Genomic DNA, 70,891 nt, shown 5'->3' on the forward strand with positions numbered 1-70,891 from the left:
AGTGTAGCAAAGATTGGAGGTGGCTTCTATAGCAAACCGTGGAATCCCCCACTGTTTGTCTAATCTAATTTCCTCATCCTCGTTGTCCTAAGAGAATCATTACAAGACAGAGAGAAGTAGAGAGATGAAGACAGGAACAATTTCCAACTGAAGACACCTCCCCCTTCCATGTGTGTGTGCAGTTGAGAGGGTTTATATAAACTGTGTGGGATCAATAATTCCCTCTGTCAGGTTTATGTTTTAAAACAACTCTTAGATTTCATCCCCTCTGCTTAATCTGCCATGGAAAGAATATAAAAATACAAATATTATTTTGTCTGGTGGCAAACACGCCTGTCTTCCAGCACTGGCATTAAGAAGGCAGTGCTAGAGAGAGCAACATGTGGCACATCTCAAGCCCCTTCAGCTGAGATAAAACCTTAGAGGAACCAGCTGCTGTGACAGCAGAGGGTGAACAAGCTGTCCAACAACAGCAGCAAACCCAAATAAATTAATAGTCAGCAATGTCTCTGCTGGGGAAGGAAAGGTTAAAACCATGCCAGCAACTGGTTGGGGACAGGCTTTTGAGGCAAAGCTGCCGTTCCTTGCCTGCTAATTGTTATGTTTTCCAAAGATATTATCAACCAAGTTGTGTTCAACAAACTGCTATTTAATTACTAGTGTAAAATCCTGTTAATTAGCCAGCCCCAGAAGACATCCCTTCATCCCTGTTAAGTGAAAATCTCAACTAATCCCTCCAGCAGCCATTGTGTTACAGCTGAAGAGCAGTTAGTGATGGCCACAAAGGTGAGGGGAGCATCAGAGCTCAGTCCCCACCTGCTGCCAGTGGCTGTCTTCAGCCCTGGGAAGGTGCAGACCAGCACAAGTCTAACACTCAAAAGTAAAAAACTGTTCATTCCTCCTACCAATCCATGGCTCTCCTTCCTGGCTCCAGTTACCCAGGTGGCTTCAGCCACAGCCTGGCCAGCAAGATCTCCTCTTCCCCTGCGCTCCCTTGTGCTGCAGCCCCTTCCTTCTTCTGTGCAGTCCATGCCTGTGCCCATGCAAGAGGCTGGCAGTGCCCCTTCAGCTCCACACCACCCTCCACCTACCACCCTGCAGCACCCAAGCTTTCCCCAGGAGGATGCAGTTTTACAAGGTGCTACAAACACTTCTAAATACAGCCAGAACTCTTCTCTTAGCTCTCATCTCACCTGCCTTCCCAGGTGTACGAAGGATATGAAGTTCCCAGGATATGAAGTTTCCACAAAATTCACAAAACAGCCTGGATAAAAGTGACAAGTGCTCCAGTTACAGAAGAAGCTTCAGCCTTTCTGGATAGTGTCCAAAGGCACCATTCCAGTGTGGAAGGGATCAGCCAGGGCTTGTTCCCACCCCAAGAGGCACGCAGGTTTCTTTCATTTCATTCTTTCATTTCATTCAGTCAGTTTCTTTGCAGTCTGTCACCATGGAAGTTAAATGTTTGAATTTTACATTGAAATGCCAGCAGAAATTAATTTTAATAGGAAGTTGTAGGCACTTCTCTGATATCCATTTAAACAATTTAGAAGATTTTTGAAGTACTAGGGGGCTCATTTAATCAAGTTCAATAAAGCAAATCTCCAGGTGAAAATAATTAATATTTAAAAGAGTATAAAAATTAACTGTTTAACATGATTTGGTATAAATGCATCCCTACAGATGTGGAAATGAAAGGACAGTTCAAAAATTCTACTAAGTTTTAAAAATCAATGGTTGCAAAATTCCAATATGCAATTTGTCATGTTCCTGTGAACTTGCACTGCCCAGTTTGATCAAGCCCAATCCTGGATTGTGGCACAAGAGACTGAATTTTAGTTGAGAAGATATCCATCAACCCTTATTCTAAGTAATATTAACAACTACTATCAGAATTAAGGCATACGGAAAAAAATAGAATCCCTGATTTTATAGACAAATAACTTAGAAGAATGAAAAATGTACAACAATTTGAAATATGGACCTTGATAGTCAGCCTGTAGCTGCCCTACCCTACAGCTAGAATGATGTCTCTAAGCCTTTACCCAATGCTGAAGCAGAGAGGTTTTTAATATTAAAGAGGCATACAAGGCAACAACATAAAAATATTTGCCTGCAGTTGGATGAATAAAGTAATACCTTAAACTGGAAAGTTCCAGTGACATCACCAGATCAGCCCCTTCTGCCAGCAGCTCCAGCTCTACCGGAATCAACATCCGCCCTGAAAACAAACCTGGGGAAGAAATAAGAGGCTGTGGCTTGTTTCCAAAAGTAAAAGGAAGCAGAGGGAGAGGTGCATGATTAATTCTCCATTACTATTCCACTTACATTTCCTCCAAAGACAGGGAAATATTTCAAGTGAAAAATCTTGCTCATCAAGCAGTTGAAAACATTTTCTCCTCACTGTGTTCTAGCCCTCACTTCTCTGAAGTCACTTTTCCTCTCCAACACACAGGCCTGGAGGCTGTCCAGGTACATCCCTGCAAGTATCCACTGGTACTTCACACTTCTTCACTGAAAAAAAATTAATCTAAGAAAAAAACAGCTTTTAAAAGAGTAAGTTTTAATATAAAATACACAGGTTTGAAGAAGCAGGACCAGTAACATTTCATCCCAGAAAGCAATTACAGATGCAAGACGCTTGGATTTTAGAAAATGTGTTTAATTAATAATGCTCATTAACTACACAGTTTTAATCCATAAATACAGGTTAAAGTTGTAAGTACAAGATAAAGTTGTAAAGAAAAAATCTCAAATGTTTGATACTTATTTTTAAATTTATTTGATTTTTACGGCTGCCTCTTAATATACTAAAGATGTGGAAATCAGTGCAATTTAAAGAGCTACCAGACAAAAACCTCTAAAGGATGAAGGAGTGCTCAGCAGAGGGTATGTTCATCTCTACCTTGCACCTTCTTGTAAGAGGAACCATATCAATCTTTGGTAGTATATTAAAACACCTCAAATAGTTAATAGAGACAAACATTTAAAGGTTAACGCTGTTTATATTCCTATTCAAGCTGCGACATAAATTTCTTTTCTGTATTTTTTGTTTATTTTAAAAAGGACACTTAGGAAGTTTTGAGGGCTTGAAACAGACAATGGGATCTCTTCCTTTGCACTAAAGTCAGCAGCAATGCTGACACTGTCCTAGTGGGTGTAGACATGGGCCTGATGTACTTAAGGAAGTGTCAGGAATGGATCCAGTTTGTACAATTCATTAGAAATTATTCATGACACTTTTTCATGGATGTACAGAAAGATACCATAAGAGAGCATACAATATAAAACCATAAATACTCTATCACACTTAAATAAGAGGTGTTGAGTTTTCAGGGCTTCCTACTGAGAAATTTCTGGTTCTAACCTGAAAAAGGGCTTTTCTGAAATCAATACAATTAAAAGACATTAACATCATCCTACACAGGGTTAGTCCCAATATAAATGTGTTCTCTTTAATTGCTCATTTAAGGTACCTTTTTCAATTTACATTTACAGTATGTGCTGTTGTCAGTGCAAGACCAGATTACACTGAACATTAGAATAAATGCAGTGCAATTCCTTTCTCTCTTGGGACAAAACCAGTGAGTAAATTTTAACGTGATAGGAATGTTTCAAAGTGAAAACTGAAAACACATTTCCCCAAGCCAGGATTCCTGTATGTGCAGCACATCTTGGAAGAGCAGAATAGCATCTCTGCATGTTTGCTTTTCACTAAGTACAGCACAGAAGAAAAAGCCAACTATCTTAAAGAAATGGAAACAAATATAATCAGGGTGAACAAACAAGTGGCCAAAATATTTTTTTAGAGAGACAACTAAGAACTAAAAACACCAACTCAACATGAAGCAATGAATCACGTATTTAGTGGTCAAGGCAACTGTTCACGGTTTTTTCATTTTCAGTAGCAACAGGCCAGTGTGAAATGTCAGAAACTCAAAAGGGCCAACCCCAAGTAGCACTTCTGCAGGGCTTCCACCATCCTCCTCCTTATCCAGACCAGCTCAAAACACCAAATAACAACAAATGATCATGGCATACAATGCATTCAATGCTTTCCACATCAGCCTTCAAAAGCATGATGCTCTCTGTGGGCTAGGGAAGAGAGAAGGGGAAAAAAAGGAACAGAAGAACATGTAAATTCTGTCAAGGAGTTGAAAAGATTAAAAAAAGAGAAGATAAAAATGTATAAATCAGTCAAGGGAGAACACAATGTCCCAATGAGGGATCTTTCAGAATAAACTGTTTGATAATATATTTATAGGGAGCCTAAAATATGAGATCCCTTAAAATCCTGATTGCAAATTGTTCCTCTAAATTAATACTTAAATTGGACAGTATGTAGCCTTGAGAGTTATGAAGAGATTTGTTTAATGTGTTTTGTGAATCGGCACATTAAACACAAAAACAAAACATATTTTACAATGAAATCTAAAATATCTTTTGAATGATAGCTGACTTCTACATTGAAGGGACATAATTTTAATGCAATGTCAGATGCTACGTTCCTGTGATTAATGATGAATCAGGCAGGATATTTCCATAGAAATACCCTATCACCATCTTGTTTTTTCTAATGAAGGTAGAAATGAACAGTTCAAAATACTTACATTTATAAAAGATCACTTTAAAAGATGTGTGTGGAAGAAGTTTATGAATCTTTTCTAAAACTTTTGCTTCACTTGCTGAAGAGGAATTCATGTTCCAGACTTGCACAACATCTTCACGGTCACGAACACTGACACTAACCCCTATTACTTCATCATCTGCACAGAAGGGAAAGAACCATCAAGGAATACTTTCAAAGTGAGACATGTCTAATTTGCTACTTACGTATTATGAAACAGTGCCCAAAAGCTGGAAAAAAAATAAAGATGTGAAAAAAGGAGCAATCTCTAGTGAGGAAAATACCAATGTTGAAACCAGACAAAGTAGTTACCAGAAAGAAGTTATTGGAAATATTACCTCATGGCGTTTCTTATGAAGTGCCATAGGATTATTCATCTTTGCTATTAGCACTCTTAGACTTGATTAGAATGGAATCACAAGACTCCCTCCAGTAAGGTCAGCAATATGAACTACTAAAGACAATTTACCCACAGTGATGTCTACAAGCAGAAATGGGAGGATGAGGGTGAAACAACTAAAACCCCAGGAAAAGTACCTGGTGGAGATCAGACACCAGCTTTTCCAGACTTTGCTCTCTTTTTCCTTTACATTTTGTCAAGGCAGCAACAGAAAAAAAAGAAAATAAAATTAATGAATTAAAAAAGCCCCAGCCAGGCTGCTGCTGCTGCCAGTGCTGGTAACTCAGTGCTACACTGAAGAAGCCCTTTCTGGTGTGAAGTCCTCAGGATGCAGCTTTGTGGAGAGCTCAATGGCCATCCCACAGCTGGGAGCAGTGGCTGCTCCCGCTGTGAGCTCCATGGCACAGCTGTTCTGTGCATCCCAAGGAAAGGGTCCCTAACAATACACAAAGGTGGTATCAGAAGCACAAGGCCAAGGGCAAGAACCACCTCTGTGGACAGCAGAATATCATATATTTGCTTAAGTGACCCCAAGACAACCCTAGCAGTATATAAAGGGTGTGAGAGACCATTTAAAAGGTTATTTCTGAACTGTTCTGTAATCCTGAGAAATGCCATTCGTTTTCATGGAATGATAGCCAGTGAAAGACAATTCCTAACAGGATATTCACTGTCACTGTAACAGCCACTTTTATCAGACATTCATGCTTAGAAGAGAAGCAAATATGGTGAAAAGAATGATGGAGAAATGTCTCAATCATTACCTGCTGCACAACAATCTGTAAACTGCTCTCCAATAGTTGCTAGCAGTAGCTCTTTCCAAACTGCAGCCTAAGGAGGCAGAAAAATATTACATTCCCTTATTATTTTTTAACTTGAAAGTTAGATTTGCTAGCTCAGTTTTGAGTGTCTTCTCTTTCTGAGGTTGTCTAGAAAAAAAGGAGTATTTATTGTGAGTGCATGCTGTGTTATGTAATTAATTGTTGGGTCTGTACAAGAAGTTTCATCTTAGCCAAGGAGATGCTGTGCCCACGTTTGATGAAGAATGAAGCAAAAAAAAAAAAAAAAGAAACAGAAAATGCTATTTACAAGGCACTGAATACTGGCTGAAGTTCACCTTCAAGCAAACCTTTCAGAAGTGACTGAGGCCATGTGGTGCATAGTTTGAGAGATCAAAAGTATCTTCATGTCAAAAAGGGGCTGTCATTCAGCCTCTGAAAAACAAGGCCTCTGGGGTCCCTAAATTCACTGCCCAGTAATTCAGGCTCTCCAAACCACTTGTCACTTCTGACAATCTTCATACCTTGGATTATAGGAGGAAAAAGACAATTTCAATTTCAGTCCTTTGTGACCACTTGGGACTGCGGGGGAGGAAAGCTGCAACTCACATACAAGGAAAAAGCCCACAGGCAAAAATCAATTAACTTTCAGCTGAAATTCTGAGTACCATCTTTCAGCATTTCATGCCTTCTGCAAGGCTGTCACATTTTTCTGACACTTCACTTTTTCTGTTTAAAGGTCTGATCCAGAGCACACTTACACACATAAACACCATGTGTGAAGAGGTCAAATCTCCTTTCTGTGGCAGTTCACAGAAGTTACTCACATGCATTTGATTAGAGAGGCAAAGAGAAACACAGTCATTTCATTCGAGCTCAAGGATATGCCTGAATAGACTTCATCTTTCACACTTTTAAATGAAAAAATATATATAATTTAGCATAGATTATCAGGAAAAGGTCTATTTTTCTTTGCCCATAAGCAAACAGTCTCAAGAACAAAGGTGATTATAAATTACCATGTTTCCAAATTGAAACACTGTAGCTTTCATTTATTTTATAATTCATTGCCAAATGTTATCTAAAGCAAGAGATATGTAATTACTGGAAAATAAACTTCTGCTCTTTGACTTTAAAAGGTTATGGAAGGTAAAGTAGTATTTAGTTGTTGTGTTGGGTGATGTAAGAAGTAAAAACCCTTACAACAGCTTTATCAAACAGAGTTTAAAGAAACTCCCTTACTAAACAAGGTCTGAGTAAAGAGTCAATGTAACATACCGTACTTTCTTTAGGGACCTTCATTTTCCATATACCTCCTTTGGCATTGCTTCCTTCTTCCCTGTTATGGGAAATAGACCCGTGAAAATACGCATTCAAATCCACATCTAGATAACTCTATGTTTGTGGTTTAATTTTCCCAGAAAAATCCCATCTGAAATGCAATTACTAACTCCAGGCAGCATGACTCTGACTTCTGACATCAGAGATAATTCTTTCATTGTTCATATGAAGTGTATCTCTCAACACCTAATCCTTTTCCTAAGTTTTGTGTGTTGGAAAACACTTATATTTTCCCTGACTACAGACCATCTTTGAAGTGGCTGCACACTGTATGGGAACAAGCCACAAAACAATTTTACATTTTACTATGGTAACCTTTAATTTTGGAAAACCTCTGGCATATTTTCACAGAAGCAGATTTTTACTCTTCCGTTTATTCCGTTTAATAAAAGAACACGAGCACACTTCATTTCAGTTTTGTGACAGCTAGAAATTAATTGTCCTTATTAAAAAAAGACTGGAGCTGCCATGGGTCAGGGTGGATATAACCATTAAGCTGCCTTATAATGACAAAGGCATAGTGCACTAATCTGCGTGCTTCTCAAGTTTATTCTGTCACAATTCTTTTTCTAAGACTTTAAATTAGGGCTTCTAGTTTCCTGCTAAAAGTCTGTAAAGGCCAAATTAAAGGAATGACCTAAAAATTCATCTTTGGAATAGCTATATCCAGTGTGATACCTATAGAGATTCCTCGGGATCAGTGGTCTCCCACCAATCCTGAGAGATGCTGGGGAAAAGAGGGGGAAACTTTGGGAGGACTTCTTCAAAAATCTGCATCCTCAAATCTTACTTCAGGATTTCTCTTTCTTTCCAAAAGAAAAAAATATAAAATGCTGAAATTGGCCAGTATACTGTAATGGCAATCTGCGAAAAGCTTCTTGGCAGTAATTATTAAAAAGTTAGCAAATTACTGATTATGAGATCAATCTCTTGCAATCCCTTTCCTAAAATGCAAAATTACTTTGATAGGCTTAAAAAAGTGTTTAATTTTCAGAAATGATCTTTCCATTGCACACCTCTAGTAGTAGCTTAACAAATGAAAACTGAAAATATTTTTTAAAATCTCAAAAAATCAAACCCCTAAATGCTCTCACTCATCCTTACAAAGATAGGAAGGCCTGGACACGATGGCCCAGTTGATTTATACAGATATCAATGTTTTTTCATACCCACTTGAACTATCCTGATGAGTGACAGTATTTTCAGAAAAGTAACACAGACTTTCAGATGCATTTCACTTTAGAAAATTTACATTTCCAGTAGATTAGGACAGAAATCTTCTGTAGTAAGTCACCACAAAGTTAGACAACTATGATTATGTTAAAGAACACTAATGCAATCACAATCTACGTAAATGATGCCAAAAAGATCAAAACTCTTCAGAAAATGCTGAGGTTCTCTGAGATGTAACAAAACTGCAGCAGGAAGAAGGGATGCAAAGTTTGATTTCTGAAAGGAAAACGTCAATTATTTATACTTTATTCCATTACCATCCTACAATCAAGTAGGAATTTGCTGCAATGAATCACCTCACAAAGTCTTAAATTACTGTTGATCCAAGGTGCATGGACATGTACAGGCATTTGAATCATGGACTTCACCTGCACTTTTGCACACGTGAAAAAGGAGTGAAGGACCATCAGTTGTTTGCATCATTATTTCACCAGCTTCAGTGGAAAGAAAATAATGTGCAAGCTAAAACAATTTCAAATAGAAGTAACTTATTCAGTGTTTTCCTAAACTGAAATTCAGAGTCATATTCTAATTTCTCAGCTTCTATTTCATAATCTATTTTTGTACATTTACATCCAGAGGTGGACAATGAAATTACAGTCTGTGTTTTTAATAAAGACTCTTTGGTACAAGTCGCTTTTAAACTGAACAAGAACCTCGGGGTATTTCTTTCACTGGTCTCTTGAGTTCAGGTGTTTGGAGCCAAAGGAAACAAGACCCTCCTGTCCCACACCTTTCACTCCTTCAAGTTATTCCACTGCCTATTCCCAGAAATGTCTGGTGACAGCACACGTACCAAAGCGGGCGCCTTTCTCCCCTCATTAAATGGTAGCTACATCTCAGAGGCAAGTTTGTCACAGGAGGAATGTTGTTGTAGACACTCCAGAAATCCTTGAAAAGGAAAAACATTAGTTGCATTAACACAAGAGAGTGTTTAATGCAGATTTATTTCCTTGCTAATTTCCTCTGAACCAATTACACACATCCTTCTCCTGGAGAACGGGCACCTTCTATGTTATAATAAAATGCTCTGAAAGGAACTTCTTACAGAATCATTTCTACTTTTATTTTTTTTAGATGTCCACCTTGCTTCACTTACGACTAGCCTAAGTGTCATTATGATTATGCTGAGTTCCAAAAACACCGCAAACAATAATGCTGGTGAACTAAATGTCTAACCAGCAACCAACTAGTTTGTCTGAGTGGAAGGTTTCAACCAGATGCAAAAAAACTGAGATGCACATGTTAATAAAGGAGTGGGGCAGAAAGTCAAAGATTCAAGTTATCAGGAACCATTGGATTACTTCCCAATGTTTCTGCTGGTAAAAGCAGAAGCTGTCAGGGAGGTTTAAGAGTGGATAAAAAGGCACCCAAAAGCAGGGATGATTGAAAATATTCTAGTCTCTTCTCTCTTTATCCAACAGTGGGGAATAGAAAGGATTTTTAGAGACTTACGGTGCATCAACACGTGGTGATGCAATATTAATTAGTGCAACTCATTAAGTATTATCTAGATATAATATGTAAGTATTATCTAATACATTAAGTAATATCTAATACTTAATCACTAGTACAACTTTAGAAACAAGGATTGCAACATTATGTGATAAAATTTTGTGGCCCTTGGCAACTCTGCCTAACAGCCATTACCTCTACCCAGCCACAAGAAGAAATTGAAGACTACTAAAATATAAAAACTTGGTATGAAATACCCATTTCGACTCTGATCTTACTCTTAAGTGGTTGTGTGCCCAAACCCTAAAGCAACTTGCAGAAGAAGGAGCAGAGGCACACTGGCTGTGTAAACATTTGAGAGCTCTTTTTGTCCTGAACTAGGGACGTGGTTTGGAAGGTTTCGTGTTTGGAAATCTCATGCAATGTATGAAGTTCTGCAGACCCTCATGAGAAAGCCTTATTTAAAACTTCAGCAGATTGCTACAGGTGTGCTTCTCAAAGAGAAGGGTCTGGCATTACCCTAAAATTTCAGAGATTTAGTGAAATAGTCAGTTTAGCACTAAGGTGAGACAAATACCACTTTGCCACACACTTCATGCTAACAGAAATACAATTTTACTTGCACAAGATACCCACTGCTAGGCAATGGCAGATAACAAAGACATGCAGAATTTCTCACTGCTGCAAGTATTACACAGTTTAGGAGTCCTTTAATTCAGTTTGCCAGAATCTGTTTTTACATACATTCTCAAGGAGAGAAACTCCACCAAAAAAAAAAAAAAAAAAAAACCCACACATGCTGAAATTTTTAGCCTTTGTGCAATTAATTTCTGTATTTAAAAAGGGAGAAAGGCTGGAAAGATATTTAAAGTGCATCAAATATTCAATGTACTAGTGGAAACTCAGGAAGGGTTAAGAATCCACGCGACCAATCCAATATGCCTCCTCCTTTCCCCATCCAGAAAGACAAATGAAATTCAAACATTGACTCAGTAATACAAACACACAACACCAGTAACGCTCACGTTTCACACCTCAGGTAAGCAAAGCCACAGGTGTGACTCATCCTAGGAGGAAAAATGAAACTTGAGGTGTGACGTTACATTAATAACGTGTGGCAGCTCCTGAAGCAGAGCCAGGCGCCTTACCTGCACTGTTTGTACTGTATATATCTTCTTCAAATTTAATGCACATTCAGCTGCTGTTGTACCAGGAAGTGACCTTGAAGACAAAGCACTGATTAATTAAAATATTTATTTTATCAAGGAGGGGGAGAAGGGAGATGGAATGTGAATTGCATGAGCGTGAAGTTGAAACGTTCACATGTCAAAGGGGAAGTCCAATCCCAAATTACCACGAATCATTTCAAGATAGGAGTTAAAGTTCTTTTATACTCGCAAATAAATTAATATTTGCCAGATAATTCGTAAAACTAAACAGAAGTATCAGGAGTTTCAGCCAAGGAGTACAGTGCTGCCCTCAGAGCTACCACACACCATCAAAGCCCTGCTATTCACAGGCTACCAGAAGGGAACCGCATGATCGTACCCCGGAATTATTCTCCAATGCATTTAATACACCCCAGCCGCCGATTTTAGCATTTTAAGGCGCTGCCGGCGCTCCACACTTTGAAAAGCAGCTCACCCGCACACCTTGTGCTGCGGGGCCCTCAGCGCCGGCCGCTGGGTGGCGCAGGCGCACAGCCGGCGGGCAGGCGGGCACGGCGCGGGCACGGGCACGGCGGGGCGCGGGCACGGCGGGGCGCGGGCACGGCGGGGCGCGGGCACGGCACGGGCACGGCGTGGGCACGGCACGGCGGGGCGCGGGCACGGCGGGGCGCGGGCACGGGCACGGGCACGGGCACGGCGGGGCGCGGGCACGGCGGGCACGGCACGGCGGGCACGGCACGGCACGGCGGGCACGGCACGGCGGGCACGGCACGGCACGGCGGGCACGGCACGGCGGGCACGGCGCGGGCACGGCGCGGGCGCGGGCACGGGCACGGCGGGCACGGTGGGCATGGCGGGGCGCGGGCACGGCGGGCAGGCGGGCACGGCGCGGGCACGGCGCGGGCACGGCGCGGGCACGGCGCGGGCACGGCGGGCAGGCGGGCACGGTGGGGCGCGGGCACGGCGGGCAGGCGGGCACGGTGGGGCGCGGGCACGGCGGGCAGGCGGGCACGGCACGGGCACGGCGCGGGCACGGCCGCACCTTCCCTCAGCCCCGCACCGCCCTCACCAGCGGTCGCGCCCGCCACGAGCTCCTCGCTGCCCCTGGAGGGTGGGACACGCACACGGGCTGAGGAGAAGCACAAGTCCCACAGGTCAGGCTGTGGCACCCAACGCACCCAGGGTACCGCCATGACTTCCACTGCCGAGACTGGTGCCTTCAAGCCACATTTACCACCAGCACGCCCTGTAAGCCAAGACATCCTTGGGATGGGCTCGCTGCCAGACACCCTGGCACACCAGGGGTGGTTCAGCTTCTGTAGCTCGCCCTCACACTGACCATCGCCAGCTCCCACCTGGAGCTGCTTCCCGCCCTCAAGGGCCTTCAGGGGAAGCCACAGGAGGAGTGGTTGAGGTCACTTGGTCTGTTGGGCCTGGAGGACACTGAAGGGAGATTTTGTTGCAGTCCACAAGTTCGTCAGGAGGAGAAGCAGAGGGGCAGGCACTGATCCCTGTGGTGACCACTGCCAGGACCCAGGGCAATGGCTGGAGCTGTGCCAGGGGCGGTTTAGGCTGAATAGCAGAAAAAGGTTCTTCCTCCAGAGGGTGGTGGGGCACTGAACAGGCTCTCCAGGGAATGGTCACAGTCCCATGGCTGCCAGAGCTCCAGGAGCGCTTGGACAATGTTCTCACGCACAGGGTGTGCCCCTTGGGGATGGTCCTGTGCAGGGCCAGGAGTTGGACTCAGTGATCCTCATGGGTCCCTTCCAACTCAGGATATTCTGTGTTTCTTTGGGCACACGCAGCATCAGCTGCATCCCATCATCTGAAAGGTCTTTTCCAACCTAAATGGTTCTATTTATAATCTTTTCCACGACTCTTCAGTGCATGAGACATGGGACGGTGCATCCACACCCCCAGAAATCCCTGTGTTCCTGTCACTACACTAACATCCTAACACCCACCTTACAATTCCCAGGCACAATTTTGGGGGAATGAGGTCAAAATTGCTAAGGCACATTCAATTTCTTAGAACTAGAAACATTTTTCTTTCCCTTCAGAAGCTGAAGTAGGATTTCTAAAGAAAAACGAAGATCAAAGACAAAAGCAACCTCCCATTGTGTCTCAGAAAAGGAAACAAAAATGTGTAAAATTACTAAATCTGGAAACAGAAGCAAGAGAGGGGGTGTAAGGAAACAGAAGAAAACGCAGCTGTTGCTCGGGTACCAGCTGAAGAAAGGATAAAAGCAAACTAGATCTCAGCATCCCTCCCTGCTACATCTGATCAGCATGAAATATGTCCAGGGAAACACTGAAGTTTCTCTCAGTTGTTACAGATATAATTGAAGCTCTGGGCAAACCCTAGATATTCATGCAAAGGAAGAAATTTAATATGCAAAACTACTGAAAGAGCAACACATCTTCAAAAGTCTAATAATAGCTCTAAGGTTTTTTCAAGGCTCCTATTAAAATAAGCTGCTTTAAAAATACATACAAAACCAGCAGAAAAATACCTCCCAAGTTTTTCAGTATAAAGCAGGCAAATTAACATCTGCTTTACTACTTGCCTGTTAATTACCCAAACTAAGAGCACATTTCCATGGTGGAACTGGCAGGAAACAAACAAATCAACAAGAAATCGCCATGGCACAGCTTGAAGTCCAGTGGCTCGTGAACTGTGAGAGCTCCCATAAAAAAACCGATAACTTAGAACCAGCAACAAAAAAAATCTGTCATCAACGTGATAAAAGGAATTATCATAGTAAAGTTTGGAGGTCTGGGGTCTTGTCGCTTGTGTGTTTTGGCATTTTTTATGTACACTTTACACTCAGCATTAAAGAGCAAAAAGAGAAATTCATAGCATTTTACAGAAACAGAGAAAGTTAGATTGCTTTTGAAACCACACATAACGGTAGTAAGTTCAAACAGACTTTAAAACTTATCAAGTGGTTTAACTATTTGTCAATAGAGAGCAGTGGATTCACAACCAACTACCCCTCGTTCTTTTCTTGCTAACCATACTAGCACCTCCCTACTAATGCTTTGTTCCAAGTAGAATGGAACAGAAACAGGCAAAACCTGAGATAAATTTTGCCTCTTTTTGTCTCACCGCACTGCCCAAGAAATTACTTCTCTTCTGGACTGTTTCTGCCACTGGTGGCTTAGCAGTCACCAAGGCATCTGGCATTACATATGCTGTACAACAGATATTATCACTTGATAGCCCTGTGCTGATGCTGCCACTGAATTGCTTCAAAATTAAGGTCTACTCAAATAAAAGATTAAAACGATTCTCTAGCCACAGCCTTCAAAGGTTACCTAGATCATCAATGTGGCCATTTAGCAAATTTAATGCCATTTAAAAGAGCTGCTAAGACAGGTAGACAGAATATACCACTCCAAGGTTATAAAAATGGTTCATTTTGATAGTTGCAAATAATGTTTTCCAGAGAAACTGTGATCAGCTGGCAGAAAGAACTAACCAACCAGAAAATTACCTGTTTTAAAAGTTATGGTGAGTGACCATTTATTCTTAGTAACCTGCCTGGTAAGTGCTCCAGACCCACCAGATAACAGTGTTATTTCGGCCTTTCATTCAGCTCTGGAAACTGTAAGTCACTTATGGATATGAGAATGAACACCCAAATGTTTTTATCTGAAAAACAAACAATCAAGCAAAACCAAAATCCTACCATAATCCCGTAATTGAGAAAATTATGATGCATCAATTTGAAAGTTCAGGATCGTTTGCTCCAGAATTTACACCTGCAGAAATCTGGTTTAATGCATGAGTATAAGGCAGGGACAGTATTTTAATCAGAGAGACAGAAGAAAAAAGCCTTGATTTTCCTGCAAAATTCCAGACTGTTGACAAATCTGAGCTGTAGTGTTTCTGTTTCACCCAGAAACTCAGCAGATCCACACAGATTACCACTCAGTTTTGTGCCTTGAAACCCATGAAATTGTGATTTATTTTCTTTTTAGTTGAGTACACACTTTAAGTTAAGTTTAAATTAAGTTAGCAGAAATGACAGATGATTTTCAAGTGAAAGAATCTGTAGAAATTCCTATTTCTGTAATTCTCCAGCAAAAACTTGCACTTTAAGGTAGGAGTAGTGAGATGGTTGTGTACTTTACTAAAAACCTCCGTACATGTGGTACTACAGAACAAGACCCTACAAATATTGACCCTCGAAATGAAGCCATTACAGGATTCTTCTCATTCAGATGATACTGCCATCAACATTACAATTAATCCAATATGCCCTACTGACCTGTCAGTTATTGCCATGGTGAACAACTCATTTCCAGGAACTCAGCAGGCCCTGCCAATCCCCACGAGCACAGGAACAGGAAGGAGCTGGATCACGGCACCAGCCTGGCACTGACAGATCCTCTGGGGGTGGAAATAGTTCTGTCACCACTTCACCTACAATTATGCATCTGGGTTTCCCATGGAGAGTCTGCACATAAAATATTTCTGTGGTTCTCCTGGTCTGCCTGTTTCAGTGGCCCTGTGATGCCGCTGCATCTTCAGAACCTTTATAGGGGAAAATTTAATGCAGTATCAAGACTAATTGGGTTGCCTAATCAGGCCAGACCCACTGTACAGCATCTCGTGGTGAATCACACAGGAACGTGGAAAGAGGAATAATCTCCACAAAATGAATCCTAATGCCAGCTTTCTTTGCTACTCCTTCTTTATTCCAGCACGAATAAAGAACAAAGGATACAAAGATAAATTCCATTGTTTTATCCATGAATAAACCTCCAGGTGGTTGCATTTATGTTAATTTCTGATGCTGAACTGTAGCTTTTCTGTTTTTCTGCAAAGAATTAAGTATAGAAGTTGTTTCATATGTGCTCACACTGGCCTTTGTTTCCCAGTGGGAATCTCGTCACAGCTTTAGTGGAAGCTTTAAAAGCTGCCAAGCAGTTTTGAAAATACCCCTGTAAGTGCTTAGCCACAACTGCTTTTGGTATAAATAAGCAAAATATTTACTTACAAAGCATAAAGCCAAAAACATGCTGTGGCAACTAAATAAATCTGGTAATCCATTCTGAATACAAAGACTGATTTCAAGCCATCAAAGCCTGTCAAAATGCACTTACTGGATTGAACATTCTTATAATATTAACCATCATTTTTTATTGTAAGCCACCTACTCATAAGCTGTAATAGATGAAATGGATGATCCTAGATAAATAAATTTTGCTATTGGGAAGAAGGGAAATTATTAAGTTTAGTTTCAAACATCTGATGTGTTCAGTTAGGAAGATTAACACATTATTAAAATTGTTCAGTTATCAAAATGTATCTACTCAACTTTATATAGAATTCATCTACAACATACAGAGAGAAAAATCAGCAAATAAGGACAATATCTTATGTAAGAATATTTTGTCTTTCCTGAAGTAGACAAATAACACTGCTTATTTGACAATGCTTATAGGCACATACTTCCTCTCAAAAAGATAAGGAAGAGTTAAACTATTCTTGCAAGAGAATTAAGATTATCTAAAGGGCATTGTTCAAAGTCAGGCGAGAAAACAGGGCAAGCAGGCCATGATCCTGCAAAATGATGGGAAACTGGGAGGAGACACAGCCAGGACAGCTGACCCCAGCTGAGCCAAGGGATATTCCAGACCCTCTGACATTGTGCTCAGTATATAAAATGGGGGAAGGAGGAGGAAGGAGGGATGTTTGGAGTGATGGTGTTTGTTTTCCCAAGTCACATGGGATGGAGCCCTGCTCTCCTGGAGGTGGCTGAACACCTGCCTGCCCATGAGAAGCAGTGAATTAATTCCTTGTTTTGCTTTGCCTGCATGTGCTGCTTTTGCTTTCTCTATTAAACTGTCATTATCTCAGCCCACGACTTTTCCATCTTTTACCCTTCCAATTCTCTCCTCCATCCCGCTGGTGGGGGAGTGAGGGAGCATCTGTGTGGTGCTTGGATTTTATCTGGGGTTAAACCACTCTATATGATACCCAGGCTAAGTGACAGCTGGGATTTCCAAAGTTTATTAAGTAGGATATTTGCATCATGTCCACATGTACATCAAAAAGTATAACCATCTTCACAGCTTTGTATTTACACAAATATTACACCCAGATCCACAGCCCCAAATCCCATTAAGGGATGGTTTCAAGTGCATAAGGTGGCTTGTTATCCAGGACAGCCCAGTCTTTGATGATCATGTTACTTGACTTTTCCTTTTGTGCAATTCTGGTATTGAATGTGCTACACAATGTAGTAACCAGATTGGTAATGGTCGTATTTTATTTGTTATATTCAGTGATTCATATTGACACTTCATTCTGAAAAATAACTGAAAGACTCTACAATGTAGAAAACCTAAGAAGGCAACTTTTCCTTTCAGAGCCAGAAGCCACTACAAGCAGAACCAGAGTCTTCCTGAGATAAGCACGAGTGTAAAGAGCTACCAGCATGAATCAGCTTCCCAAGGTGGCACCAAAAGCCCCCGCAAGCCTTGCTGAAATTCCCTAACATCACTGCAGGCAAGAATCCTACCAATGAGACATGTGGGTGTGAACTTGGAAATCTAGAGAATGGACAAAATAAACAGCAAGTCTAAACTCATGTTTTCCAAACTTCTAGCACTTGACCTTGGAATATTTTAAAAAGGAAATCTAATATGTCTTAAGAGTAGAACACCTGCCAGCTTCTCTGCACCTTTTTTGGAACTGCTGACCTGCAAGCATTTCAAGATCACAGATAGGATCCTTTTTGTCAAACTGGTGAATAATATTCCCCAAAAGCTTTTATCATGCTCATTTTCCTAAGGCATTTACGGGGTAAGATCGCAGAGAGCACTATCAGATGGTTGCTATTTCAGACACGGATACCAAGAAAGGCTTAGCACTAACGGGAAAGGCAGATGCCCTGTGACATGTGTGGGATGATGGCAACGAACCAGGACCTGGCCACAGGATGCCAGCCTCCAGATGTTCAGCCTGTGCCAAGGCATTCACAGAAACAAGTGCTGATGTCGATAAAACAAAAGCATTTACTTCTAAAGCAGGGGATGGATCCAGTGCTGCTATGATAAAAGCAAGGCCATGAACCCCAAGAGTAGCACATCACTCGTTGCTACAGAAAGTACCACTTAGCTGATGGATATTTATTTTAACAGCATGACTTAATGAAAAGATATGTTTTAGAGATCTTAAAATTGTATGTCACGGATCTCTCTCACAGTAATTTAATAGAAAGAGATAACTATGTATCCATCTCAACATCTATTTATCCTTAAGCATCACTTCTTCCTGCTTTTTTCTGCAAGTACAGGGTGAAATGTAGCAGCAGTCAAAAATCAATACCAGTTCCTGAGGAAACAGCACTGCTCCACACTAGGTACTACTGAAGTCAGTTTAAAAAGTGCCCACAGTTATATTCTGCAGAAAGTCCTACTGATACAAGCCCAAGACTCCATCAAATCTCTGTGGATGTACCAATAAATGTCCCAGCCTCTTCTGTGGGGCTCTGCAGAGAGATGTGAACTTCCACAGACAGTAAATTAAGATCACAGTTCCATTTCTTGTGTGCTTTTTAATGCGTTAAATGATTTTTGAGTGTCTAAAAAGTGTCTTGTTTGCTGTCATTCTTGTTTCATGTCATTATTCTATCCCTGTCACTGGTAAACAAAACACAATTTTGTGTATTTATGGTCCCACTTTTTTTTTTTTTATATATACACTCTTGGATTTTTAAGTTAAGAAACAACAGTACTAATTAAGTGCATTTACATGCAATCTGAAAAGTGAAATAAAAATCTGTTGAATAAATTAATTTTAAGAGTCTAAAGCATTATGGAAGTAAGACTTAAGAAAAAAAAAAAAGAAAGGACTCAGGAACTCAAAATGGATTTTAACTGCTGACCCTGATTATAAAAAATAGACCTGCTTATCTCCACATGGCTTATGTAAACAAACAGACCTGGTTGGTGATTTGATTAAACACCAGTTCAAATGATGCTTTTTAAAAACAAAAATGCAGAAATTCAACTTAGATCCCGAACCTGACCCTAACTGTGTCACGACTGCAAAAGGAATAATCAGAGATAATTGGTGGATTTATTTATTAGATTTGATTTACTGGACCTGTTTTCAACAGTTCCTTCTTATTTCTCTGTCACAAGTTGGAAAGTTGCCAGAAAAACAACTAAAGAGGAGAATTTTACCAACAGCATGGGGCAGTATATTCAGTGGCAGAAAAGCTGATAAACTTGCCTTCTGGAGCACGGCGAGAGGAGAAATACGCCAAAAAATGAGAAAAGGAAGCTGTAGATTAAATAACGAGATGCTAGAAAATACATGCTAGGAAAACAACATCAAATGCTGGTAAGAAACTTTCAGTTTTGACTTTGGCACTTCTTCCCTGTGCCTCGCTGTGTGCACCACAGGGATGAGCTCCCTTGGAAGCCTCTTTCCACGGCATTAGCTGCTCAAACTTCAAGCAAACGAGGTATAATAAGAACCTACAGGTAATTAATAAATGTAGCTAATCCTTCAAAACGTATCTATTCGGATTTTACGAACTGGTCACCTGCGGGAGACAAACCTGATAATAAAGAGTTGTAAGATTCGGCATGTCACGGTGGGTGGGACCGGGTCCATCTGGGGCAGCAGGGCACAAACCACAGCAGCACAGCACGACCCTTACTCTTCTATTCCCGGGGCTGGCGAGCGTCATCTCTAAATTTAGAGCTCAAACCTGCACCGACGGTGCCTGGACCAATGTGTGTCCGCTGAACTACAGAACAGAAAGCGTTTCCAAACCAGTTTCACCACGCGGAACGGCTCCCGACCCCCTCGATGGGGACAGGCACCGGGACAATCCGTCGCGCCAGCACGTTTCCCATTCGCAGCCCAGCATTAACTTCCCGCATCCAATCTTCGGACGAGCGAACCGATAATCCCAGAGGTGCGCATCTCTTCCTAGACGGATTTGGGGGGTTTCCCCAGCTCCCGCCGCCCCCCAGCTCCACTCACTTGTCCAGCCAGAAGGTCCATGGCGAGTGCAGCGGCAGCCCCGGCGCGTCCCGCTCGGGGGGGCCGAGCGCCATCTCCCCGGGCGGGCGGGGGGCGGGACGGGGCGCGGGGAGGGGACAAGGGACGCTGCGAGGAGGGGGGCAGCGGGACTCGGGCTTGGACGAGAGACGGGGAGGGACACAGAGACGGGGACAAGGTGCGATGGGAAGGACAGACAGCAAAAGGGCAGGGTGATGACAGAGATGGACGTGGCCAAGGGACCATTGGAGAGCATGGGTGGCTCCACAAAGGGGCACAGGCGCTCGCTCCATCCCGTTACTGCCTCTCCTGCGGGGCACAGATGAAGGGAATCGTTGATCTTCTTCCTGAGACCTTTACAACACCCCACGGCCACGAGGGGCACACGGGGTACCCGGTGCCTCCACCCTGCACGGCGGCGCTGCTGGCAGCCCCTTCTCTGCCCATACACAGGTCACACCGCAGACCTGACAAGTCTCTGGGGCTTCCTTTTCAACAAAATAACCTTCGTACTCAGCTTGGCTTGGCAATGCTGACCAAAACACTAAATCTCTCTAGAGCTCCCACTTTTAGGACACAAAACCCTTGCACGTTCACACAGGCTGCTGGCAGCCCCTTCTCTGCCCATACACAGGTCACACCGCAGACCTGACAAGTCTCTGGGGCTTCCTTTTCAACAAAATAACCTTCGTACTCAGCTTGGCTTGGCAATGCTGACCAAAACACTAAATCTCTCTAGAGCTCCCACTTTTAGGACACAAAACCCTTGCACGTTCACACAGGCTGCTGGCAGCCCCTTCTCTGCCCATACACAGGTCACACCGCAGACCTGACAAGTCTCTGGGGCTTCCTTTTTAACAAAATAACCTTCGTACTCAGCTTGGCTTGGCAATGCTGACCAAAACACTAAATCTCTCTAGAGCTCCCACTTTTAGGACACAAAACCCTTGCACGTTCACACAGGCTGCTGGCAGCCCCTTCTCTGCACATCCACAGGTCACACCCCAGCCCCGGCGTGTCTCTGGGGCTACCTTACTGTACAAAATAACCCTTGTGCTCAGTTTGGCTTGGCAATGCTGACCAAAACACTAAATCTTTCTAAAAACCCAAGTTTTAAGACAAACCATTTTCTGCATTCACACAATGAAGGGATGGCTACTGTGCCAACTGACCATGGATGGAGACAGTGCAACAATGAACCTTTCCATTCTTGGATGATAATAATTTCTCTGCTTTCCCATCTTCTCTACAGCCCATTGGTTTTACAGGGAGATGTTCCTCACAATTGAACATGGACATGTGCAAAACCCCTCGCATTATTTTTAGAATAGTACTTTTTAAATTAAGATTCTCCCCATTGGGACTTTGCACAGTAGTAAAGTTAAACACCCACATAAATGATAACAGGATCAAAAACCATGAATCACGTAGATTTCTTTGCAGGCACATTTAGCAGGATGAATAATTTTATATATACTTCATCCTAAAAGAAAAATCAATAAAGACACACTCCTTTAAAGAAATAAAAATCTAACAGTATGAAAGGGCAGAGTTTACCCATAAAAAGCAGTCTGCACAGTGACAATGAAGAAACACAAAAAGTTAATGATTATGTTGTACAGATGGAAAATGCAAACTGCCAGTCCAAATTAAATAAGATCTGCAAAACCAGTTGCACCATCTCTTGCAATTTAATTTATTCCTCTATAAATAGAAGGCAAGCTAATGACCATTTGGGAGAGCTTGGAATCTAAAAATTCATTGGTATGCCCAACACTCTGAGTGTTTTTTCTCTGTTTTAATGATGAGCCCACCAAAAATGTTAATCCTGAAAAAAGCCCTACAATAAATGGCTGTACCTAGGCATAGATTTTCTTAGAAGAGCTGGAGAAGACAGGAAGAGAACAGGAGAGTGCTCATTTCTTATGACCCAAAAGGGCCACATCTTGCCTCTGTGACTGCCAGTGTCACTCTCCACGCCTAACACATTTTTGGTGTCCTCTGCTGAGGTTGCCAACACAGTATAAATTTTGGATATGCAGCAGCATCACTCTGGAAATACAGCCAACCCCACCAGACTGTATTACAAAAACTAACTTTGAATCCAGCACCTGCCTCTGATGGAACCCCACGCTGCAGTGAAAACCTCCAGATTCCATTAAGAGGGAGCTGCTCATCAGTTAAAACATTACAGCTGATGCTGAAAAACAAATCATTCTGTTATAAACAACCTGGGCTGCAAGGAACACTATAGAAATAAACCCCCCACACCTCTGAGACACAGAGTGAGAGCCAGGAGGCACAGCCTGTATCATTATTCCTAAATGAGATATGTAAAGCCTCCATTTATTCCTTATTTATGTTGGTAAATACCAGGTTTCACAGTGGCACAAGGAACGCTGTGGGAATCTCAACTAACAGTAAATTAATTTGGTTGTGGAGGAAGGGCAATCACAGGATGCATCAAATTAACACATCCTTTGCCTACAGAGACTTCTAAGAAGTCGTGACATAGAGGAAAAAAAGTCTCCTGAGATGAATCTCAGAAGGAAAAATGATCACGAGCACAGCATCCTGATTCTGCTCAGCTACCTCATGCTGCCAGCACAACTTGAATGAAATCATTTCAGAGATTAAAAATCCCAGGAAGTTATTACCGCTTTCAGAGAGGTATTTATAGGACTTGAATTAAAAATGTATTTTATCAGTGTTTGCTACATATTTGGAAGGTTTCTTTTCAAGGAAACCCTGGTGATGCCTCCTGTGCTCTTGTACTTTCTCAAGCAGCTTTACCAGAAGCAAACTGTGTTATGGTGCAGAGATGAGTTGCTTAAAGCTCACCACCACAGAAGGGACTTGTGGCTCCATTCCTCACACCTCCAGCCACATCTTCCTTTCCCTTGCAGGGCTCTCCAGGTAAGCTGCTCATTTTCTGCTAAGGCCTTACAAAGCAGGACTGTGGGGCAGAGAGCACGAGTCAGCTGGTTGATTAGCTCAGCTCATTTCCAATGGCTAACAGCTGAAATTTTCCCAGGTAAAAACTGGGGAGAAAAAAAACCTCAGCAAACTGGAGTGGGGAATACTGCTCTGCCCCCTATTATGTGCTCCTAGCACTGCTTGTCTGCACCCAGTTTCAGGTACCTTTTTGCCACACAAAGGCCCAAGCTGTCCCATGGGGGCAAATTAGAGCTGAAGAAGGCACATTATAGCCAGAAGAAACAATAAATACTTCATACCTCTTTCTGTGGTTTTATTTAAGATTTAAATTCCTACCTTTATAATCCTTGCTCATCCCAAAATCTTGACAGCAATGGGTACATTACACATGCTTGAAACATTATTTGCCTGTTCCAGTAGATTTTGCTGTAGTCCCTGCTCCCAGCTGGGGCAGAAAATCACCCTGCTACAATACAATGGTGCTTTGAGGGGGCAGAATGCCTCTTAAAACCATCAGAACCTTCCTTTCCCCTGCTGACAGTTGTGCACCATCACTGTGGCAACTGCAGTGCCTGCATACATAAGAAATATTAGGCAAGCATTAGGCTTATTTTAGCTATATTCTAATAGTGTAGCACCTGGAAGGGAGGAAGGGAACAAGGACCATATGAGCAGTCACAGTGCATTTCCACCCTGGAAGTGTTCCACAGCTGGCTGAGGCGACAGGTACCGCACCTCAAAAATCATCTAAGAGATCACCTGGGTTTGTTCAGTGCTGCTGGCAAAAAAAATGAATGGTGTGCAACCTTAGCTAGACCTCTCTCCAGCTGAAGATCCTCTTTTTCGCTCTGGGACAGAGCTGGTTGGAACATAAACCTTCCTGGACTTGAAGGATGGCTGGAGCACAAGCCTTGGCTGCTGTGCCCAGCTGCTGCTGCTGCTGCCTCACAGCCTGAGCCAACAGCCATGAAATGTAATTTCTCTACCAAATGCTGGTGTCACGATCACTTGCTCTTGAAACACTGCCTGGGACTTCAGAAGCATATTAAGTAACACAGGAACTGCTCCTGAGAGGTTCCCAGGAAGATAAACTGATCATCTGAAAGCCAAAGCAGAGGTGCGGATGAAGGGATTTTAGTTGATATTTGCTTCCAGATGCTTAAATAAATGTTTTTTAAACCCTAAAACACAATATTAAAGTGTTGAATCCCAATGCTTTTGGCAAAAGCTCCCTCATCTAGGAATGATTTCATATCAGCCAAGCTGTTAAGCAGAGGTTGTCATGGAAACAAGTTTTATTCAAATGATATGGCCAGAGATATACTGTATTTAGTGAGTTCTTCATTTGCTGCATATCGGGAACATGTCAGAACTAAATGATATTGCATAACTTTGTTTTCTTAAAAACAACCTGGCTCACTGCCCCTGGTTTTCTGACAGGCTCGTGGCCAGTCCTGCCTGGGATAGAAGGTTTTCCACACGGTACCTGTTCCACAGAGGAGGCTCCTCAAGCAGCTGGTCCCTGCAAGCTCCCAGAGAAGTCTTCCTTCAAATACATGAACCTGCCCAAGTCAAACAAGCAGAGCAACCTTTCCTCAGCTTCTATAACTGACATAACCATTTACTAGTCCAAAAAGAAGTGCAGTTCAACCAGATCCTTTCCTCTCTTACTAAAAAAGTTCCTTCAGATGCACTTTGCAAATCTAAAAATCTATAAAATTATATAAAAGTAAAGCCAGTTCATGTGGTGGTGGGCATCTCATAAGTGTCCTTGTAAACACAGGAATCCTATTGACTTACTCTTGGTGACTGATGGCAGAGCAAATCTCAGAAAGGACATGTGCATACTAAATTTGTACCTCTGCTTTTTTAGCTGTGAAGCTGTTAAAAAGTACAGGATCTTTGTCCACATCCTAGGAGTAAATGCATTTTTTTTTAATATATCCAAAATTAAATGGAATAGTTCTTGCTCAAGTTATGAACTAAAATCAAGTCAGCTTTGTCCAGGACACTGGGTAGAAACTTTATCCTGAGGAGTGAAAACAAAAATGAAATACAGAATTGGCTGCAAAATCACTGTGCAGACTTTATGGAGTAGCATCCAAAGGAAGGTAGTTTAACATCTCCCAGGGGCCCAAGATTCCTGATTGCCCAACAGAAGCTGAGCATTAACAAAAAGGTAAACAAAAGTAAAACCTTACCCTTAAAGTTGTTACATAACTGAACATTCTGTAAAATGCTTCATGGGAAGGAGATGGCATCTCATGACCTCCTGTGAAAATGGAACAGGAGGTTCCTAACTGCTGGGGCAGGTGATCCTAGATTTCTCCAGGCTTTCTAATTACAGTTAATAAAGGAAAAAATGGGTCCAATAGCTCTTTTGGTACATTAAATGCAAATCACAGGATGGAGTTCTGCTAGATATAAGAATGAAGAAGGCAGTACCTACCTCAAGGTAGCGTACAAGTTGGAAAGACATCAGTCTTTCCAGGATCCTTGATGCATTCCAGAATCACAGCTCTCTCTGGTTACCACCACTTGTGAAGGAAGGCTGAGCCTCATCCAAAACCCTTTACAGTTAAATAAGGGCATAGGTTGACTTCACCGTGCTCTAGATTACATCTTTATTTCTTTACCTAGCCATCTTTGGGGAGGTGAACTGGCTTAACCCAGCATCCAATCCATGCAGCAGGGAATTTCTTCCTTAGCTTTGGATACTGGCTTCTGCTTTCGTCCTTCCCTGTTCCCCACACTTGGAAAGCACTGGGGCTCTCTGAGGTGCTAAAGAGATGCCCATCAAAGGTGAGGTCAGGAGCATAAATGCAAGAAACCTGACAGGTCTCAAAGTTACATGTTGGAAACAAACTCCAAACATCTTGCTTTTCCTGATTTTCCAGTAAAATATCTGCAGTGTTTCACTCAGATATTGCTTCCCCAAACATGAGGATTCCAAAATAGCACCATCCTCAATGCTATTCTGTGTCATAATGTTATTGGCACCACATCTGGCACTGCCTTTGATGTGGAACATGAGTTTAAATACTGATCTTTTTTTTTACAGGCTCCCCAGTGTACAGCTGAAGGAAACAATGTGCAAGAGTCACATCCTACACACTGCACAAATCATGTTAGCCTGGACTGCAGAGTGAATCTGGGATGGAAACCCCCCACTACTATGGATATTGTAAAAAATAAGTACATTCTAACAGATAAAAATTACATGACATAGTCTTTTTATACGAGCTCGCTGACCTATGCAGGGTCATTCCACTTCCTGCATCACGCCAGAGCATTTGGTACCTGTCCAAGCCAGCAAAGCAAAGGCCCCCTCTGGAAATAAACCACTAGAGGGAGACTGACTTCAGCAATGGAACACACACAGAGAGAAAATCCTGCACATCCATTTAAAAAACCAACAAGATTTGGGTCAAAACTGCTCTTTGTGTTTCTTCTTCACACATAAAAGTGGCTGAAATTAAAGGGTCAAGTTTGGCTTCATCAAGGTACATTGAGGGAGCATCATGTAAATGGGATCAGGCCATCACGTGTTCTTCTACTGTTTGTTAAGAGAGGTTAGGCCAACTCTATTAAAAAAAAAAAAAAAAACCACACCAAAAAATAACCCAGCCACTGAAAATACTAATAGCTGTATCCTAGCAACATCACGGATTCCATGTGGACTTTGTTCTGGAGTCTACAGTCCTATTTCATCAAAATTATTGACTTTCTCAAAGTCTCTAAACGACCATCAAAAAAACTGTTAGTGCTTAAAAAATACAAACATTTAATTAGTCACATTAATAAGAAAAAACTAAGAGCAGCATTGCATGCTAGCGCTCCCTTTTCATGGAGCTCTATTTAGCTTCCTTTGATATCAGTGTCAAAATTCCCACAGCCTCTCCTTCGAGGAGAAAAGCTGGAAATGGCCCTACAGAACTTGGCAGATGAGGTTTGTTTCCAGGCTGAGCTCACACATTGCACGGATAGAATTCATACAGCTCTCCGTGATCCTCCCAGTCATCATGTCCTTATTGCAAAGGTAAATCAATTGGCATGCCAGTGGCACCCAGGGGTTTTCTACAAGGCTTCTGTGCTATGCATATAACCAGTGTCCTTTTTTCTCCCTAAGCTTTGTTTTTGTTTAACCCCAAAAAACTTCTTCTAGATCTCAAAAAATGTAGAATCCTGCTGGATCTTCCCAAAAGCCCAGGCCCTGCTTCTCTCAGGTATGAAGATTTCAGGTTTAACACAGCTCTGGGAGGTTTTTTCTCATCAGTCCTGCATCACTGAAATGAACTTTGTTAGATAAAATGCAAAGGCAAAAGGCCAAATAAATAAAAAACTGAAAGGACACAGCCCTTCCAATGAAAAGCCCTTTGCACAAAAGGAACGCCTAATATATGCAATCCCAAAGAAATAAGCTCTTACCCTTATCAACTTGCATGATGAGCCAAGGAATCCTGGGCATTTTGGCATATAACTCAGGGTTTAGGCAGAGTCAGATTTTGGTCACAATTTTCACTCAGATCCAAAGTACATCACAGCTTTTCTGACAGTTTTCATCTGTTATTCCAAGCTCTGCTTCAACAAGTTAGCAACACCTTTTGCCAGAGAGAAAGCACTATTAAAAGAATATTTTTTCTTTTCATCATTCTGCCTTAAAAGTTCAGTTGATAGGATAGTCTGGTGAAAAATATTTTTCATGCTTTATTTAGCCCAAAAAGTTGGTTGAGACCCACCGACACCTTAAAACTGCAAAACCTTTTAATGTGTTATTCCTCCAGTTCAAAGTGAAATGACAAGAGAGCGCCTTTGTTGAAAAAGTGATTTAAATACAGAAGGGTCAGCTAGTGACTTTCAGCCTGTGAGCATGAATCTGGTGATGGCTGGATTTGAATTCCAGGCATGGCACTGAACTGTCTGTGCTGCTCCAGCAGCGGTGGTGGAGAGCTTTGAGCTGACCTCGCGGTGTCACGGGAACACTGCCGGATCATCACTCCAACACCCCAGCAAGGGTGTTATCTCAACAGACAACACCCATTTAACTCTGAAGTTAGCATTCGAGCAGTGTTCGTGGACTCTCTGGTACAGTTAAATCTCACAGTTTTAGTCACACCAAAGGTTTTACTTTGCTCATCCTTTTGTTTCCACCAGGTGGGGGGAAGGGGCCATAGGCGGGGAGAGGATATCCATTTGCACAGAGTGCCAAAATAAGGGAGTACTTCTGGCTCCATCTAAGCTGTGCACAGTGTAAACCAACAGGAAAGGTAACAAATAAGGACAATGGAGCAGCAAAGAAATCCAATTTCAGATTTTATCTACTCAAATTAAAAGATGGTATCAGAAGGTACTTCCAGCACCTGATATAACTCTGCCTGATGGCTAGATTAATTCCAAAACTGCTCCAATGACAGAAACTAAATAAAAATTTGAGAGTTGTATACCGAATTCTGCTCCTAGTTATGCCTTGAAAGAGAGCTCTTTGGCTACTTTATACCTGGGTAAAAGGGGAGGGAAAAAGTAAAATACACAATAAGGATGGAGATGCTTTGGCTAGCCAAGCAGATGTGAAGGCTCTCTCTAGAATTTTGTAGGAGTAGCAACCTCAACCTGTTGGCCAGTTGCAATGGGATTGCTTTTGATGGTAGACACTGCACACAATGAATGGAGAACAGCAAGGGCTGAATTAATATGAAGAAAATGAAAACCTGCCTTCACAGTGGCTTTGCAAGCAAACTTTCAGTTGTGTATAACCTCCATTATTTTTTTAACCCAGTGAATTTTCTAGACAGACATTCACAGTAGGTCCATTCAAAAGCAAAGAGAGAATAGCAATGGAAATAATTTGGCTCGTGACCAACATAGCCACCTTTCGTTCTGAAGCTGTCCACACTGTCCATGATGAATTGCCAAAGGCCATTTCACTGTGATGAGGGCGGTGGATTCATCCTGTACAGATGAGACAGCACAGCCTCAGTGCAGGCAATGTGCTGTGTGAGGGTTGATGTCACACACGGGGAGATGTGACAACAGTGTGTAAAGCTTGGTGTTGGCTGCTTGTCCCACTGCCTGGTTTTACCTCACCCTGTGGAGAGGCTGCAGCATGCACATGTACACATGGAAGCAGGAACGCATTTATTTCAGGACTTCACAGCCTTTGCTGCTAACGAAGAACTTGGGCCTGAAAAGCACTTCAGCAGCAGAGCCAAGGGCTGGCAGTGCTCCTAAAGGCAATAAGCTGCTTATGTCTGGCCTAAGGAGTTTATAGCACCCATGTATCCCCAAAAGCTCATTAGCTCTTCAGCAAGCAGCTGAGACATTGGATGCACAAGCAGAACAGCACTGGCTTGAGTTTGCTACAGCACAGATAAAACTTCTGGGCTTGGCTAGTCTGCAGCAGGCTGGTTCAATAGCCTGAAGCAATCCCACTTATGTATAAACTGGAGAAAGCCTGATCTCGTGAAATGCTCTTTAGTGTCTGGCTTTGCTGGTAGGAGTGTGTGTAGCTAAAACTCAGCCCTGCCACGAGGCTGCACCCGCCTCCCTGGTACCCACCAAGAGCCAGAACTGGCATCTGGCAGCATCCCCTGCCACGTGCCCTGACACAGCCTCACATTGCATCTGCTTCTCTCTCACCCTGCACTTCTCCATCACTCACTGCCTCTGGGACAGAGGGGTGGGAATGCAACCCAAGCAGCTGGCCTGCATCTCATGGAAGACAATTATGGACACAGGAAGAGAAGGACAGGAAAATCTATGCCTGGGGAGATTTTAAAGGAATGGCTTTTCATAACTATCTCGGCATGTCCATGGGACTGGATAGCAGCTATGAGCTCCTGTAGAAAGCCAGCATGTCAGGGATATTTCCTGTCTCGCAGCAGCTATTCCCCGTGTCACAGGGGAGGTCTTCCACAAAGGAGCTGCTTCTGAAGAACAGTGTGTCACCAACAATTCAGCAGGTTAAGTTTAGCAGAGACAGTGATAGAAGTGAGCAGGAAGGAGCTATTCTTCCCCTCTGCTTTTCTTCCCTCTCCATTGAGCAAAGCCTTTAAAGACCAGGTCACTTTGCAGAAGGCTACAGAAATTTTAGCAAGTGACATGCATGGAGGCTTTCACAGCCATGATACCTGTGTCTGGTTATTTCCAGTCAAAATAATCTCCTACTCAATTATGGAGAAGAATAGAGAAGCTCAGCCTGACTCACAATCACATGGGGGAAAAATGAGAGGAGTTGTTCAAGTTCAAAACGTTCATCTTGCTGTGGAGGAGGATTAGTACTGCTGTGGAAGGAGGCTTTCTCTCCCCCTGCAACAGCACAGCACTAAGGGATGGAAAAGACCCGAGTCCACTTCCCTACTGTGCCAAATATACTCCTCCGTTCTTCCCTCCTCCCTCCCCAAGAGAGCATATGAAGTATTAAACAGCCAGGAATAAGCCCTTGAAAAATGTGATCGCTAGCTGTCAGATCCCCTCTGTCACAGATGCAGCTCTGTGACTGCTCGCCTGCACATCCTCCACTGCCATCCAGGAAATCAGGATTCAACAGTGACATTAATAGTCCCATCCACTCTGGTGTCATCTGTACATTTTGCACTACTGTGCTAATAATTATGGGAACAAAACCACATCCAAAATTCTTCATTAGTGTTTCGCTGAGCACAGATCTGGGCTCTGCTGGCCCTTGCCCTTCCCAGCCTGATGGCAGTGCCCAGTGCCCCATCCCCAACCTGACATCTGGATCCTCTGTAAGCAAGAGGCAGGGTGGAAGTTTTCCAGCATTGGTTTAAATGTCTTCATTTCACTGGCAAGTACCATACCTGTGCCCTGGTTACAGAGGGCAAGCATGGCTCCGGTGCAGAGCAGTTATTTTGGGTAGTACTGTAAATGTTGCAGCTTTTAATCTTCTCACACCGTTTTCACATTACCCAGTGCCCAAACATTACCTTAATGTGTCATCTTCTGTTCTGTCATTGCCACAAAGTATTATCATGATCCTTGTAAACACCCACAAACCTGCCTCATTAGCTCCTGACACTCCCTCCTCCCCTTCCAGGGATGACTGATAGCCACCCTTATGCCAATGCCATTTCCTAGGCTGCAACCTCGTGGTTTGCTCATTCTCCCCCTTCTCTAGGGCTCGTATCAGCCCTCTCTCCCATTGCACTGTTGGGTTTTAAATTTCCTTGGCAAAAGAACAGCCTTTTGTTTTGCATGTGTAGAACCCTGGTCCCTGACTCACTCCACTAGGTGCAAAGATAACACAAATAATGAGTGTCATCCAGAGAACTTTCTGGGAATTACAGGAAGCTGGGAAGGAGGACCTTTTTAATCTTTTTCTGCCAGATCCAACTCAAGCCTCTGTTATCCCTTTTTGCTCCAGACTGACCTTTCCATCTCCTTGATTGTAAAGCCTGAAAACTTTTCCTTGCCTGAATTATCTGTGACGGCAAAATTGCTTTGGCTGACTGCTCTCACCTGTCCTGCTTCTCTGTGGTGTGTCAGCCATGGTGGAGCTCAGGGATTGTCCTTCAGGCATGTCCAGACATTTCCTACTTCTTCCTTTACATCACACCAGGGACAACATTGATTTCTACTACACTGTTACAGAGGTACAGGACACTTCTCTTTCCAGAAATGTTATGCAGAGCTCCCAGCCACAGGAACACAAATAAAACCACTAATAATAAATAGGCAAGGATTCAGGAAGCACACCAGTGACTGATAGAAAGAAGGCAATATGCCACAGTATTTGTTGTAAGAGTCTCTATTTCAGCTGTCTTTTCCATTCAAGGCAGTGAGAGGAGAACATGAAGAGGCAGCCAATTCAAGTAAGGCACACTGAAAGGTCAGAGGAATCCATCTAGCTTGTGCAGCACCATTTTGTAAGCAGAGAATAGCTCTTCATTAAACTCGTTTTGTGAAAGTGATTGAAGGGAGAAAGGAAAATAGCTTAACACTCTCATTACAATCTCTGGGAATTACCTGCTCCCCACCACTGCTGAGATGGGTCTGGCTTTTGTCTGGCTATGCCCAAATCAATGGACACACAGTGTTTCCAGCCCCCACCAGGGCACTGGAGGAAGGAGCTCTGTGTTTCAGTGTCCAGGGGTACACCCATGCACAGGGGTGTCCCTGCTTGGCTGGGGGCTGAACACCTGGCAGAGCCCAGCAGCACCGAAGATGAAGGCTTTGTCTTGTGGATACAGGGGCAGTCCCTGCTGCTCTTTTTGACTCTCAGTGGTTGACACTTCCACAGGCACTGCAGTTCCTGCAGGTGGGAAGAGCTCCTTGAGCACCTCTGCAACAGCAAAGGGGTTACAAAATACCCTATTTCTATTTTTTAGTCAAATGCTTTAAGTCTGGCACTAATGTCCAAGCTGAGGCTGAGTCTGGATGAGGAACTTGTTTGAAGTTGGTAGGTCTGATGCAACAAGACATGAAGCAGCCTGAATTGGCGTTGGCTTGCCTGTATGGGGTGACCCAGGTGGGGCAGGGAGGGCTCTTCTCCTGGCAGGGTGTAACTAACAGGCAGAGTTATCCTGGTGGGACTAATGCCAGGTCAGCCCCTTTGGGAGGCGAGGAGCCTGCTCATAGAAAGACTGTCAACCCCCTGCCTGCCCTTTATTTTCTTCATTCCTTCTGGCTGTCCCTTTAGTGTCACATCTCTCAGTCAGCCAAATTCTAGGCTCGCACCTCCTATAGCACTATATAACAGCCTCATCAGGGAAGCAGCCCTGGGAAAATGGATGAAACACCATTCCCTGCCGGCTCTCTTCTCGCTACAGGTGGAAGAAAGATGAGCTAGCAATTTGCTGCTGGCCTGGCAAGATAGCAGTGAATTACGGCAGCTCCTGAGCCAGCTCAGCTGCGCTGGCGAGCGTTCAGGGAGAGGAGAAACCCTTCCCGCAGGAGCGGAGGAGGGAAGCAGGTGTGTTATTCCCTTTCGTTCACTTGATGGCAGAGATCACAGAGCTAACACGGGCCATAAGGGCTCCTCTGCTCCTCTGAAAAGCCACATGCCCCCGAGGACAACCGATCCTCGTCCTCATGCTTGGCACACGGGCTCCTGGCAGCCTGCCGTGGCAGAGTCAGTTCCTGGGCTGCACCGGGGGCCAGCGACACAAGCAGTGTCCCGGCTCCTCCACAAAGACACCGCGCCTGACAGAGGTGCCAGGGCTGCCGAGGGGACACCGCGAACCCGGCGCTCGAGTCACTGCATGAAAGTGAGAAACGCCTGAAAAATTGCACAAAGCACTGAACAACCCGTGGGCAATTCTCTGTCACAGTAAAACTTCGGTGCAAATGAGAAACCTAACAACTGAAAACAGCTCAGATGCACTGGTAGGAAGCAAAAAGCAGCCTCAATTATCTACCACCTATTTTTTTCCCCCTCTCAGGATTTCTTTGGTCTCCTAACACTGCAATAAATAACGGACATAAACCAGATCCAGGGGCAAATTAAGTCCTGTGTGATACAGATTGCCCTCGACACATCTTTGGGCCAAAGTCTGGCTTTGGTTCACCACTGTTAAAATGCCAGGAGTTCAGCAGAGCTGCTCTGGACGCCTGGTGGCATGATCAGGGTCAGAGCCTGGTCCCTGCTAAATGCAGAAAGACTTTCTGAAACCAGCCAGAAAGATCCGCTAGAAAGACGTTTCACCAACCTTTGATTTTGGGGCTGATGCAGATGATTTAATTGCTACAGTTTCTGGAATAATGCTGAATTTACTGATGGCTTTTAATAGAATGCTCAAAAAGGATTTCAGACGTGTCCTTCACAAGAGGCCATGAAGGAAACTCAGTAATAGTACGATAATTGCATTAGCATCTCCAGTGAGCCCAGGGCCATGCGTTGGTGCGTGCCTTACAAGGCACGCAGAGAGGCCTTGCCCTACATACACAAGGATGGCAAAGTGGGAGAGAGAGGACAAGGATCTGCGTCTCACTGGCCTATATTAAACTGCCCATTGTAAACCTGCACCAACAGCACAGGTGCATCAGCAGATGCTCTGTGCTAGTCGGGTCAAATGTGGTTTATTCAGCTCATAAAACCTGCCCAGCCCTCTGTGAGTCCTGTGTAAGTAAGCCTGGGAGTTGGTAAGCCCCTGAACAACACACAAACATGGAGAGCATCCTGTTTGATCTTCTTAAGAACCCTAGTCAGATCCCAAATGACAGGTTCCACTAGGAACCCAAATGTCAGGCTCCTGACTTGCAGAGGCACCTTTTCCTCGATGTTCACACAGAAACATTTACCCTGTAAGCTTGCTGCAAGCCTCCTTCCCCTCCAAACCCCCTTGCCAAGTGAGGGACAGCACACCCGGATGCTGCACTGCAACAGGTGCTGCTGGACTTGCCTTGCTTGCGAGCAGGAAGTTAAAAGGCCATTTAGTATGGCCATAAATCTAGCAGAACCACTGGTGATGGTGACACGGGTGTATCACTAATGTGTGGCTATCCTGAACCAATGCACATGCCGTAGGCGCCGGTATGCGTGTACATGGGATTATACACACATGCACACCTGTCTTACACCCAGATACACTGTCTCCATCAGCTGGGAACGGCATCACGCTCCCCTGCTCCTCCGGATGGGGATGCAGGGGATCCCCGCCACGGCCGCTGGAGCTGGACACCTCACCGCACCCCACCGCACCCCGCGGCTGCCCCCGAGCTCCATCCCGGCACTCTCCCCCGGCGGGAGAAGGGCAGGGGCTGGGGTCCGGCTGCGGGCGGCTCCGCTCCGCCCAGCCCAGCCCCGCTGCCATCCCCGCTGCGGCAGCGGGACCTCCGCGCCGCTCCGCGCCGCTGCGCGCCTGGCTCAGCCCCGCGCTCCGCAGGGGCCGGGCTGCGCGGGGGGCGGAGGCGTGGGCGGAGGGACGGAGGAGCAGCAGGAGGAGGAGGGAAGGGAAAAAGGAGGGAGAGAGGGAGGGGGATTTACCCCATTGTCCTCGGCGGGAGCTGGGCAGAGCCGCCGCCGCCGCTGTGCGCAGGCTCGCCCGGCCCCTCGCCCGGCGCGGAGGAGCAGCTGCCGGCGGTAAGGGGAGGCTCCGCTGCGCTCCGCGCCCCGCGTTCCCCCCCGCGCATCCCCGATGCCCCCGGGGCGGCGGCGGCGGCGGGCGCGGAGCTAGCGCGGGCGCGGGAGCCGCATGGCCCGCGGGGAGCGCGGCGGCAGCGCCCCGCCTCGCCGGGGCGGCCGGGGCGGCGGCGGCAGCGCGGCGGCGGCTGCGGGCATGGGGCCGCCGGGCGGCGCGGCCCTCGGCCCCGGCGCGCTGCCGCGGCGCTGAGCCCCCGGCCCTGCCCGCGCGGAGGAGGAGGAGGAGGAGGAGAGGAGGAGGAAGGACCCGATGGCGAACAGCAGCGAGCTGGGGAGCAGCAGCAGCCCGCACCTGCCCAGCGCCGGCGGCCTGCTGAGCGCCTCCGGGCTGAAGCTCGCCACGCTGGGGCTGATCCTCTGCGTCAGCCTGGCCGGTAACGTGCTCTTCGCCTGGCTCATCCTCAAGGACCGGCACCTGCACCGCGCGCCCTACTACCTGCTGCTGGACCTCTGCCTGGCCGACGGGCTCCGCTCGCTCGCCTGCTTCCCCTTCGTCATGCTGTCGGTGCGCAGCGGGGCCGCCTGGCCCCACGGGCCCCTCAGCTGCAAGGTGCTGGCCTTCCTGGCCGTGCTCTTCTGCTTCCACGCCGCCTTCCTGCTCTTCTGCGTGGGGGTCACACGCTACATGGCCATCGCCCACCACCGCTTCTACGCCAAGCGCATGACGGGCTGGACCTGCCTGGCTGTGGTGTGCATGGTGTGGACCCTCTCCATGGCCATGGCCTTTCCCCCTGTCTTTGACGTGGGCACCTACAAGTTCATCCGGGAGGAGGAACAGTGCATCTTCGAGCATCGCTACGTCAAGGCCAATGACACGCTGGGCTTCATGCTCATGCTGGCGGCCGTCATCGCTGCCACCCACCTGGTCTACATCAAGCTGCTCTTCTTCATCCACGGCCACCGCAAGATGAAGCCGGCCCAGCTGGTGCCGGCCATCAGCCAGAACTGGACCTTCCACGGGCCGGGAGCCACCGGCCAAGCGGCTGCGAACTGGACGGCTGGCTTTGGCAGGGGGCCCACGCCGCCCACCCTCGTGGGCATAAGGCAGGCCACCCACAGCCAGATCAAGAGGCTGCTGGTGCTGGAGGAGTTTAAGATGGAGAAAAGGCTCTGCAAGATGTTCTACATGATCACCTTGCTCTTCCTGCTGCTCTGGTCCCCCTACATTGTGGCCTGCTACCTGCGGGTCTTCATTAAGGCCAGCTCCATCCCCCAGGTGTACCTGACCACCTCCGTCTGGATGACATTTGCCCAGGCAGGGGTCAACCCGATCCTCTGCTTCATCTTCAACAAGGAGCTCAGGGTCTGTCTCCGAGCCCACTTCCCATGCTGCCAAAGCATCCAGAGCACCCAGGGCACCATCCTTTGCGATCTCAAGAGCTTTGGGATGTAGGGGGGCTTTTCTCTTTCTAAAAAAAGAAAGATGGATATAAATTTCCATGTTTCTGCATATGAGCTCAAGAGAGTGTGACCTGTGGGGGACATACTAAGCCACCACCCAGCACCCAAACCTTAGGCTGTAAGAAGCTGGTTTATTTATTTTTCTATATTTTGTGTATGCTCTCTTCAGAACATAACAGGTTGCTGTCTATGGGAACAGGTACTTGAGCAGAACACCCCCAAACCTTAGGCAGTAAGAAGCTGTTTTTTTCTTTGTGATTGTGTGGTTTTTAAAAACAAAACAGGGCTCCGAGTTTCTGGTCTTGCTTCTAACGTTTCTAAACATGATTCCAACAGATACGGATTAAGGCCATGACATTTTTTTTGTTTCCCTATTCCTGTCTGTTTTGATAAAGGCTTAACAATTTTACTCATGTAATATTTGATAAGGGCCAAGACAATTTTATACTAAAGTTATTTTTGATGACCTCAAGAGGTGTTGTTTTATTATTATTTGATTTTAAGTGAAGAACATGAAGAGGACGTTCCTAATGTGGTCAGAAGTCAGTTTTGGTGGGAGCTGTTGGGTTCATTCATTCTCAAATGGTTTGAGTATTTGAAGCCGTTAGTTATAACTTTTGCTTGACATGCAAACAGTGTAGAACTAATTTCAAATTTTCTTGTTGCACTATTAATTTGGTAATATTTCAGAACTATTTGTGAAACATGATTTTAAAATACCAACTTTAAAGATAAGCAACTATAGCAGTTTTTAAAACCTAGATTGAAATTCATATTTTACTGCCTTTATAGGAAGTTATCTACAAACCTGGGTAATACTTGTACATTTTGACTGTTTTCTTTAATAAAATATTGAAAACCTTTACTGTATGTAATTGTTTCAGAATGGCAGCATTCTGCTTTGCTGACAAATAACTTGTGTATGTGGAAGGTTGTATGTCTTGTGTCTGAGTAGATTTCACAGCTAAGGTTATTATGGACAAGCACAATCCTTACTTGCTGTTAGATCTCAATTTAGGTGTTTATACCAATAAAAGTGACTAAAGCTATTTTTAAGAAGACTTAAATTCATGATGGGCAACAGGTTTAAATAGCACAATTCTTTGTGTCTGCTGAAACCAAATTTATGTTGTAGCTAATTGCTCCTCTGTTCATGATAGAAAAGAGTGTTTAATTGTGGATGGCTAATTTTAGTTGGCAAAGCAGTTTTTAAACGCTGCGGCTTGGTCAATACCTTACTCATTTATAAACTATATTCTTAACGGGAAGCTTGCATTTATTAAGCATGGCATTTTAACCTGCTCTGTTGTTCTACAAAACCATCTCTGAAAGTATTTCAACCAGTAACCTGATGGCAGGATCCTGGCCCAACTTCTTAGCTGTCTCAGAGAAGCTGTCCCGGAGGTGCTTCCCCTCTCTGATGGATCATGTAACATTTAGCAAACATGCTGGAGCAAGTCTCACACAAAGAGGCAGGGATACAAGCTCAGTTTGCGTGAAGAAAACTGCATCTGCTGAGTAATTCTATAGAGAGTAGTCCAAAACTGGTAGACATCAACTGAGAAACAGTTGTCCTGTGACTATGAAGGGAGCTCAAAAGAGACATGGCAGATCAGAGGAGGGCAAAGGTGGCAGCTTCACGTTGAGGCAGGGAATGAAATGAGGTGGGGCTCCTGGTTTGGTTTAAGTCTTGTTTTCCACCCCCAGCTGGGATTTGGACACCAGAAAGGCAGCATTTCCTGCAGTGCATAAGGAGAAGGTTGCAAGTTGAGTTTTTTTGGTACAGTTGCAGTGCCAGTGCTGCCAGAACTGGGCTCAGAAATATGACCATGGATGGGGTGTCTTTAAAACAAAGGGAGACTTAATGACCATTTCTAAAGCTTCTAAAGCATTTTGAAAATGCACCTGGTACAGAAGGAAAGCTTCTGTACCCAGAAGGATACTTCAGATCACAGCAGCAGCTGGTTATCAGTGCTAATTATATTTTCAGGCTGGAATATAAGATGATAGCTTAGTGAGTCTTGGAGAGTAATGGAGTAGAGTTGTTTCACAAAGGCTGTGGGGCAAGGCATGGATGCTGTTTCTGGGAATTGTGTTCCAAGTATACCTTATACCCTTGATTTAGGTCTTTTCTGCAGAGTTCCAACTTTTGGAACTTTTCTCATATCTCATATTTCTCTCAGAAGCTGCCTATATAGTAGAGGCCTAGGACTGTGACCTGTAACTCAGATCTCACCATCTTTTTCCTAATCCGGCTGGTAACCAAGCCAATATTTTCTTCCTCTTTACTCTATTGAAAATGTCTGATATTTTGGCTTCCTCTCTCTCTTCCAGGCTATAAGTAGTACGGTTATGATTCTATTTAAACCACAGAGATGGGAAAATAGTTATTTTAAAACCTCCTTAAAAGCTGCAAGAACCAACTTTTCACTTCTAGAAAAAAATGAACACAAGTTGTAGAGTCAGTAGTGTATGTGAGGGATGAAAACTCACCTTTGGGGGACCTGATGGTTTTATTTAGGCTTGGCTTGTCAAGCAGTGCTGCTGTATTGAATGCCAGCCTCTGTGTAGAGGCATTCCCTGGCTCAGTGATGCCCTCACAAGATGGGTGAGTTGGTTCTTATCTGGTGAAGATAACAGGTGCTATGCTATCACCCATCATTGGCAGCCAGACCCAGCCTTGCTACAGCACAAGCATTAAAAAAAAAAAAAAAAAAATTATCTGTATACCATGCCTTTTGCTTGCACACAGCTTCCAGGGCTGTGTCAGGACTCCTGATATACTCTGAGGGGAAAATCACTGCTGTTTGAAGTTAATGTTTGAAGTTAATTTTATATTTTAGGTACTTGTGATGTCAGTCAGATTATGATCCAGGCTGTGGTAGTACAAAAGAGAAGGAACTCCAGTTGCTTTAATTCAGGGTTCAGATGGGTGTTGTACAATAGCGCTTAATTCCAAAAGAACTGAAACTAAGTATCAAGGACATGGCAGAAAATTAAGGAGTATTCAGTGCCAGCACGCCAAAAACCACTACTTTGCTGGCTGAGAGTGCACCAAGAAAGTGTGGAAAACCAGAAAGGGGTGGAGAAGCACCAGAGGATAAATATTCCTTCTGAAATCTGAGAAAATACAAGAAAGTTGCAAAAGAAAAAAAAAAAAAAAAAAAAAAAAAAAAAAAAAAAAAAAAACCAAAAAGCTCTTCCAAAGCACAGCATTCACATAGCAGCCTTTAGTCTGCATATGGGGAAAGTGGGTCACAGAGATGAAATGCTTTGCCCAAGATCAGAGAAGGGGTGTCGGGGAGGATAAAAACCTGCTCTGGATTAAAAAAACAAAAAGAGAGAAATAATGTTGGGGAGAATGGAATGAGCACAGGGAGAGATGGTTGCTGCTGTATGGACTGTGAGGTGTGGCTGTAAATCCTCCATCCTGCAAAAACCAGAGCACTTTCAGTCTCACTCAGAAGTGCCAAGGTCTGAGACTCAGTGAGAGCTGGGCGTTAATAATTACTCCCACATGAGAAGCTGTTGCTGCTTGTACAAGTCCTGGGCTCTCTTGCAAAAACTCAGATGGTTTGAACCCCTCTCCCCATCCCCACTGACCAAAACACAAAGTACTGGGGAGGTTTGGTGTGCTGCACAGCAGCGGGGCTCTTCCTTCGAGCTGTGCTTCACCAGAATGTACATTCAGCCTTCTCTCCAGCCCTCCAGGCAGCTGCATGATAGTTTCCCATATTCTGGGCACCACAAGTGCTGAGTACCACAGGAAATACCAATATCATCTCCCCCAGAGATTCTTCACAGTGTGGCTCAGAGGTCACAGCATGCTGCTTCTGCATATCTGTGGTGAGGGATTGCAGTTGTGCTGAGAGCTGCTCCAGAAAATCTCGATTGCTGCTGGCATCTTCACTCATTCCCCAGGTATTTAACACATTCCTTACGAGCGTTTCCAGTCAAAATCTTGAAGTCAGCAGAGGTTTTTAGAATAGACTTAAATGTCAGGCCAGCTTGAAAAATGACACTGGTCTGAAATCCCAGTTAGCAGCTAAGATGATCTCTGATTTACAGCACTCAGTGCCTGCAGTACTCTGGGGTGCTTGTAGCCCTCCTGTTAGATTTAGAAAGAGTTTGCTAGGAAAGGAGCTGAAACATTTGGCCTCAGCCAAATTATGTTGTTGGGTAAAGGTCTCATTCAGTGGTCGTGCTAGAGGTGGAGGATGAGCAGGGGGTGCATAGCCCACAAGCTGTCATCATTTGCTTTGCTTTTTCCAATAGCAGCTCTGCACAGAGGAGGCAAAACTGCCTCCCAAAATGCTGTGAAGCCAGTAGCCTCGAGGAAAAGGGCAGGAATTTGGCTCGGTCTGATAGCAATAGCTCTTTCCTGAGCCTCTACCTGGATGTGGTGCAGCTACATCTTCAGAAGGCTGCTCTACCATATGCTGTGGGACTGCCCTGGGACACACTGTGCGGAGCTCAGAGGAAAGCAAAGCTGGCATTTTCCCTCTCTTCCCAGAAAAGGATGTGGCTGGACCTCTGCCACTCACCCACATGGTTAAGCACAGTCACCTTGCTCTTTGGAGGCACCTGCACTTGCTCAGAATTGCCAACAAAACTGCCCTGAGGGAAGTGGCTGCAGACAGAGTAACAGATACATATTGACAGAAAGCAATGCTAAGTATCACTTCATTAGCTCAGGCTGCAGATTGGTTCATTCCACACAGTATCAGAATACCCCAGAAACCTTATTAGACAGTTATGCTGCTAATCAAAAAATTATTAGAAACATGGCAGGGGGGCTGTTTTCTAATAGAGGTTTCCTAAAGTCATCATTTTTTGCACAGCTTCCTTTGTAGTTGCTCAAAACACTGCACAAGCTATAATTAACTCTTGTGATAGGAACCAGGAAACATTTCCTGTGCTATGATGTTCTTAGTTCTTCAGAATATTAAAAAATATATGACATGTTGAAAAAAATGCAATCATCCAAGAAAGACCATCCGTGAAGATGGTCTCCTAAAAGCGGGTGCTGAGTCGTGCTGGCTTGGGGTTGTGCCTAAGGATATCTTACCCCAAACCTCCTTTCATGCTGGTGACCTCTGATGCCATGTCATTCCTGAAGGATTTGTGTGGGGTAAATCCTCATCCGTCACTTATAGAACTGGTGACTGGGAGCTGATTTTCCAGCTTGACATCTGTGACACTCTGACTTTCCCACACCTCTCCAAGCCTATTTTCACTCGGTACAAGTCATTAACTGCCCCACACCTCAATGCTTTATCCCAAGAATAATTATTCACCTTTCTAATGCAGAGAACCACTGATGGCAAGAGCATTATCACGGGTGAACAATCGCTGACTACACAAGCTTTCATCACTTTAAAGTCAAGCTCAGCCTTTCATGCAAGCTGTTGCATTTCTGTATTTCTATTCATGTTTAATGACCTCAGCACTTGTACTCTGTCTTTGATCTCGAGTCATGCATGGCTGTACTGTGGATCTATTTATTGGAAGGCCACTGTCTTCAGTGCCACATTCTTCTTGTCTGCTGTGACCAGGTTGATAGCACAAAGAACTTTGTGTAGGAGGCTTTCAAGTTCAAAGCTAGTCTTGCAAGGGCACAGGGAAGCTGTGAAGTCACAGCTAATTTTAGGCAGTCATCATGGCATTCATAGAGTAGGCAGAAATCAAGAGATTGCCCGGTGGAGAGAAAGCCCATCCTAAAGTTTCTGAATGTTATCTACTGGTATGTCATTAAAAAAATAATCCTGTGTTTGTGTGAGGATGATTAACCATTGGAACAAATCATCCAGAGAAAAAAATGGATCTTCCATCTGTGAGACGTGCCGTGTGAGCCTGCGCGCCTGCCCACGGCACACCTGCCCGGAGCCTGCTGCCTGCCCAGCCAGGGTCCCTGCACCAGGGTCTGGGGCTCAGCCCCAGCACACAGGCAAGAAAAAGAAATCAGAAACACCACTAAACAGCACCAGAACCCTCTCTGTCTCTGATTCACTCCTTCCTTTTGCTAACTGCTTTACAACACCCATTTTATCATAGCATACAAACTGCAGTGCTTGCTTCTCTCAGAAATTTCAGCAGAGGTAGAGCCAAAATGGCTTTGTCATTAAGGAGGGAAACACAGGAAGATTCAGAGGAAGGGCTGAAGTCTGGGTACCTTCTGACAGTAAGAGAAAGAGGAATGATTTAGTGGAATATTACTTCCCTGCATCGAACCACTCAATCTGTCCCCATCTGTCACTGAGCACTTACAGGAGGGTGCTGGAAAGGAAATGTTGAGTAGCTTGAGAGTCGAGTAAATCAACTGGGCTTTTTCCTTTTCCTTTCCCTCCCTCATTAGGCTTTGCATGCTCACACTACACAGCAGGTCCCTCAGTGTGCTGTGCCAAGGGCGAGGTGACAGCCCCTGGGTGGCCCTGGGGCACAGAGACCAGGTCAGGGTGCCCACAGGGCCGAGCTGCCCCTGGGAGCCAGTTCCAGCAGAGCCCCAGGAGACATCTGGGTGTGGAAGAAGGTGGACAAAGGGAGTATGTTCAGCCAAGCTGCAGTGACTACAGGGGGAGAACGTGGGCACCCAAGCCAAGGAAGCAGTGGCATCACAGGCAGGGGTAGAGCTGGAGCAAGAAGGGACATGTTTGGGCTCAGCATCACCAAAGGGCGGGCCAGGAGGGTGAGGGAGGCTGCAGAAACCAGGCTCTGCAGGACCTGCCACAGAGCTGCCAGTGGGGATAGAGGGCTTGGCAATTATTTTCCTCCCCAACAGATCCTAAATACTCAGCAGAACAGACATTTTTTACTGTTTGTGCAATATCTGTCTGAGCCTAAGTGCTGATGTAAACCAAATTCAAATAGTTGAAGGCTCTGTTGCAATGTGTGAAAGGCTTGTAGGCGACTTTGGAGAGTTTAATGAAAGGGTGGGGAAGGGAGCTGGAATTAGGACACCACCACAGTCAGAAAATTTTGCTGTTGGATTTGAAAGGGTGAGGGACCTTTCTGTCAAGGTTTCATCCATGTGAGAAAAGAAATTGGGGAGGAAAATATTAAAAACATACCTATTTTACAGGATGCGGTGAAATGTTTGGAAAGAGTGAGAATGTTGTCAGCTGCCTCCCCAGTGCCTTTCCCTGAGCTGACCCTTCTGGTCCCATGAAAGAGGTCAGAGGTGTACTCTGTGGCCTGGGCTCCCATGTAGCCTGGAGGAGTAAATAAAGGGTGAATCCTGCACCCTCTGGAATTAATATCAGCTTTGCTGGTTTGCAAACCCCTTGCAGCAAGAGCCACATCTGCCGGTTTGCGGTGAAAGAGCCCACAAATCTCTGCATGAAATGACATGAGTGCACTCACAAGTGCAAGAGAAAAAGTAAATAAAGAAAACACAGCCCTGCTTGCTGGGCTGGAACCAGGCCATATTTTTACGCTGCTTTTGCACTGCATTACTGCCTTGGGATTTCCAAAGCCATGTTATGCTTTAAAAGCAGATTTAATCCTTTTTGTGTGTTACGATGCTGTGGCAGAGGCACGGCACCAGAGCTTGGGAGACCTGGTGGAATTCCCAGCCTAGGAAGAGAGATACTGCCCAAGCAGTGCAGTGCAGAGCTCTACAGGGCTCCATGGCCCATCCTTCCTGTACCATGTGCTGGGATGCAGGGCAGTCATTGCATCCCAGGCTAGCTCAGGCTGCAGCGATGCAGGTACACACTAAGCTCAGCACAGGCACTTTCTGTATATGGTCTGGGAGATTTGTAAACTTCTGGGAACAGGGACGTGCCTGTGACACACTGATATCTGGTGCCACAGTACAATGGAGCATCAGTCTGGGGTGCTCTGGGCGCTCCTGGCACACAATTAATATACACAGTTTCCCAGGTTTTGCAGAGGAGACTTTCTGTCCTTTTGACATTGTGCTTTCCTTCATTTTCTGCCCCACTAAGCTTCTTACACTCAGACTTTTGGGAAACCCCTGCCACAGGGGGGTTTACACCTCTCCTCTGTGGTTATATTGCTCTTTCCTCCTCTCCTGCACACTTTGCTGTCACCCTGCATTGTACTCGTTGTCACAAAACAAGCTGCCATCCGTCCTCCTCCCTTCAGTGCACCAGGATTACTCAGCTTCAGCCTTTCACATCCAGCCTTTCCCAGCCTTGGTGACCAGGCAGAGTGACCCAAAGGCTGCCGCCGTCCTCCAAGGCAGACATTCCACATGGGGGAACCTGCCCTGCCAAATCCTTGGAATGTGTCCTGCTGCACTGGGCTAGGTCTGCCTGCACTCAAGACTCTCCTTGAGAAACCACAGCTGATTTGCTGATGTGCATTAAACACATCTCCATTCCTGTGCTCAGAATTATTGATCAGTCTAATGACTGTACCCCTGCTGGTTTGCCATTTCATATCTATGTAACAGAGAAAGGCACATTGATTTTGCTGTTATCAAAATCCTCTTGCATTTGCACAGTCTATTGTCTTCCTGCAATTTTCTAATTCCTTCTGGAAAACACATTACACAATGGCAGAATCAAACTCCTGAGACATCTTGTTTAAATCAAGGGATTCTTTGCACCTTCTGTTTCTTTTGAATATCCATCTGTGCAGAAAGAACAAATCCTGGAGCTATTGGGGCAGGGGAAGGTGCTGACAAGGACCTTGGTCTGAGGTCACACTTGCTGGTATCATCCTTTGGTTTGGTGGATTGTGCTGATGGAGAAAATTAGCTCAGCCCCTGTTGACAAGGAATGTTACATGATCTTCAGACACGCTAGAGCTTTGGGGTCACAACAAGACTACTGTTTCCTGTTTTCAAACTACTGTTTGACTACCACTACAAACTAACAATACCAACAATAATCACTTCTCTTACCTTAAAGTGTTCTCCATAAAGGTATGCATTATTACCTTTTACCTTCCCAAACACCACGATGACTTTCAGCCAGTTCATCTCCTTTCAGTTACTAGTTCTGTAAAACCAGTATTTGGTTAGGGTGACCTGTCTCTTCTGTATGGACTCAGATTTGAGTCCCCCCTTGTCATGTAACCAGAATAATTTACTTTTGTGTCACCTCTGTAACAGTTTTGTTTGAAGTGGCAAAATTTTCCAGGTGGTGAACTGTGAGCAGGAGGATGCAGATGAAGCTGAGTTTTAGCTGGGCTTGCTGGTGCAGCAGATCCTTCCCTGCAGTCCCCCAGGCTCACAAGTGTGTGCTGGCTCAGCCAGCTGTGCACCCTCAAACCCCAAACACCTTGCTTCCCCTTTCCTATTAAGCACCTAATCAAATTAAGGCAGCAGCTCATTATATGTGGTCGTACCTTTTCCTGCAAGGCCTCTCTGCTAGCCCAAAATCTGGCAATAAACATGGAAAGGCCTCCAGTGTGGTGGGATATCAACATTATTCTATAGCATATCTGTAATATCAATATTCATATAATATTAAAAATTAATGCACGCGTTTCTATTAATAATGAAATTACTGCAATATTAATAAAGTTAAAACACACGTTGGCACAGATCTAAGTGCAGTGAATAAAGGCAAGTGTTTAAACCAGCCTCTCTCTTCACAAGCTGTGGGAATGGGGAATGAGGCTTTTCCCCTGCACCAAGGAGGTTCCAGGGCTGCACAAGTTCTGTTCTCTTTTCTCATCTAATTTCTCCTGCGAGGGCTTGTCCCCTTCCTTCCTTCAAGGCAGGTGAGGAAGCTGTCCCTGGCCTGAGATAATTTCCAGGGTGATTCTGGGGCAAACTGAGTGGCACGGAGAACTGCAGAAACTTTTTGTGGCAGGGTTAGCTTGAGGCTGGCCACCTTTTTTGTGGGTCACCCCGAGTCATTTGCCGTGCTCCTCAAGACAAAAGCTGGCTCCAGGGAAAAGCAGAGAGGACTGCAGGGCCATTTGGAAATACTTGTGGTCACTGGTTTGCCTATTACCAGTGTAAAGCAAAGGTAAAGGGTGCCCTCCCAGCCCCTCCCACTGCAGACAGAAATTAAAGGGACTTTGCAGGTGTGCTTGGGAGAGGAAATCTCCCCGAGGATGGGAAAAAAGATAATTGATTAGGGCACAGTTTAGGAAATAATGGGGATGCAAAAGTTTAATCTTCCTTCCAGAATGATTCTCTCAAATCAACTAACCTCCACTGTGAGTGTCAATTAATGGAAATTAAATTACTAAAAGGGGAATCATAATAATTATTGCCAAATGAATATAGTGGGGATGTAGGACAGTGAGGTTTTGCCTTTATCTCTCCTACATCAGCAGGGAAGGTGTGGAGAAGCCCCTCAAGGACGAGTATGGGATAATGCATGTCTCAAAGCTGCACCATCCAAATACCCTGTCCAGGAGTGTCTGCAGGACACAGGAACTTCCACCTGCAGTGGATGGTGTGAACTTTGAACTCGTGTAATTGGGGCTGTTCTCATTACCCAGATAAATGCTTAATACCACAAGTTAATTGGCACCAATTACAACTATAAAGTTGCTCTGCTCTTGTCTGATAAACTCTCCTAGGATTTGGCAGGTGTGAGGCAGTCCTTAGGTATAACTGTCCACTCTTTTACAGTGATATAAACCAGGGCTGCTGCCTTCAGTGGAGTCACTGGTGAATTAGGCCTGCAGGAGATGAGGAGCAGGGCTACTCTTTCCTCCTGTGGTTCATTTTTTTGTGCTCTGATTTAAAAAAATGGAGCAAGAGATGGGACACATGCATATTTGGACACCTACTTTTCTTCTTGATTTTGTGTAAATTGAAGTCCATGGTATTGAGTGCATTTTATGGGGACAGACACGGACAGAAAAGCAACCCCCACACTTCCAGTGTGTTCCTCCTGTGTAAATCCAGCCTTTGGGGGTGCACGGGGTGTTTGGGGAGCCCCCCTATTTAGTGACAATGGTAGAATCAGGCTGGGGGGTTGGTTTTAAATCCAGGTTATGGAAATTTCTGCAGGGCTGGCATGTCACTTTGAACTCAATAAATGACTTAGCCTTCCACCAGCCCTTTGGGTTAGTGTTGAGCCCCTCTGAGACTTCAGATCTAATACAGGCACTTTGTACCTGATCACATTAATGCAAACCAGATGTAAAATTGCCCTTCAGTGGCACTTCAGTCCTTTTTTTTTTTTTTTTTCCTGTCACCACTTGCACAGCTGCAGTATCACCACTGCAAAGGAGGAGGCAAAATTCAGAGGCACTGGAGTGGGTACCCTGGGCATGGGCTGTCTTCAGCCAGGAGGATACAATCTCTCTCAAGACTTTTATTTCCCTGAAATTGCAGAATCCATGAGGATCTGACAATACCTAATCCTGTTATTCTTTTCTGCCCCTCGAGGAAGGTTGTGGGGCCCAGTAGAAGGTACCTGGTAACTCACAGGGATGTTTCTCCTCTCAGTTGTACAGGCCTGGCCTTGACACAGTGTGCTTACTTCTCCAACCCCCCTCCATCTCCACCAGTAGCAAAGCACTGATTGTTGAAAGATGAATGACTTCACTTTTCCAGTTCCAGCATATGTTTGCATGTCTGAGAGCAAGAAACATGTGAATCTCACACAAACTGTTGGAATTCCAGCTCTGGGGACTGACAAGTAAATATGAAGTCACACAGTATTTCATAGAAAACCCACAAATCTTATGTTTGCTGGGCTAAAGTTGATCCTTTGAGGCACAAGCCAAGAAAACCTCTCGTATTATTTACACCAAGATTCCTCCAGATTCTGAAACTGCAGCTTGATTGAGGAATTCATGCCTTGTAAACTACAAGTTTCCCAAGAAGCAGCCAGAGGCACATAATCTTTTGCTAAGCTATCCATAAGGAGCTCTGCTAGCTTGGGTGAATCAAGTGTGGGATAACAGATTACACTGAATAAAAATGAAAAACCACAATGACAAAATAATGTTATAATATTAAAATAAATCAAATTATACACTGCCATTATTCTGATACAGAATTTTTGCACAGCAAATTTGATACATATACAAGAAGTCAGGCAGCCCATTACAATAAATTTCAGGGTTCCTTTTTTTCTTTAATATAAACTACATCTTAATACATAGTTTGAGATGATCAGGTAGTTTTACACCAATTCAAGTAACAACAACTTCTCATCTTAGAACACTAAAATAACAAAATCTTTTAATGCTCTGAATACTGAAATGTTTTCTTTCCACTTGCCACTTTTTAAAAGTGTAAAAACTACAACTATTGGTTAAACCTTTACCCTAGAGGTGTGCCTAACTTACAAATAAAATTATAATAATAAAGATAAGAAATGAAATATAAATACAGTTCTTTTGGCAATTGTCATATGCTTCACACTATGCAGTTATCCAGTTCTCAGTTCAATTCAGATATTCCAAAGTGTAAAGACGTGGCCAATTTTTTCCAAAACTGGCAATAAACTTGGATTTTTTCATTCTGGGGTTAAACTACAACCATGAAGCCCACAAAATTATTCAGGAACGGTCAAGCCCCTGCCCTCAGAAAGAGTTTTGCTCTAGTAAATGTTGTTTGGCTACCCCAAAATGAAAGCATCCTCCACTGCGAGTCCCTCCTGAAACCCTTGGCCACAACAGCAGTGTCTCATCTCCAGCTGATGTTGGTGAGGCAGGGAAGTGTGGTGAAGGGTTTCCCCTGGGTAGTACCCTTTTGTTTGTCACAACAACGAGAGAACGAAAATACTGAGCGGCTCTTTCCAGTGCAGAACAGCTCCTGCTAAAAAAAGACATCTTCTTTTCTGAAGTCTGGTAAACACCTGAATCTGCTGTGAGGAGTCCTTAGGCAGGCCAGGCCCGGGAGGCACGGGCAGGTGTGGTGCATCCGCCGCCCGGAGAAGGGCACCTGGGGACAGAGCAAGGACATCAGTTGTGTTGGCGCGGTTATTTTTCCCTTTTCACGAACGGGGTGGGACTGCTGGGGTACATTCCTTGAGCTTTATTTGCAGCACCAGCCTCATTACATGGTTGAAACAATGGGAAGATGGCAAAAGCTTACGGACAGCCAGCAGCAGCCAAAGATATCTCTGTCACAGAGCATTTAAAAACATTTTAGCTAATAGTATATTTATTATTTCCCACAATCAGTGACAGGGAGAGCCACGGCACTGGTGGCTGGGGGGATGAAATGGGAGGAATAATGGAGATATGGAGAATGCTGCCCAGTTCCCTCCCTTCACACCCAGAGTTCCCCACGAGCTGCAGCACAGAGCAGAAGGCAAAGGCATCTGTACACCCTGGTCCAGCCATGGTTAAGAGCAGGATGTTAACAGTCATGTTGCTGTGTAGATCTACATCTGTGACACATGTTCTCCATTTACTCCCATTTCATAAAGGAGTTTGTTGTGAAACTACACTGGCCTTTAACATCACGTTTTGTGGTGCCACTGCGCAGGGCTTTCTGCGTGTCCCAAATCCTGCCTTGTCACACGGCACAGAGCAGGACCTGGGAACCTTGGGATCCCATGGTTATCAGGCTGGAAGGGACCTCTGGAGGTCACCTTACCTGACCTCCCTGTGAGTGGGATGCTTTTCACCACAGGGCAGAGGTTTCTCATTTCATCCCACCCTCCTCCAGCCACATTGTGCTGCAGGGAGCACATATGGAGTTCATTAGACAAATTTAATTGTGCCATGACATGCACACGCACTGACAATCTTCAACAACTTGGTCACAAGCTCTGTCTCTTACAGGAGCCAAAAAGGACAGCCCAGTGGGAAGTGTCTGGGAGCTGTGCATTCCCTGAGCATTCCCTGGATGAAGCAAAGGAGGCACAGAGATAGAAAGCCACTGCTACCAGCCAGGCAGGCAGCCCTAATTCCCTCACTTCCAGATTTTTGTGTGGTTGAAGCCTAAAATTTTAATAGTCCAAGATTTTCTTGTGTCAGTGTACAAATTATGTCTTTAAGAAAGTCCCACACAGTCCCCCGTGCATGGTGCCAAGCACCAGCCTGACTCCAGTGGCACCCTGCTGGGGCAGAGGGCTCACATCCCCTGCAGTGCCCTGGGCCAGCACCAGCCTCCTGCCCAGAACCATCTGAAGAGCAGCTCCAGGACAAGGGATGTCATGGGTTTCCCTGTGCCACCCACCACAGACCCTCTGCTCCAGTGTGAGCAGAGAGGCAACAACCTCCCACACCTGCTGGGGACTCCCCGTGGGAAGCATCCCTTTGGGTGCCCACACACAGCCCTGCAGCCAAAGCCAAAACCTGAGCTCTCAGCCTTCTGACAGCTCAGGTGATTTATTCAAAACATTCCACTTGCTGCAAGGAAATGCTCCTTTCAGCAGGACTCCCATGCTGCCAAACCTCACCTGCCTGCAAACCCTGCCTGGCCCTGCCTCAGACCCAGCCTCAAAATTCCAGCTGGGACTGCTAATGGCATCGGTCCATTACCATCTAGTTGTTGAGAAAGAAACTAGAAGGTGGAACCCCAGCTGCCAGCCATCTCCTCCAGTTATTTCTTGGCTCCTCTGGATGTCCCTGAGGTGCCATGGCCATGGTGCTGTCTGCTTTTGACCTATCCTGCAGGTAAATGAAAAGTTTTGGTGATCAGGGCACCCAGCTGCTCCCTACACAAGTATTTACAAGAGAGGAACCACTGAGCTAACCCTCCATCCTTAAAATGACCTCATTTCACGTTCTCCAGTAAATCAATTTGGTTTGTGTTTCTCAGGAAGATCAGTGGAGAAATTAAAATTAACCTCATAAAGCTTATAAACATCAGTGACTTAGTGGCTGGGGTGGACAGGCATCTACTCTGATTGTAATTATGCAGGCAATCAGCTTGAAATATATCAGACAGTTTAAATTATTGCCCAATAACAATAAGCTCATAAAACCCTCTCGAAGACAATTTCTCTTATCCTAATTCCTGGTAATGGAAGGAGCCCTTACAAGAAGAACCCACTACATTACACAGTAAAAATGACCATTTGGTCCCCAATATCACAGCAGAAGTTTTAAAAATTTAACTGCAATGAAGTAGAGCCTGAAACTTCCTAAAACTGAGAAAATAAACAGTAGATACAGAGCTGAGAAGCCAGGCCTTGGAGGAAACAGTGAGAGAGGCAGCTAACTAGCTGCACATTTATGATCTGAAATTATTGCCTTGTGTCTTCCACTTGTTGGGCTGTGCTCTTCCCTGAGGATGACTCTGAAGACCATCAGGTTCTCAAGCTCCCTGGTAACATCCCATTCAGTCTTTTGTGTTTTAAATAAGCAGCTTTTTTCATACTGCATAACAAATACATAATTGCATAGCCTTAAATAAATGAACGTGTTAAAATCATTGTGTTAATAATACAGTGTATGTGTATATATGTATGCATACACATATACTTAAAATCAATAGGTAGTATAGAAACTAAGAGAGCCTGTGGGGACTTTTCTCAAGTCCAAATGTGTGCCAACACTTTCTCAACGCATCAGCTGGTGACATTTTTATGCTTGTGACAGGATCTTGTCCACTGCCACTGGGGTTGGTGGCACTTGCTGTGCTCCTGCTCGCACCAGCAAGGATTGGCAGGGCAGGGCTTGGGAGCTGCCAGTGCTGTTTCGGATCACGTAACAAAACAAAGCAGCAACAACAAACTAATGAGAAAACAATCTGGGAAGCGTGTAGTGCTTTCATCCTCTGATTCTCTTCAGCATAATTCTGACAGTAATGCACTTCCTTACGTAGGTACGTTCCTCTCTGTTCCCATACAGATGCAGGTGGCTGGATATTGTGAGGAACGGGAAGTTTCCCTGCCTTCCCACCACGTCTAGGTTCCATGCCGTGTGACGTACAGCTCAGGGCATTCCTCCAGCCCCACAGCCCCCCCACCACGGTGAGGTACTCACTCTGTGACTCAAGGGATGGCACTCGTCTCCCAGGTTTCCCATTGGGGTGCACATCCTCAGGCTGCGGATCCAGAGGCTGACGGCACAGCACATCCCACCCCCGCACTGCTGGTCTCGCTCGCAGGCCTGGAGTTCAACACAGCATTAAGCAAATTAAATGAATAATAAATGTAGTCCAGAAATAGGACAGATCAGGTGCTCAGGAGCTGCCTCTGGCACCCCTAAGTTATCATGGCTCATTAAGGCTGAATAATGAGATTTAAGGCTGATTTGCAATACTTGTGTTTCCCATGGATTAGAACGTGCAGGCTGCTAGTACATTTTGGAGTTGAGACCAGGTTGCTTAAAGCCAGGACCACACACAGAGCTGCTCTGGGCCAAACCCAGGACCGTCAGTGATTTACAGTCCAAACTTCTGAGCACCGACAGACCATGGCATGTGCCACTCGCTTTCCCAGCTCCCGCATCGGTGCCTCAGTGAGCTCAGACAGGAGCAAAGACCAACCACACTAAACTTGTCACCAAAAGAGTCACCAGACCAGTCCTACGGAGAAGCTAAGATAGGAAATCATCCATTAATTTAATGGCTTTGAGGTAACTATTCCTTCTAACTTCACATGATAATATCGCTGTTGTGAGTGCCCTTGCAAGACTGCATGAGAGTTTTGTTAGAGAAGTTCAAGTGGAAGTAGCTAAAACAGAAGTTTAAATATGGATTCTGAGGTTGTTATCTAGAATTACACATAGCTAAAAGAGGTCTCAAGAAAAGCTTTGCTTAAGTATCCACATCCGAAAAAAATGGATGGTAGCATCCATGGGTGGTAGCATTCCCCTTCACAGAAGGCAAAAAAATATTTTAGCCACTTACCCAGTACAGCTTAGACAAGCAAAAACCAAAATGCAAACTAATGGATATGTTTTAAAACCCACAAACCATGAAGAGCAATTGACATATTAGGGTTTGAAAACAAACTACTGTACATCTTTCAGTTACTTTTTAATCAAAAGCTTATATAGATTTAATGCAAAAACCAGTCTGCTTTCTCCAGTGAGAAATGCCATCAGTTAAAGGTTCTGCTTACATCCCAAATGTAAGCTTGATTAACTCACTGCTCTGGATGTCTGGCAGCAGCAGTGAGAGATGGAAGGCACTGATCAGCACTACGTAAATGGGAAACTCATAAAAACATACGTAAATGTTGATAACAGCTCTGGGGAAGGCACATTCCCAGAGTAAACATGCTCTTGAGGGAAAAACTCACTGATCTTACCTTGGGATTTACATGATAAATGGCTTTAGACTGTACTCACTGGGTAAATATTGCACTAACCAGCAGAAGCCAGATCAAAATACATGTGTAAAGATCAGTCAGTAGTTTAGGAAGAAGCTGTTGCATTAGGATCATTATTAAATAGTGTGTGTGACCCAAACAGCTCCTAAACACAGAGTTCTGTGCTGCAGGTAAGCCCAAACACAGAGCATTTGCTTGTAAGCCTAATACGATCATAAAACTATGACTCCAGCCTGCCAGGTAGATAATACTCACTTTCTGACCTCTCTCTTAAAAAAAAATAAATTAAAAAGCACTTTAATGATACTATTTTGCCCTAATCACAAATAAAATGCAGGTCCAGTGATTTTGGCTGCCCCCAGCACACTGGTGTCCACTGCACAGCTGGAGTCACAGGCTCTGCTGTTTCTCACCTGCCAGCTCCTGACTCCCTTTTGTTCTCAGTAATATATCTCAAACTCCATTCATCTCTGTGGGACTGGTCCTGGGGTGAAATACCACTCAGCTGAAAAACCCACCAGGGTATGTTCTGCCAAGCAAGAGTCTTGACCGTCCAGGCGGAACAAGTTCTTTCCTGACCTCACACACACATATTTACATCTGGCAGAACTTTTAAGGCTCCCTTTCCAAAAATGTATGACAAGTTTTGAAAATATTCAACCCAAGCGTTCCTGCCCACACCTTATCTGCAATGGGTAAATCCTGCTGCTACTCCTAAACTTCCCCAAGCACCACACAAGCACCTCATTTAAACACAGTTTTCTGGAAAATCAGCCCAAAAATATGTCCCAGGTGAAATGCCAGCTGCAAAGGCGACAGGTGTCAGCACAAGAACCACCACTGAACTTAGGAAACTTTGAAAAAAGTCCTTAAATTGCAAAGGAAAAACACCTTTCAGGCTCAGGGGCTGGGAACACCTACGTCAGCTCTCATCTGAGATTTGCCCGTTCATCAAAAGCCAAAAATGCATCAAAGTGGTTCAAGCAGAAATGTTCTGCAATAGTTAATAAAGCAACATTTTCTAGTTCTAATCTATTTTTACTTTTTGAAGCTACCTTGTACTTGATCTATTATTCAGTGCCTCACAATTACTTTATTTAATGGATTAATTATGCTTTAAAGGTGTAGCCACAACTCTAATAACATATAAACTGCTCCTCTGTTGCTGGAAATGTTTCTACTTAAAAGAAACTTAAAATCCTCAAACAGTAAAAAATTCCTTCACATTCTCTGCTCTAAGAAAAATAATCAGTCCTGGGAACTGATCTGACTTCCAGAGATATGCCCATGAGCTGTTTCATGGACTTCAGGGGTCTGGACAGGGAGCCTGGACAGCCACAGAGAAATCCACTGCTGTGAGTGCAACTTCTGATGGTTACAAAAGACATGTGAGCTCTCAAAGGAATGCAAATGCTGAGTTATTAATCCAAAGCAAACACTTAAAAAATCATTTAACTAAAAAGTGATGCAATGCTTTGGGTTAAATAACGTCTTTAGGAAAAGAAGTATTTTCACAACCAGAGTGAATCTTGAGCCTAAAAACAGCAACAACAGAGACTTGTTTGCAAGGGGTGGCTATTAAGGGGAAAAAGCAACACAGTCACAGACAAAGGAAAAAAAAGAAGGAAAACAGTTTTCTGAGGGTTGTAATCCTGCTCTGTACACGGAGGGGCTGGAGGAACCTGGGTTGCACAGTGGGCAGTGCAATGACCTGAGCCAGACCCTCTCAGAGCAGGTTTGGGGACAGCTGGGGCTGCATGTGGGGAGATGGGAGACAGCTCCAGCCCTGGAAAAGCGGCAGGAATCTCTGCACGCTCCCGAACCAGCCTGGAGACCCCACCTCGCCGAGTCCAGACATCCCTCACCCCAAAGGAACAGACCCCGCGTTGTGGCATCCCCTCACCTCAGAGACCCACGGGTCCTGGCATTGCCCACCGCAGAGACTGACACATCCTGGCATCACTGACCGCAGAGACCCCCAGGCTCTGGTACCGCTGAATCCAGCCCGACCCGCAGCTCCGGGCATCCCTCATCCCTAGGGATGCCACGTCCGCTATCACTTATCCCAGACGGACCCCCAAGTGCTGTCACCTCTCATCACCTGGCGCTGCTTTCCCTCCCACGTCCTCATTATCACTTATCCCAGCTCCAGACATCCGTCACCGCACTCGACACCGCTCCGTCCTGGCTTGGCTGACTGCGGACAGACCGAGTCCCGGCAGTGCTCACCCGGCGACCAGCCCCGGGCACCCCTTACGGCAGAGCGTTCCCCTGTCCCCGGGCATCCCGCACGGCGGAGCGCTCCCCTGTCCCCGGGCATCCCGCACGGCAGAGTGCTCCCCTGTCCCCGGGCACCCCTTACGGCAGAGCGCTCCCCTCTCTCCGGGCATCCCGCACGGCAGAGCGCTCCCCTGTCTCCGGGCACCCCTTACGGCAGAGCGCTCCCCTCTCTCCGGGCATCCCGCACGGCAGAGCGCTCCCCTGTCCCCGGGCATCCCGCACGGCAGAGCGCTCCCCTCTCTCCGGGCACCCCTTACGGCGGAGCGCTCCCCTGTCCCCGGGCATCCCGCACGGCAGAGCGCTCCCCTCTCTCCGGGCATCCCGCACGGCGGAGCGCTCCCCTCTCTCCGGGCATCCCGCACGGCAGAGCGCTCCCCTCTCTCCGGGCATCCCGCACGGCAGAGCGCTCCCCTGTCCCCGGGCACCCCGCACGGCGAGCGCTCCCCTGTCCCCGGGCATCCCGCACGGCAGAGCGCTCCCCTCTCTCCGGGCATCCCGCACGGCAGAGCGCTCCCCTGTCCCCGGGCATCCCGCACGGCAGAGCGCTCCCCTGTCCCCGGGCATCCCGCACGGCAGAGCGCTCCCCTCTCTCCGGGCATCCCGCACGGCAGAGCGCTCCCCTGTCCCCGGGCATCCCGCACGGCAGAGCGCTCCCCTGTCCCCGGGCATCCCGCACGGCAGAGCGCTCCCCTCTCTCCGGGCACCCCTTATCCCTGGCGGTTCCCCCTCTCCCGCTATCACTCCCCGCGAACAAACCCCGACCCCCGTCCCCGCGGCCGCGGCGGAGCCCTCCCTCCCTCCCTCCGTCCCTGCCGGTGCCGGGTCCCGTCGGTGCCGTCGGCGCCGAGCGGCGGCGCTCACCCCGGTGATGACGGCGCCGTGCCCCGCGGCCAGCAGCAGCGCCAGCAGCGCCAGCAGCATCAGCAGCAGCGGCAGCGCCGGCGGGGCTCCGCGCAGGCTCCGCATGGCGCGGTGCCGCGGCCCCGGCGCTCCCCGCGGGCGCGGTGCGGCGCAGCGGAGCCGGGCTCGGAGCCGCCCGGCGTTATAAAGCCGGGGCTGAGTCACCCCCGCCCGGCAGCGCCGCGGCCGCGGGCGCCGCGCGCACACACCGCGCCCAGGTGCGCGGCTGCGGGCAAAGGGGCGGGGGGCCCGCGCGGAGATGGGAACATCCCACAGCATGCTGGGGACATCCCGCATCAGGTCTGGGGGGCCTGGGCTTAGGGGGTAACATCCCACAGCAGTGCTGGCGGAACATCCCAGGGCTTGGGGGAAAATCCCGCGGTGTGGCTGAAGGATTTCCCACAGCGGGTGTGGTGGGGTCGTCCCAGGGCTGGCTGGGGTACACCCTGTAGAAGGTATGAGGATGTCCCACAGCAGGTCTAGGGGTTCATCCCGAGGCTGGCTATGGACATCCTACAGCAGGTCAGGGAGCGGGGAGGCATCCAACAGCATTTTAGGAGGGAAACATCCCACAACGTATTGGGGACATCATGCAGCAAGTTGGGGGCAGGACACAGCAGGTCCTGAGGGGATCCTGCAGCAGGATGGGGGCATTCCACAGCAGGTCAGAGCACATCCCACAGTGGGGCAGTCGAGCCAGCAGGGATGTGAGCCCATGTTCGCTCTGCTCCCTGGACAGCAGCAGACCCAGACTCAGTGTTGCCCCTGCTCCCTCTGTGAACAGAAACCACCTGTAGCCCTCAACCCAGCCTCTGCTGACACCTGGCAGAGCTGTGGGCCTGGCCATGTGGGGACATGCAGGCTGTGCTCATCTTGTCTGGGACAGAGCAGCATCAAAAGTACCCCTCAGTCTGAGTAAGAACTGGACCAATCCCAATTCCTGCTGGAAGCCCAGAACCCCTTTGAATTCCTGTTCTCCCGTGGTTCTCCCCTCCTTGCCACGGGCAGTCCTTGCCTCTGCCAAAGCCCTTCCGGCTCCCATGTCACCCAGGGGCACAAGAGGAAAACAGCTCCCTTCTTCAGCAGGGCTGGCTCCTACCAAAGATCCATGGGAAGATGGAGAGAAGGAGCACTGGGAGCAGAGAGCCCCATTCCAGAAGCTGTGCGCCACTGGCTCCTTCCAGCACAAATGCCAGGCCATGCTCTCGTGGTTTCAGTGAGCGCCTGTTTCTACATGCACACCACTGAAATTCTGCACAAACCAAGGCCTAACCACTACTGGTGGTACCTTTGGGCACCTCCATCCTCTGTGAGAGGAGGACATCCTAAAACACATGCAGCATTCCTTCCCTTCTTCTCTCAGTCCTTTTCTTCTCTGTTTTCCTTACTTTTACAGCTCTTTATGCTTCTTTTTGCCTTTCTTCTCCCTCCTTACTCCTTTTTTATCCCTTTTCCTGCCTCTCTGCTCCTACTTCCATCTCTCTGTGCTCTTTATTCTACTCCACTCCTCCAGTGTGTCCCGTTCTCACAAGTAGGTCCCGTTTTTGCCCGATTTTTCAATTTATATTTTTGTTCCAACAGGGAAGGCCGAGCCTTTGCAGAGCCCACATTTCCCCGAGCCCTCAGCCAGCCTCGTTCCTTGGCTGAGACGACTCTGAGCACAGCTGAAGGGGAGCAGGAGTGCACTGAGCCTCTCGCGCGCTCCCGCTCCCTTCAGTCCCGGTCAGGAGCTGTCGAATGGATTCCTTGGTGGCCTCCCCTCGGGGGGGGTCAGTCTGTCTGGAGGAGTTCTCATGACAAACAAGGCCTTTTTGGGTGCTTAAGGTTATTTCGTACAAGTGCACTCAAGACAAATGTGGGCTGGGTAAACAGGGTTTACTCTGAGGATGCTTTGAAAGCAAATTGGGACAAGCCAATTTTGACGCGAAAGGATTAAAAATAACTGGGATGTATTCTTAGCTGTTGTAAACTCATGTTGCTGCATGAAGCACTGGCAGTTTAAACCAGGTGAAGGGATTAGCTTATTTTAAATTCTGTTTGTATCCTAGAAACTAAAAATGAATGTAAGCCAGGAATGATTATTTTCACAATCTCCAGGTGTCCAGAACTTTCAAAAACAAATAATCACTTTCAACTTTAAATCTCCTGATCCTCTAAAAACACTATGGAATAAGGAGGAAGGGAAGAATTTTGTGCAGGTTTGTGTAGACGCAGTCATTTATTGTAAAAGACATTTGACATAAAAAGTATGATTTATGAAAGTTGTCAATCCTGAGCCTGGAAGGGCAGGATTATACATTACAATGGGAATGCTACAGACTTACTAGAAGCCACCCTAATGTGAATATTCTTACTATCAACTTGTGCTAAAAGTGGTTTGCTATAAGAAGAGACCATTCACATCTATATGGCCTATAGGTGATTACAAAACTGTAGTGAGATAATAATTAATTACTATTAAATCCTGCCTGTTCTTTAAGAAAAGGTGAAAGTTGAGGAGAGGACTTTCTGAATTTCAGTGTCATTGCAATTGTTTTACTGCAAAAGTAGTAAAAATCCATAACGTATCTTAAATGTAAATCCTCACAGTGCCCATCTCATGAATGCAGTTGGTGGGTGTCTCTGGTTCCTCTCAAAGCCTCAGTTTTACTGAAGGCTATCTATGAGTAGGCATTCAAATAATTATTTAGCATATTCAAGTGATAATGCACTACAGAATTTACAGAATTTTTGAAGACTAAGAATTGTGAATACATCAGCTATCTAAAAAGATAATTTTCTCATAAAAGAATTGAGAAGAAGCATGTAATTCAAGACAGGAGAATTATCTTTTTGCCCTAAAAACCCTCTTAATAATGACAGTATCTAATTTGTCTAATGTCTGACACTGTATAGCCAAAAATGGTCTTAATTCAGCAAAATGGTGAGAGTTTGCTCACTCTTGTAGAGGAAGAATCTATTTATCTATATCAGATATATAGAAATGTATAGTCTAGGTGTAAAGTTCATCCAAGGTATGAAAGATCTCAAATCAGTTGCCTGTAGTGCCTGAAACAACCCAGACACACAAGTCACTCAAGAATAAATTCCTAAGCTGTACCCTGAGTTGGGATGTAGCACTTATTTAATCCAATATTTCTGTTTTTATAATAATTAATGGCCAATAATTAATAATTATTAATGGACAATAATTAATGTTCAGTGAAGTAGAGGTTGACAGACAAACAAGACTCTTCTCAATCATTTGTCTTCTGTCCTGGGGTCTGTACACGAGGCAGAATAGACCACTTCTGCTGACATTAATTTGTGTCCCCAGCATTGACTCAACCACCATTTATGTTCCAGTTGCAAATATTTTTGTAAATGACTTCTAAGTTTCCAGCTTCTTTCTATGATGTGGCTGGAGTTGGCCAGTGCCTTCTCAAGTTACTAGCAGCAGTCTGGCAGAGAAATGGAGGCTCCACACCTGCAGCTCTCACAGAGACCGTAAAAGCCAGCTGGGATCCGAGGTGTGAGTGGCTCAGCAAGTCTGAGCACCCCCTGTGTGAGGCTGGATCACACGGGCAGCGGTTTGCATCATGTGGAGAAAATGAGAGGCAATTCAGGCTGTGAGACGCAATTCTCACGCGTGGGATTGCCTTTGGGGACGTCCATGGAGCTGCTGCTTGTGGGAACTTGTGGCATTGGCTGGGAGCTCAGCATGTTTCTGCCCCGGGATGGGCGGCAGGTGAGGGGAGCAGCAGCATCCACGCACCTTGACCTCATGCCTGGCCTCTTCTGACATCAAATAAACTAATTTCTAAAAGGGCTAAACACAAATGCTGATGTTGGGATTAGAAGAGACCCCGTTGTCTGAATTCCTACCAAATCAATCCATAAGTTTCATCGGTGAATCCAAAATGTAGAGATAAATTGTGTTTTAAACTAGCACTTATCTCAAGAGATATCAAGCACTGACTTACAACAATGAGGACAACTTCCCTCAGCAAACTTATCCAACTCTTTAAACCTCATTTCCTGTTTGAATTTCACTGATCTGGACCAGCATATGATATTAAGCCCTCTAATATCAGGAATTTTCACCTTCCATGTGTAATAAGCTGGGAACAAATTCCACAATACCTGTTTCACTACACAGCAACATTTTTGTCACCACCAAATTATTCTGGTAGCTCATCTCCATGATCTTTCCAATAGATCAACAAACTGCAATGTCTCTGGCATGATTTCAGGAATATTATCATCCCCTGGGAATAGCCACACTGTTCTATTCTTAGTTATATAATCTTGCAGACCAAGTCAACAATCAGTGTATATACAGAAATATAGTGAATATACTAATAAAAATGAAACAGACTGACAAAGAACTTCAGCATTAAAAAAGCACCCACAAGTGATTTTATTTCTGGGGTCAGAGAAGAAATTAGTTGTAATGAGCTGCTGTTGTATGATCTGTTCCCTGTGTTCCTGGTGTCTCATTACGCTGCTTTTCGGCACTGCTGTTGTCATAGTAGTCCCTGAAGAACCTTATGTAAGGAATAAGATGATGGTTCTGCAGTATGTTAAAAAAGAGTGTTTAACAGATAAGTGCTAACGTTCTAGATTAGGGATTCTCACTCCCTTACTCTGCACTGGCTCATGTAATTGCATGAATCACTTTGATTGCGAAGTACACGCTCTCCTGTCAGCTTCGAGGGATTGAAGTGGAATATTACAGAGTCTGCTCAGGAAACAGTGCTAGAATAAGAAAAAGCTGCCAACATACCACAAAAACTAACAATTCCTGGTTACTCATGAAATTTATTTCTTTGATTTGCACACAGATTTTATTTAGACTTTTGTGCAGACGTGACTGCGTTGGCAAAGTCCAGGGCAGCACAATTCCGAGTGATTCAGCAGGAACTGTGCATTTATGTGATGGGCAGGGACTCCATGCCTTTCTGTAATTTTCAGATATGTCTCTTAAAAAATGTAGAGTTCCTGCCAAGAAGATACAGAATTGGTTTGGGGAGTTTGCTGGACTTTGGGGAAAGATTCTTTCAGCCTTTTTTCTTCTTGCTGATTGCATTTGGTGGGAAACAACTTTCCCCTACACACCAAAATGGGTCATGAGCTGTGAGCTGTGGGCAGAGGATCCTCTGGTAGAGCCAGGGTCTCTCCCTGCACACCTAACCTAAAGAGTGAAGCCATTTTTCATTGAAATAGGACTTACTGGGCCACGGGGGAAAGAGCTGGGGATGTTTTCATGGCCACAGAGATCTACCAAACACAAGAACTGGCGAGGAGTTATTCAGGAGGGCATTGTTATAGATCTTCTCCCACCATGGACAGGCAATTTATCCTATGCCTCAATGGGATCTGGTGAGACCAAAGCCAAGCAGGTTTTGTAGGCTCATACTCAATGAACAAACCTGCCTTCCTTTCCTACCTGCCAGGCCCCTCATGGGTCCCTCTGGTCCCTTCCAGTCCTGCCTCCCCACCTCTCCAGGCAGCACACAAGTCTCCTCTGTGTCCCTCATCATGGAAACCTGTGGGAGCACTATGAATGCTGCTAATCCCTGGCTTGCCACTGTCTCCAGAGAGACCAAGAAGAGGTTACTTGTTCAGTTTTTATTTACTGTACTGGTGCCACATGGCTTCCTTAGATTGCCTGCAGGGAGCAGGTTTTTTTCTCCTTAACACATAGTTTAGTTTCTGTTTTGGTTTTGTTGCTTTGCTTTTCCACTGCTTGGCTGGAATGCAGTGGTGGCCAGCGAGAGGATACAGGGCAGGTTGTGCTCCTGCCCCTATTAGCATATTAGGTCTGGAAAGAATTAACCAACGAGGCAATGCCCAGAGAAAAGAGTCAATTGTTCTGCAAATTGCCAGAATTTCACCACTGAAATCCCTTCTTCTGCACCTCTGTTCTGTCCCACTGTCTTCCCAAGGCCAGTGGCAGCTGTAGCTGTTCTCCTGTTCATTTGGGGTATGTATGGCAGCTGGGAGCACATCTCTGTCTGTCCCACTGGGATGGGGCATTCCCCACTGCTGATGTGGGACCGGCAGCTCCATGGCTCTCCAGCCTTCCCTGATGCTCTGAGCGTTGGTCATCCAAGGCAGAAACAGGGAGGACACATACACAGAGGATCTCACCCACTTACCCATGTGCCTTGGCTTTCAGGCTCCCCATGAGATTTTTAAAATTTTAATTCCTCTGGCATTTTTCTCATTTCTGACTTTTTCCTTTCATCCTTGTACTTTGCGCTGCTTCATCTGTCAGTGCCATGGGAAGGCAGGTATTCCCAGCAGAGCCCATCTGAGGGGCCTCCAGGGCCTGGACTACCACCGAGTTCCTTTTTCTCCTTTTCATCCATATGCAAGATTGCTCAGAAGGGTGAAAATTCCAGTGAAATGGCATGTTAGCAAAAAGCATGCATTAACAACCCTGTGGGGATGGCTGCAAAATGCTTTCCCTCACCAGAGCCACCCCCAACACAGAAACTTCACTTACTTCTCCCTTAAGGATGAACTTAGAAAATTGCAATGTCTCTCTAGTGAGTTATATTCCTAAGAATCCCAAAGCACTTAGTAAATTACATTCTCCTGACTTCCTTCCGCTGTGACTGGGGTGTAACCAGAACTGGGGTGACAACTGGCAAGTGTTTAACTTCACATGCCATCATTAAAAATGAACTTTGGCTACACAAGAGAAAGAACCCCACCCCTGGCTCAGGAGTGATGCAGTCTGAGGTTTTCTCTTCGGATGCAGAAAATGAAGTGCTAATGTGGAGCTTAGATCTGTTTGGGCTGTTCTCAGGAAATATCATGGAGTTTTCAGCATCAGAAGAAATCAGCACCTTGGGTTTATCTTTTAGCTGGATACAGCTGACAAACAGCCCCCGTGAGGGTGAGTCCTGCACAGGCAGGTGAGGGCACTGCCTGGGGCTGCAGCCCTGAGTTCCTTTAACTCTGGCTTGGTTGGGTCTGATCAGAGGTGCACAAGCCCCAGGTCAGGGCAGGAGGCAGCAGGGAAGCCCCGGCTTTGCTTTCGAGGGATGAGAGTGACCTACAGCATCATCTCCTGAAAACGACCTGCTACAAAGAACAAGTTATCCACCTCATCCTCCCACTTCCCTCTGTTCTCCTGCCAGCTCGCTTTTCAAGTGCAAAGGGCAGCTAATTATTCCAGGAATTCGAATTGGTTCCTTTTATGGCAAAGATCAAACTAAAGCAAACCCCCAGCAATGCAGGCTGGCATTTGCAGCCTGCCTCAGCCGCCAGCCCAGTGCTGGGAAAATGAGTCTCATCCTCCCAACAGCTCATTATCTGGGCAGAAGTTGCCAGAAAACAGATGGAGAGGAATGGAGGTTCAGGAGGATGAGGATGGCACAAGGCTGAGGGAAAGGAAGCAGCAAAAGGAATGTGGTTTAAGTGTGACAGGTGAAAGGTGTGACAGGGCTTGTCCATGCTAGACCACACAGCAGCTCTGCCATCTCAAAACCACTTTACTGGGCACTGGTATTGCCTTAACTCCAATTCCAGGGTGACTTTGTGACATGGCAGGGGTTTTTGGGCCATGCACACCCAGATGGGCTCATCTCTCCCCACCACAGACCTGCCCCATTAGTCAATGTCCCCATGCTGAGGACGTGGACCTGCACCTCCTCTTTTGCTGCCCAGGTTCCCAAAGGGAATTTTCCCATGCTACCAACTAGACCCAAACAGCATGGACAGCTCAGACACACGTGACAGTGATATTTTCCATTCCCCCCAGAGCCAATATCTCCTGTTGCCTTCCTCCTGTGACCAAGGTGCCACCAAAACAGCTTTGCCTGAGAACAATACAGTTGTAGGGAATGGCTGAATAAGACCATAACACTGTTTCTTGTTGCCTTGACAATACTCAAGAGATCCATTTTAACCCTGTGCTGGGGTAATACCAGCTGATGAAACCCTGCTGGAAACAAGGCAAGCAACTAGACTCAAAAAAACGAGTTTTCACATGTGTAAGATCATCAGGCTAAGTGGGGTTTTGCCGCCAGAGAGGGCCTGGCTCTGCCTGGGAAGAGTCTCCAGTCTGTCTCTCTAAAGGCTGAATTTTCAAGTACCATATAGCAAATCCCTTCCCAGTACTCCACTGTTTTTTTTTTTAATACAAAAGTAATCCCAAATGTCCAAAACACTTATGTTCTTTAGCTAGAGCCTCCCTGCAAAATCTGCTGAGTCTGAAGATGACCTACAGCCAACATCTATGGGCTTAGGGGGGTTTAACCAACAGGCTGTTGCTCACAGAGGAATAGAATTCCTATTTTCCAGAGCAGTGTTTCTTTTACATGGCTATTAATTCCAATCATGGCACATCTATTTTAGGAATTCCTCGGTGACCAATACACTTCAGTGCCAGGACAGGAGCATTCAGCAGTGAGAAAACAGTTAAAGGTGGCTGCCTAAGCTCAGTGCATTACTTGGTCTCTGGGGAACAGCACCATTTCCTAAAGCAACTGCTCCTTTCGTCACTCCATGTAGGAGCTCCATGAATAAATAAGAAATTGGCTTTCTTATGAGGGCATCGCCCAGCCAGCATTATCCTGCAGTGCTGGAGGTTCAGGAGTCCCTTTTCTGAGAAGCACTGAGCCATCTGCTCAAGGTGCCACAATGTGTGGTTGCATGAACAACTGACTGTATTCAGACCTGTTGGAAGCATCAAGAGCGGAACAGGCAGGTACTGCTCCAGCTCTTTCTAAATCCAGCTCTTTCTAAACCCAGTTTCTCAACTTCCTGCAGCAAGACAGAGCAATTACACTCCAGATGATGAAATATTTCCTTCAGTTTACCCTAAATTCCAGCGAGTGATGTAACCAGCCATCCTTTAGTTTTGCATCACCTAACACAGTAAAGAGTGTGAACAAATCAATTCTCAGTGGATCGCTTTGGTGTTTAAATCCCCCAATAAAACCTTTTCTGTTTTACTTATTCAGATCCCTTTCACATCTGCCATCAGGGTGTCCTTACACACCTCATTCTGCCAAGGTTAATAGTCAGAGCTGGGATGTTTCCAGCTCATTTTGCAGTCTTGTCTGAGATGACATTTTAAGCAGCAAGTGCTTTGTGTCTGACTGGCGTAAAGTCAAGTGCCTTACCTCTCATAGCCAGTGCTGACAGTGCTCAGTTAGAAGTCTGCTAAATGGCTGGTTTCTGTAATTACACTAATTGCCTAGGAGAAAAGAGAGGAGTGTATCCTTCATTGAAAAAACCACGTAAGTGTTAGTCTACACTGACCTTTTCCTGCTGTTTCCTTCTCCTCTGTGAATGAGCACTGTCAGCTGAAACTTCCCCGTGTTTGCTCCTTGCTCTGCACTTCCTGGTTACAGCTTGGGGGGACATGGCCAGAAATATGCATGGATTTTTTAAAAGAACAGGTACAATTTTCATGGACATGGATTTTACTTTTTCTGAACAGTATAAACAGGATACTCTGTTGAAAATAAGGTAAAATGGAGCAATATTCAACTATGCATGTAATTTTCTTCAACTGAGTAGTCCTACTTGCTTAATATTAAGCACTAACTGAGGGAAAATAAAGGAAAGTGTGTGGTTTCAATAAATCAGGAACTTAAAGAAATCCCCCTGTACATTATCAGCTTTAGCTGCATCTTAAACAACTTCCTCTACCAGAAAAGCTGCCCAGAATGTGGACATGAGAGTGAACTTTGCCACAGAGAAATCCTAACTCAAGTTCAACCAGCAGCACTCAGGAATTAACTCCTCATGTCCTGGGACCTGTGACTTCCCTTTGCCCTGGGAATGGCTATGGTTGTGTATGCTTCTGCCTCTAATCCAACATAAGCTGGAGAAGCTCTGGAGGTTTCTATTTGCAAGGACAAATTCATCCTGACTGTCTCAGTGGCAGGACACAGTGATCCCCCTGCATCAGAAACACAGCTCCCTTGGCCTTGGCGTCCCCGCTGCAGCTCCCAGCACACTGGGAGTTCCTGACCCTGGCTGGTATCTACCATCCCACTCTCTACTGCACCCTGACAGCTCTCCTTTAAGCAGCTGGAGCCCCACAGATTTCCCTCAGATCCACAGGCCATCAAGAGACCCCTAACGAGGCAGCAGCAGGAGAAAGCCCTGGGTGCAGTGTGGGCCAGCCTTTGAAGCTGACATCACTTGGGTTGGAGGTGTTTTGAACTGCAGAGAGGAAGCTCTATGAAAAGAAAAGGCTTTTATTCTGACAGTCAAGCTTAAGCCTGCCATGACTGTATGTAAAGTGCAAACTCTGAACTTAAAGAAGAAAAAATAAAAGGGCTGGATTCAGCAGACGGTCGGGTTTGACTCAAGCTCAGCTGTCAGAGGAATAAAGCCTTTGAAAAAGAACAAACCAAATCCTCAGTTCTTTTCCCCAGCATCAGCCCTGACTCTTGCAGCTTCAAAGGCTGGGCTATGCCATGGAGGTCCCACAGGGAGAGTGGGACCACCCCCACAGCTGCTCGAGCCCTTTGCATGCCAGGCCACCCCACAGCCCTTTGCTCCACACCCTGGATCCCCCAAGCCGGTACAGCTGCCCTGGTCAGGCTGCTGCCACCTACAGCTCCAGAGGAAGGTAGGCTCATTCTTTGGGGCTACTCTCATGGCAGCACTGAGTTTGGGTCAGTGCCACCTCTCAGATGCTCATTTAGGAAATGAGTAATTATCATATCTGCTGTGTACCTCCAGCATCTGCTCCTACACCTCCCAATACACACTGGTGCTCCAGGCATGGGGGTCACCTCAGTGGCAGCGCTCCCTGGTGATCCAAAGGCAAAGGTCTGCTCACAAAATATGCATGTAGAGACAGCAAACCCAAAAGGCAGAGCTGGACGTCAAGGCAGAAACTAAAGCAGCTCATAATCACTGGGGTTGTATTTGCCTTTCCGAAGGGCATAACATTTTATGTGATTCATTAAGATCAGAGCCCTGAGTGTATTCATCAGGGCCTTGTTGATGTGGAAATTAATCATTTTAGGGTGCATGGCTGAGCTTTGATGGTGGCTCCCGTGAGGCTGGGCAGGCTGGCGCATGGGTGACATGAAGGTGCTTGTGCTCAGCACAGCCTGGGCTGAGCTCGGCAGGGCTTGCTCCATGGCTGATGAGATAGCCAAGGGCTCTGGAATCCTGACCACAAGCTCAGCTTGTGGAAGGACAGCAGCCATCTCAGGAGGAAGGACAGCAGCCATCTCAGGCCCACACACCACTCCATGGCCCAGCACCAGGAATGAGCAATCCTGAGGCATTTGTGTGCTCCCACCTCGGCCCTTGTGGTGTTTCAATAGTGGCCAAAGCAGTTAAATTAAAGGGAGACCTTTGAACCATTGCTACTGCTGCCATAATCTTCCACTCTGGTGTTTGTGGTCTCCATCCCCATGGCTAGTGCCCCTCCACTGAGGGTAGTCTGGCTGGATGAGTGGCAGACACCAGGCATTGAGGGTGCTGCTCCTTCTGCAGGGGGGACAGCAGCAGGAATAGCTGCTCCTTTGGGACTGGGTCACAGGCAGGAGCAGGGTCTGGGCTGGGGGATGCTGCACTCTGGGTGTGGTACATGCACATCTCTGCACCTCAAACACCATACCCCTTCCTGATGTGGTACTTAGTCATAACTAAGAGAAATTAATCCACATTTTCAGTCCTCTGGATATTAAAAAAATTAAAATAAAAGTCTGAAATGGGTAATTTTAAGATTGCTCTATGATAAAGTAATGGATTTATTACTCTTATAGTTCTGCATAGCTGCAAAATTTGTGAGTTATTACAGCTTTACAGCATCCTGACCCTTCAAATGTTTGTATTTCCCTTTGCATCCTTACCAGGGATAAGAGATAACTGCACTTGTCTGCAAAACGCCCTGGGTAAGACAAGATCATCAGGAAAATGGCAAAAACTAAGATGCATCTTCTGTGTTGCACTGACTTCCCTGTCACTTCTGCTCAGTTTATTAGCAGAAAACATACTTTTACTGCACTCCTGCCTTCAGATTCAATCTACTACAGGAGGTGCACAGACACAGAGGGTTTTTTTCCCTTTTCTCTTCACTGATCATTGTGAAAAAACCTCTGTGATACTGATCACTCTGAAAAAAACCTCTCCTCTTTGTCGGCTCGTTGGCAGCAGTGATTCTGTGACGCAGGGACAGAGAATTGCTGAGTGTTGCCAACGTCTCCAGCCTGACCTAATCCATGAGCTGACCAACCATCCATGGGACGGCGTTTCTTTTGGCATGAAGAAAATCTCTGGCAAGTTCTCTCAGTGAGACTTCACAGACTTTCCACAAACATTCCTGACGTAGCAGGAGTCGGAGGACAACGCCAAAGATCTTCACAAAGGTGGCATTAGCTTTGTTCTTGTTCTTCCACACTGAAATTGAGCTTTCCTGCAAACTTCAACACTTTTTTTTTTTGACCAAAACAATCCCACCTTGGTTTTTCTGGCACGACCATCTCTCTCCAACACTAAATCTCATTATGAGTTGAAAAGAATGACGGAAACCACGAGGCTGTAAAAGGAGGAAGTGCTAAGGTTGCTGCTTCTGTTTCCAAAGCATGAAATAAGGTATTGAATAATGAGTTTTTCCTTTCAGTGCTTGAGCTCTGTGGGGATATTGCTACAGCTAATTCCTAGTCATGTATTTAACAAACTTACAAGCAAGGTCACTTGGTCATATGTCAGGTATGGGAACCCCATGAGCCCTGTAGGTAAAGAGAAGTAAAAGCCAAAAAAAGCACAAGATCTCTGAATTCATCAGAAACCATGACAGAAAAAGCCTGTGGAATAAATACTGTAATCCCTCATCCCTCAGGGATGGAGTGGCTGTCTGACCCAGAGCACTGCTGCTCTAATACCATTACCTTGGGGACATTTTGGGCTAGTTTGCCCAGAGATTGCCAAAGAAACTGTTTCTCTCAAAGCTCAAATGGTCATCCACAAACTCCCCAGAGGAGGAAATAATAACCATAAACTTTCTCGGCTTGTCACCACAGGGCAGGCCACATTACGAATGAACTTTTCCCATTCAGACTTGGATTTCACCACATGAAGAAGAAAGAGAAGAAACACTGCAAAGAGAGGGAGGCTGGAAAGAAAGAGCAGAGCAAAGTAACAGTCATTATAAACAATGATTCAGGAGATCGTTCCCAAAAGTAACACAAGCAACTCACTTAACATCCTATGTCAGAAATGGTGATTCCATGTCTGGTATTCAGGAATAAGGATCATTAAGTATTGATAGCATTTGCAAATATTAAACACAGCATTTCTCTGCTGTTGCATGGGTAAGTGAGCTAACAGGCTGACATTACATTTCTTAGAATCACAGAAAGGCTGGGGTTGGGAGGGACCTTAAAGATCATCTAGCTCCAACCCTCATCTTAACTCTAATTATTATGAAGCATTTTGAAAGCACTTTATCAAACTCATACCATGACACAAACCCTCCTTCAGGAAACTGTGATAGTACTAAAGAAAAATCTGGTGAAATCAGGAAAAGTGTTAAAGCTCCTTGGCCCTGGAAGGGTCTTATAAGAGATCCCCATTCCAGCTCCAGCTGGGTGGCTGGCACTGGCTCCTGTACCCCAGCATGTGATAAGATTTGATGAAAACCAGCAAAATTAATGTTGCCATTTCCCAGTTCCCTCAATTCAGCCCTGAGCAGGATGGGTGCTGTCAGGGATGTGCGGCAGGGTGGATGGGAACCTCCCTTGGTTTGCACCTACTCGCCTGCCAGGAGCAGGATGGGGAGCAGAGCTTGAAAAGAGATAGCAACTCTGGATGTTCTTATTTTGCTGTTTAAATGTCTTTTCCTTCCTTTAACTTTACAGCCTTGAGTCCATTACTCACTCCATGTCTGAAATTGAAATTATGGGAGAAAAAAAAAATCTTCCATGCATTTACTTGGATTCATTATCTGTCAAGTGGTATAGAAGGAATAAATTGGGAAGGAAATTTTAAAACCATTCTTTTGACATGAGTCACAGGAATAAGCTATCAGAAGCCATGTCAAAGGCACTGCAGGTGGCAAGAAACATATAGCATCTTTATGATTCTTCCTTTAATAAAATCCAAACCATAAACAACAGAAACAAGGGAAGGCAGGGAATGTAATTTCATTAGAGC

The 70,891-nt window shown here is 45.5% G+C and overlaps 3 protein-coding genes across 8 annotated transcripts; 1 reads left to right on the forward strand and 2 right to left on the reverse strand.

The window, feature by feature from the left end:
- Window positions 1-2,540: 2,540 nt before the first annotated feature.
- EIF4E3 (eukaryotic translation initiation factor 4E family member 3) lies at window positions 2,541-35,199 on the reverse strand. Of its 6 annotated transcripts, none has more exons than XM_068202290.1 (8): window positions 34,911-35,199; window positions 10,981-11,053; window positions 10,867-10,899; window positions 9,174-9,268; window positions 7,082-7,142; window positions 5,789-5,855; window positions 4,608-4,763; window positions 2,541-4,092 (listed from the first exon to the last, which is right to left on the reverse strand). In XM_068202290.1, the coding sequence occupies exons 1-8, from the start codon at window positions 35,054-35,056 to the stop codon at window positions 4,061-4,063; spliced, it is 663 nt and encodes a 220-aa protein (XP_068058391.1). In that variant the 5' UTR covers window positions 35,057-35,199; the 3' UTR covers window positions 2,541-4,060. The 6 variants fall into 6 exon arrangements, with proteins under 6 accessions (XP_068058391.1, XP_068058388.1, XP_068058393.1 ...); XM_068202287.1 differs by lacking the exon at window positions 34,911-35,199 and adding an exon at window positions 20,015-20,310; XM_068202292.1 differs by lacking the exons at window positions 10,867-10,899; window positions 34,911-35,199 and adding an exon at window positions 22,808-22,941.
- A 19-nt stretch (window positions 35,200-35,218) lies between these two features.
- Window positions 35,219-37,337, forward strand: GPR27 (G protein-coupled receptor 27). The gene has a single exon (XM_068202286.1). The coding sequence runs from the start codon at window positions 35,317-35,319 to the stop codon at window positions 36,457-36,459; it is 1,143 nt and encodes a 380-aa protein (XP_068058387.1). The 5' UTR covers window positions 35,219-35,316; the 3' UTR covers window positions 36,460-37,337.
- Window positions 37,338-48,341: 11,004 nt separating this feature from the next.
- PROK2 (prokineticin 2) lies at window positions 48,342-56,924 on the reverse strand. Its single transcript, XM_068202294.1, has 3 exons — window positions 56,729-56,924; window positions 52,296-52,421; window positions 48,342-49,296 (listed from the first exon to the last, which is right to left on the reverse strand). Exons 1-3 carry the CDS (start codon window positions 56,831-56,833, stop codon window positions 49,171-49,173), a joined length of 357 nt encoding a protein of 118 aa, XP_068058395.1. The 5' UTR covers window positions 56,834-56,924; the 3' UTR covers window positions 48,342-49,170.
- Between the last annotated feature and the right edge of the window lie 13,967 nt (window positions 56,925-70,891).

The sequence above is a fragment of the Anomalospiza imberbis genome, chromosome 11 (assembly GCF_031753505.1).
Source record: "Anomalospiza imberbis isolate Cuckoo-Finch-1a 21T00152 chromosome 11, ASM3175350v1, whole genome shotgun sequence".
NCBI classification, from domain to species: domain Eukaryota; kingdom Metazoa; phylum Chordata; class Aves; order Passeriformes; family Viduidae; genus Anomalospiza; species Anomalospiza imberbis.

Excerpts from the sequence above, each read along its gene's own strand:
- PROK2 (XM_068202294.1), bottom strand. The coding sequence starts at position 56,833 with ATGCGGAGCCTGCGCGGAGCCCCGCCGGCGCTGCCGCTGCTGCTGATG. Across the intron at positions 52,422-56,728 it reads ACGGCGCCGTCATCACCGGG|GCCTGCGAGCGAGACCAGCA; the intron begins GTGAGCGCCGCC and ends GTTGAACTCCAG. Across the intron at positions 49,297-52,295 it reads GCCATCCCTTGAGTCACAGA|GTGCCCTTCTCCGGGCGGCG; the intron begins GTGAGTACCTCA and ends CTCTGTCCCCAG.
- EIF4E3 (XM_068202288.1), bottom strand. The coding sequence starts at position 20,325 with ATGGAGCGAGCGCCTGTGCCCCTTTGTGGAGCCACCCATGCTCTCCAA. Across the intron at positions 9,269-10,980 it reads ATACAGTACAAACAGTGCAG|GATTTCTGGAGTGTCTACAA; the intron begins GTAAGGCGCCTG and ends TTCCTTTTCAAG. Across the intron at positions 4,093-4,607 it reads TAAAGTGATCTTTTATAAAT|CCCACAGAGAGCATCATGCT; the intron begins GTAAGTATTTTG and ends TCTCTTCCCTAG.
- GPR27 (XM_068202286.1), top strand. The coding sequence starts at position 35,317 with ATGGCGAACAGCAGCGAGCTGGGGAGCAGCAGCAGCCCGCACCTGCCC.